Here is a 72,089-nt window from a genome sequence, read left to right as displayed (position 1 = left end):
AGAGTTGGAGGAGCTGAAATAAGAGAGGCAGGTTTAATGCAAGAGAAAACTGAAATTCTTTGATAATTTGATGGTACAGGCTTGATTCTTGCACTTCAGGATACCACTGGTTTCTGTAACGGGCATTCAGGATTTAAATACATTTCTTTATTTAATACAAATAGTAATATAAATTTTATGGCAAAAAGTAAAGGCAGGGGAAGGTAGAAAGAATCATTCTGATTAATATCTCAGAGAATCAAATCCTCACCCTGACAATTCCTCTAAGGCAGAAATCACCTTCTCATGCTATAAACGATGATTCTGCCAACTTATTGACCCCCAGCTGACGGATCAGCTCTCCCCAAAATTGGAAATTCTAGTTACAATGACTTCAATTTTGGCTTACACCCGAGCAGACAGACAGCATGTTCCCAGACTGGTCACATTCATAAATGTCATAAAAAACATACTTGTTCTATGACACGCACGAAATAAAATTCTCAAGCAAAGACATCTCTAACCAGAAAGGCATGAAACAAAAATCTCCAACCACGTGACAGGGAACCAGGGCTGCTAAGAACGGTATTTTGACACTGGTGGAAGTAAAACCGAAATAAAACTTCTCTGGGCATAACTTGAATATTGGTTTTATTATTTTTGTTATTCTTAGAGCTCATAGAAACCATGTTGGGGAAAAACGGGAAAAAAACCTAAAATCAGTCAAAACAACGGTCAAAATTTTTGTGTGAGTTGTTCCAGGGTAAATTTAAAGAGAAAAAAATTAAGAATCACATTCAGAGGACCTGAACAGAATCAAACATTTAAAGGTGCATAATATGCAGCTAAAGAAATAACTTGAGTTGTCTAAACGAGTCCATTCTTTTGCTTCTCATTATGTATCTTCTGCACTTTACAGAGTTATTTTTACACCTAGAATGTAAGTTCATCTTATCTTTTTCACTGATGTTAGAATTGATAAACACTCCTGGAAAACTAATATTTTTAGGAAAAAAAATTTGGCATTAACAATATTTTTAAAAGTTTGTGATTTCTTATTTCTGGTAACACAGTTAAATATAACAGGATTCTCTATTTGAAGATTCTAAAGCCAAAAAATTAAGAGGATTGCCTGCACTTAACCTTCAAAACCAGAAAACTGATCTTTTCAAGCCCTACAAAATAGGAATAATTTAAATTTTTTAAAGTGTGACACTGCAATGAGCTCTAAATCAAAACCAGACACAACATTATTGTCAAAAATGCTGGATAACCCCATCCTCAGCTTTAAATGGAGGCTGAGTGTCACCTCCAGAAGGATCTCCTTGGACATAAATTGCCTCCTTGTAAGGTGGGGCCAAGCTCCCCTGCAGAGGGGATGCCCTGCAGTGGAGGGGGCTATGCCCTGGGATGGTTTGCTCCATGACTATCCGAGGATTTGGAAGTGAAATGCGCTCCAGAGAACAGAGTAGGGGTGGTTGGGTATTTTCCAAGGTACTTCTTTGGCAGGGTGTCACAGAATGGCAATTTGTTGAAACCGAAACCGCTCCCAAGGGAAGGTCTGTCTGCACAAAGCTCCAAACCCAGAGGGAAAAGCGAAAACAGCAACATGAGTAAGAAAACAAAAAATAGAAAAAGAAGAGGAACAAAAAATGCTGCTAGAGAAACTGCCCCTTTCCGATAATCCCGCAGGAAAAAGGCTCAGGGGTCTGGCTTGGCGTGATTTGCCTTTGTCACTGTAGACAACAATTTATGCAGAAGGTTTATTTAGAGCAGAATTACAAAGTCAAAGTGGAAGAGAACAGCAGAAAGGAAATTTACTCTGTCTGATCTCCTGAAAGGAACCATTCCCGGACTCTTTGAAAGTACGATTTTCAATCCGTTTGTGAGGTGTTAGTACTTACTGCCAAGAACTGCTAAAACACGACATAAAATCAGGTTGATTCAAAATACCTGATTCAGCCACTGGTACATGATTAAGCAGCTAATACCTGCAGGAAATTTTCTGTCAAGCCTATTCTTTTACTGGAAAATTTTTCCCTTTATAAGGCACTTTTTCATAAAATCTCCCTGCTTTTTGGGTTGACTTCTCAAAAAACCAAACATGAGAAACCCAAATTATTTTATGGCTTTTTAGGCACGATGAGAAAGAAGAAACAATTCCTATTCGAACTTATAAGAGCTGCCTCAAGTTAGTTACCTCATATATAGGGTAAAGTGACTTTAAAATAATGCCAGAGGGTATTTTGAGGGAGCAGATGCTGCTGTTTCACCTTTTTTATGGGCATAACAGAAAGTTTATGGTTCAGTCACGACACGCTTGCTCTGCGGTGAGGAATTATGACCTGGCTGTCCTTTGCCACTAGTTTCAGTGAGATGTTTTCTGTCCTCTGGGACCCTGCCTTCCATTTCTTGAAGGAGAAGAAAAATAAAAGCAGGCTGCAGTGAACATGCACATGGTAAAATCAGGCTCAGTATGAGTACAACCCTCCTGATACCCAGGATAATCACTCCTTTTTGTATCAGAGCTGGTTTTGGTCTTGTGTAGGTTGAATCCATTTGCTACAGCCCTGATATAAGCCAGGCAGTAAAGATGTGTGAGTTAAAGGGTTGATCCTGGAAGGTGGGAGGATGGAGACCTTTCGTGGAGGTGGGACATGCAGAAATGGGATTGCACAGACCATGAAGGTGGCTGGACATCTAGAAACCAGTATAATATCCTGACAGCTGTAAATATTGGCTTGTTAACTGGCTGTAACTTGGCTTAAGCCAGGTCTGGGATGAGTTTAACCTCTGGATCAGCCAAATGGGCTTTAAGCAGCTCTTTATCCCAGAGGGAGCACCTGACCTTTGGTGAATGTTGTCACCAGTGTTGCATTTGAGCCCTTGAGCCTCAATGAGTGTTGTCACCCACACAGTGTTTTTCTCCCTCTTTGTATCCCACACCCAGTGGAAGGAAGTGCCAGGAGTTGCCATCCCTCAGCATTCACATGCAAAAAGGAGGCAGATTTTAGGGTCCCCTTCCTGAAGAAACATTCTATTTCCTTTCACCCCAATATCCCTTCTCCCCTGTTATCCCCACCCCAGTCCTACCCTTACCTCTGGCCTGGAGAAGGAGAAAAGAGACAGAAAGAAAAGAAAAGAGAGAAATATGCTGCCTGGATTGGAAAAGTCATCTTTTCCCAGGAGCAGCGTAATAATGTTAATGGAAGGGAGAACGGGAAAGAGGAAATGTTTCGCTAACGTGGAGAATTTCTGGCCTGGGTTCTTTCTGAGGCCTGTTTGTCAGGGGGAAAAGGAAATTGGTGGCTGGATGAAATATGAGCTGATGCAGCTGCAATGCCTTTAAATACAAGCTTTTTTAGGCACACTGGTGCTTCAGTTTGGGGATATAAGCAGATGCTGAATGCCTTTCCCTACTTCACATGGGGCCTTTGCGTGCTGTGGTTTTAAGGCCAGTGTTCAGGTGATAAAAAAAAAAAAAAAAAAAAAAAAAGGAGGGGGGAATGAAATGTCATTTTTGGAGAGGCAAAAAATACTTCAGGCTCTTTGGCGTGCAAGTCATAAAGGGCTTTTTGTGCACGGGTAGTCAGTGCAGTGTCAAGAGAAATCACTTGCACAAGGTGGAGTAACACTATCTGAAATTAAATTCTGGCCTCCGTTTACAAGTAACACTTCAAGGTTAAAATAAAATAAAATAAAATAAAATAAAAGCTTTTTCTTTCCAAGAAATTGAAGAGAACTAAGAGACGCCCCCTCCTCTCCTCCAAAAACACACCCCTGGTGTTCTTGCCATCCATAACATGGCAGCCCCAAGCATAAGGTAATTAGCAGAGTTCATCAGCCAGCCCTAATGAGCACACTGTGTATGGTGGGGTGAAACCTGGCTGGAGGTTTAGAAGCTGCTCTGATCTGAAATGGTTTGAACTGAAAAGGTTTGAACTCTCGTGCTACGGCTTTCCAGGCTCTTTGAGCCTGATTCCTATTTACACGAAGTTTCCTCAGCATAAAGGGGCCTTCAAGTGGGCATGCAGTGAAGGAATATTTCAAGGCAAGGAGCATGCAGAGCAGCTCTGGCTGCCCTCCTTGCACCTTCCTTGGAACAAGCCCCTCACTGTTTTCTTACAAGGGTGAAGTGCCAGATGTAGCTCCAGTCCGAGGTGGAGGAGAAAGGCTCCGGCTCTCAGTCCTATTGAAGCTCTTTTGCAGTGTGTTGCTATATCTCAAGGATCTAAATGATTGTTTATGATCTTTTTTCTAGATCTGCATTTTATTCCTGCTCCTGAAGTTCTGATTTTTTATTCTTTCTCTATCAAAAATTCACCTCGAGTTGGTTGTCCAAGGTGGAAGCTGTGCTGACACACCCTGGAGATACCATCGAAATGAAAATAGCAAATAAATTATTAAAAATGGTTCATCCCCTTGAATGATTGCTTTAGAATTTTAGGATTATTCCCAATTTAGGAGATCTCTTTGGCTCAGTCCTAGCTGGGACCTTTATTTTATTTTTAAATGCCAGTCCCTGTTCTTCACTCCTGAGGAAATTAAAGCACATTAAACGTGCTGCAAAATCTGGCTTTTTGTCCAAAGAGAGTCCCACAGTTTTCTGTGACAATATTTATGACCTCAGATTCTCATCTAGTCCACCAAAGTCCCTGAAGAAAATGTTTCTTACTATTTATACCTGCCCCTTTGCCAAGCAAAGATCTTTCAGACCATGGAATAACCTCCCAAAAGATGTATTGGAAACCTGGTTTGGTCTGCTCAGTGTAGTTGGTTGTCATTTTTAGAACTAATTATTTTTAACAGAAATGGTCTTTACCCCAAAAAACTTTATATACTTTATTTCTTTCCACATTTTCATAATTTCTATTGAAGGGTTTTGCTATGACTTACTTACCAAAAATGTTTCAATATTTCATTTTAATCCAATAACCATTTCAGAAAGAAAGCGAATCTATTTCAAAGCATTATGATTTTTAAAAGGATCTATTTTGACCTCAGAATATTGAAACTCAGAGTAATTGCAAACACAGGTTTTCAACAATCAGGTTTATTTTCTCTGCAGCAGACCTCACCCATATGCCTGCAGGGAATAGCTACATTTGCCAAATCCAACTTTTGGTGCACAGAAGAAGTGGGATGTATAAATAGAAAGTGTAAGCTTTTGGATATACAAAATGGGGTTGTAATTCAAGGCCTTCCAGCCGGTGGCAACAATTGTCCATGTCTTGTGGGGTGTCAATTTTCCCTTTTCTCGTTATTTGGCTCAGCAAGTTGCCTTCTGAGAACAGAGTTTAAAAGTTTTGGCTTGTGCCTCCTCTGCCACCAATCTCACACCGAGTCGCTGTCGTCTCAGGGAGATGCAGGATCCTCTCCACTAATCCCATGCTCCAGTCTCCAGGCCTGTGGTGGGATACTGAAAAAAAAAAAAAAAAAAGGAAAAAAATCCCCCAAACAAACAACAACTAAAAAGCTTTCCTAAATGATCTACCAAATTACACATTATTTCACTTGACAAACAAAAACACTCTTGTGGTTCGCAGGACGAATCATGTACATCATAATTTTGACAGCGAATTCTGAGGCTGAACTGGCTCTTTAAACAATTTCCCTGTGTATGCAGTGCTGTTCCAGTTCAGTGAGAGCATATGGCAAACACAGAAACTGCACTTACTGATGCCAGGGCATGACCAAAATCTATAATAATGTTGTTTACTTTCACCAGCTCTGCGAGGAAGAATGTGGCCTCATGCACTGAAATGACCTCAGAAGAGTCACACTTTTGCTTTGTCAATAATTTACTCAAAACACACTTTTTCCCTTAGAAACATAAGGACCCAAGACACTGCAGGAACTGAGTCAAACTCTTCTATAGAGTCTCCTGGTGAAAACTTAAGGAAATTCTCTCCATGACGTCGGTGAGAGTAGAGGGAGGCAGGAGACGAGCGTAGCTTTTGGAGCACCCTTGGCTTACACTCTTTTTGTTGTTGTCATTTCTGATAAAAATCAGAATATTTCAAAGTCTTTACGGACAGAGCTCTGCCAGCTTCCTTCTCCCAGTAAATTGGCCGTTCCTGAGCGCTGCCAGGAAAGAACATATTTCAGCATCTCAGCGCTGCGTGGTCTGGCAGGAGAGCACTGGGAGGCTGAGCGGGTTGGCCACTCCTCTGCAGAAGGCTGTAACACCCCGTGCTCAAGGGGGTTTTCCTCCACACTTTTGTCAGGCACTAAAGCTGCCCTGATGATGTGGAGCCACAGGACAGTGCCGGCTTTGAAAAGGGGGAATAAACAAACTCAACTCACTGCCTTCGGAAACTCCAGCTCTCGCAGAAATAACATCCTTCTTCACAGCCAAACTCAGGGTGTCAACAGGAGAAGAGTCCTCATTTCACTTTGCTTTGAAACATCCTCAGGAAAGGAGAGGGACAGCCTGAAGAGATGGGATTTCCTAAATAAATGTGTTGAGGGAACAAGATTAGAGGAATTTGCGCCACTATTCCTTCAGTAGTTCAGATAAATTTTCAATGGCAGCAATTGCAAAGATTAATGTTTCAGGAGATGCCATGTAAATGGAAATATATAAAGTAGTTTCCCAGTTGCCTGGAAAGCACCTGGACATCGATTTCAGGCATCAGAGTCTTAAATCTATGAGGAGCTGAGCTGCACCAACTCCTACTGCAGGCACTGAGAAACAGGACTCTGCATTTGAGGGCACATTGCTTAAAATCAACATTACCTCTGCTGCAGACGGTGTTTGTACAAGGCTGAAGCAGGATAACCTATTGGTGGAGTCATAAATATTTATTTATGGAAGAAGAGAACGCTGCTAATTTACATTTCCTCCCTTTTGAGGTTCCTAATTCACAGTGTCCTCTCCCATTTCTTAGTCACCAGAGCTACGTAGTGTAGGCACATGTAAAGAACTGATAAAAATTTGAGAAACCAATAAACTCAGTACCCAAGCAGAAACCAGATATTTTTCCAGCAGTTAAAACTCAATTACAGTTAAGTCACATGTTCGCTCCACTCAATAGCTCATAAAATGGGCAATGAACTCACCAGGTCCTCAAGCATTGGACTGATGAGAGAGGGTACCAGGAGATGGAATACCAGAGAGGCTGAAGCCTTTGGGATTTACTGCCTAAGGTTTAATTGTCTCTGGATGGAGGCAGAGCTGTACTGGGCTAAAAAGCCCAGCTGGGGTCTGTCTGGATCTGTGAGGAGCTGAAGTGAGTCTGCAAGAAAACACAGCATCCACAAATATTCAAGAGTCGATTTGCATGTCTGTTTTGATCTAGGAAGAGGTAGATGTTACATGAGCATGGAAAAGTCCCAAGGCAATCCAGGGGTTTAGCCACCAGCAGTTCCACACATAAACCCCCCCAAAAACAAAATTAAGAATTAGCTGAAAATAGACATTTACCAATTTGCCTGAAGCAGAGAAGTTTATAAATCTTTGCAGCTGTTGCTCTGCAGGAACAACCCCTTGCAGAAACTGGGGCAGATACCCATGTTTCTAACAGGTCAAAGAGCAAGATCCCAAACACCAAAGAAGGAACTAAAAGTTGCTTATTAGGGTCACATTTCCAGGTACCATAAGCAAAAGCCCAGTGAACAGATTTTGTTGGAGGCATTGGAGTGTGGGTGGATCCACATCACACCATTCTGCTCATCTTGGAGCAAACCCAAATGTGGAGATTTCCACCCTCAGCCCCCCAAAGTATTGCTCAATGGTTAGTTTTGATTTCTGCATATGATATATTCCTAGCTGGGACAGGGCCACTACTAATAACAAAAATGCAGGCATCAGCATGGATCATGGCCCTTCTTTTCCTTTGGTCTTTTTTTTCTTCCTTTCCTTCTTTTTTTTTTCTGCACACATAGAATTTAAATCATAAGGTCCCATCATTGCCTGGATGTTCACACTTTTGCTGACATCAGGTTCTGTATTCTTTTTAATCAGACTTCTACAAATGGTGTGCTTCCATATTATTAGTCTGGTCTTGTACTATTTTAAGGGTTTGCAGCAAATTTCTAGCAATTCTGAAAGTTCATGTTTGGAAGCTAAACAAGAACTTGGGTTTAAGATTAGTTCCTTTGAGTTGACCATTTACTCTTTCAACTTGTAATCCAGGTTCCCTCTTTCACCTCTCTGGGTGACTCCAAGATGAATTAAGGTTTCTCCTCTGCTAAGAGGAGAATTCCCCAGTTCTACCAGCAAAAATATTGTTGAAGAATAGAGGGTGATAAAGGGGGATCTGATTGATCTCTTAACAAAGTACATAAGTGAAGAAATAACAGCACTGAAATTAATAGACTTAACAGAAGAAAAGGAAGCAAAGAAATGTTGTTTCTTTATCACTATGTGATCATGCAGACAAACCTATAGTCACATTTAATCTTTCCAAAAAGCTCAGGGAAATTATTCCCAATCTCTAGTTTCACATGATTTTGCAGCTTCTTGGTTCCAGCCCTGAGGAGAAGCAGGGGTGCTGAAATACAGAAAGATAGGATATCCTTTTTGTGTCACTTTTCCTACTGGAAAGGGGAAATAATGGAAATCTTGTAAGAAGTCCTGTTCTCATGAGACTTCCAGCTTCTTTATTCAGATCAAATGATCCTGGCTGGTTCAGATAAGGTGACTTTGGCTATTTACCCATTGTGAAGTAAATTATCAAAAGTCTTCAGGCTTGTCCATCATTAACAAAGGTTGAAAAATCCACTCTTTCCCATGCCAGGGTTAAGAAAACAATGTTAAAATCTATTTTGGGATCTAAGAGATGCACAATTCAGTGCCAAAAACATACTTGCAAAAAGATAATAAGTTTCTCCACAGCTTTTCTACTCATCATTTGCTTTGGAAGTTGTAGAAGTTACAGGGAATATACTTTGGGTATGTCTATTCAGTAAGCCATCCTGAAACCTTCTAAGAAAGTAACATCTTTTTCCAGTGTGATATTTTTTTCTCCTTATATTTCTCGTTATATCTATTTAAATTGAACCTGGTGGCACGTTTAGGGTGATGTTTTGTCTCAGATGGACGGACTGTGCTTCTCCCTATAAAGCCATGAATTCCCAGCCTTGCCAGTGAGGATTCCTATTGCTTGAGGAGGAAATCACTGCTTGAGGCAAGATAATTCACCAGCCTCCCTTTATACCCTTCCAGACAGTCTGACCTGTCTCTTCAGCTGCACGTCACACCAGGCCGAGCTCCTACACCAAACCTCTTCTCGTGCCTTGTCTTATGGTCTGTCAGAAAAGAGGGACCCTGTGAAGGAGCTGCCTACAGCAGAGGCCCATGGAAATACCAGCACAAGATTTGTAGCATCACTTGGTGATTTTTCACTGCTCTGCTGTACCTCTGCACTCAGACACTCTTTGTTTATTGTGTGCCCTTCTAATCCTGGCACTGTCAAAGCCCGCTCCATTAACTCAGCATTATTGTGATTTATTAGCTGTGCATGGCTAACACAGTGTTATGACAGTTGGGATGAGATTAGGTTGCAGGTCAACCTGCTTCATAGACTGGAACATTTTCAGGTCTCTTTGGAGCTGAGCATGAGCTTTAGACTGAGGAAGTCCCAGAGGAGAAAGAAAGGGAGGTGTGCGGTGCTTCTCCATCCTATGCTCGTGACACCTCTGATAAATGGCAAGAGAAACCTACGTCTTAGAAAGCAGAGATGGAATGAAAAAGGTATTTCATGAAGGTGGAGGCACAGGGCTCCTTCTCTCAAAACAAGAAGCTCCCAGACCCAGAGAAAACACACTCACACTTTCCAGTCCATGCCTAATTTCAGACATAATTTATGAGGTCAAAACACATTGGTGATCAAAAGTAGGCACTTCTTGCGTGTTTCTCATTTTTTTCCACCTCACTGAAAACAGTTGGGGAGAGTTTGGTCAGACTCTTTTTACAGGCCAGAAATCCCAGCTCCAAGTGTCAGAAGTTTCCCTAAATTAGAACAAGAATACTCTCTGGTTTGCCAACTTCTAAGCTCCTTCTTTTATTTTGCTGAGTAATTATCTCTTTGTTTGTCCAGGGGAATATCTAATAACTCTCTGCTCACGGAAGGGCGCTGACCCCTGAATGAACCAAAAATAGCCCAGCAATAATTCCAACAATATGCTTAATAATGGGATTTTAAGGCCCCTTCGGATCCGACGCGTTACATCCCATCACGCTGCGACAAAGCCGAGCAGGACAAGGTGTTGACCATTTCCCAACAGGAAAATCAGGTGTTTGCTGGGTGAGAGGAAGGAGGGTTGATGGTGTTCCCCCATCCCAGACCCGCTGTCGTTCAAGGCTCACATCCAGTAAATTGTTTCAATCCCGTTGTGGTCAGGAGAAATATGCTCCGTATAATTCGCTGCAGCCTCCTGCCTGTGGACTCCACTGTGGAGAGCATGGCCTTAAATGCTTTTTTTTTCTCTCTTTCTCTTTCTGCTCAACCGAAATAATTTAGAACCACAATGTAAGTTAATGATAAAATCCCTCACTAAACCACTGATAGCTCCGTGCTACGGGACAGACAAATAGCCCATGTAGTCTGAAATCCTTTATGCTTCTATAGGGGTTATAATGCATCGAAATTGTTCAATAATTTAACACAGAGATAATTTATTTCATGGCAAAAGCCTGTGTATTAAACCCTTAAAAAGTGCAGCAGAGTGTAGCAGGCAAGATGATTAAAATAACTGGGTTCTTTTCCAAGCTCTAAAGCTGAACTTCTGTATAACCAGCACTGGTCATTTGGCTCCTTCCTCCTCTTCCATCTGTCATCTCCATGGTCCTGCTCTGCTTCCTGCCTGTGGAGAATAAGCTCCAACTTTATTCTTAGCCTATATTTTTATTATCACCTAAACAACATGGCTTTGATCTCAGTAATGATTTCAGATGGCCTTGTAATAATTAATTAAAACTAGCTCGAGTGGTATTTTGACTGCCATATGACCTAAATCCTTCAGCCTAATCTTTGAAATCTACCTGCTTTGGGTATATCCCAAGGCAGGGAGTGCCAAAGATTAACTGTAGACTGCGTGATATTTTGTTCCGCAGATTTAAAAGTGTTTCCCTTAAAGGCAGTGCTGGTTCCTTTTTTTTTTTTTTTCTTTTAATGGGTAAGCAGCCTCATTAGTACCAGGTGATTCATTTAAAGCGCAATTACACAGGGAATTCGGCTAATTGATTGGATAACCCTCGATTCATTTGTAAAAACACAATCCCCAAACCTGAAGTGCTTGGACTTAGTGGTAGTCATGTACCGAGAAGTTTTCTTTGAAAGCAAACGTTTAGGTTAATGGGATCCATATGATATAAATTCCTAATAACTTTACCATGGGTGGGCTTATCGAACTGCTTATCATAACACGAGTCGGGCCATTTCAAAGGATCTTTCTTCTGAGACTTTCTGAAGACTTTTCTTTCACCCCAGATCTATAGAAAATTCCACTAACTCTCCATTGAGAAAATATTTGAGCCCCCTCTCAGGCCGTGATTCAAAGGGATTCTTTTCCAAATGTGTATTTATTAACCCTTTGCTGGCAGGGCAACGTGTTTAATAGAGGTGTGTGAATCTGTGAAGGGGGAAGAGCTCTGAGTAGGAGAGTTTGTGATGCTGCTGTTCTCAGGTCTCTTTTATGTGCAACCATTCTTTTATGTATAACCATTATTTCTAGTTACACAGCGGAAAAAATGAGAACAAGCATCCCCTAAAGAAGCGTTGGAATATTTAGGAATCAAAGAAGTGAGGCCACCTGCAATTTGAAGGCAAAATTTCCTGTGTAGAACTAAATCATCTTAGAAATGAGCAGAGAAGCTGCTGCTGCAAGAACTGTAATTCCCTTATTTATTAATAAAAAATTCTAAATTAAAACTATTTGTATCTGCCAGAAAACATGGCACTGGAAACTTAAATCTACTCTCATCTTCCTGAATTATATTAATATTGTTTGTGTACTTTCCCCCATATGACTTCTTTTAATGTAAAAAAGCATAGAAATAATTTTAAATAGCTAAACATGACAATGGAGCTTTATATAGATATGTGTGTATGTGCATTTAAAGAGAAATCCAATATCCTGCTAATCTCTTGGAAAGAAAAAGCTGCCAGAATCATGGCTGGTATGAAAATTGCCATGACCTTCACTGAAGATGGCACAATAATTGTATCATTGTACTTCTGGTATTTAATTAAAACAAAAAACTCAGCAGAAGAGGGGGACAGCACCATAAAGCATAATCATGTGGATGAGATTCCTGCTGGGATAACTGCATGGACTGAAAAAAGGAAAACATTACAACTGCTAACTGTAGTCATGTCTGGCATTGACCTATGGGGACATTAAAGTGATCTACAAATATGTGGAAAAGGATGATTAAGAGTAGTTATTTAAGAAGACAAAAATAAAGAGGGAGAGAGAGGCTTAGAATGGTCCAGTGTGAAGGAAAAAACAGATTAGGTTTCAAGGAGAACTTCAGAGACAGACCCACTTGCTTGCAAGAGGGTTTCCAGTGGACACACTGCTGTCTTCATTCATGATAAATAAATCATATTAAACACAAAAACTGTGCAAGATTTTGGCACAATTTAACCCAAAGATCTGTGATTCTTTGAGAATTATGAAAAAAAAAATTGAACACTGAGATGAGTATAAAATGTGAAATTGAATTTAAAGTCATAGTTCTAAGCTAAGCAACCTGTAAAAGGCTGCAGAAATCACTGTCATCCTTGTCTGCAATGTTTGGTCATGCTATCAAAGCTTTTATAGTGTTTTTTTAAGCCCTTAATCAGGTGCCCTCTACAACCAATGTCTAAAATAGTTCCATTTCATTGCTGGGAATGCAATGTTATTGCAAGGAGGGGTATTTGTGACCACCGTATCCCGTTACAGCACGAGGGATAATGGGCTGGCACATTAGGAGCCGTACAAGGTGATGAGAGGCCAGTGCAGGAGCCCAGAGTGTTGATGTACTGAGTTTCCAAACATTAACTAATGCAGAAGGGAAGTCAACACTGGAAAATCTTGTTCTTGCCCGTGGTGGGACAGCTGAACACTTCATAACACTATCAATTAATGCACTACAGACACTGGTCTCCTCAGAGGAGAGTGCCAGGCTGGGAACAGCTCGGAGGTGGGCATGTCACAGGAAAAGATTTGGGGCTGCTGGCAGAGAAGTGTGGAAGATGCCTGGAGGTTTCTTGTCAGCACATTGCCCTGGGCCAGACCAGGTGTGTTGAATCATGGGATGCAAACTCACATGTGGATGTACATGGATGGGAAAAAAAAACCACCAGAGGCTCTACAGCCGTGTCCTTCACACCAGCATTAGGTTTCTTTTCTCTTTCTGGAGGATGAGAAGAACCTATTGAATGTCACTGACCCAAAGACCAAAACCTTTCCAAAAAAAAAAAAAAAAAATATATATAAAAAAGTAGGTATGGATTGCAAAACTCCCAGAGACAGGATTATCCAGGAATCTCGCCTCTAGGAGGCCTCAGAAGTAACCAAAAATGGTTACAGGCTGGGATCTCTCATCACTAGGCTGTAAGATTATTGTGTTAGAGGCTTAACGGGCTTGAAAAAGCGGCAGTGAAAGAGAGAACAGTGTTTATTGAGCAATAAAAGAAACATTATGTTTCATTGCTCAGCCAAACTGCCCTACAGAAGCAAATCCCCGTGCCTTATAATATGGGGTGTAATAAATACTAATACTATAAAGGGGGCAGTTGGAAGCCACCAGCAGGGCCCTATCACGGTGTAATCAAGCCCCCCGTTAAATTAACGTCTCACGGCTTTATTGTCTGATGGGGGGGAGCGCCTGGAGGGCTGAACTCCGGGGGGGTTTCACCTCCTGCACGGCTGCACTCTGCTCACCCTCTCCCAGGGACATCTCTCCGAGGCCAAGGGTTAGGTTTCCTCCCAAGGATTAAGCAGTAGGCTCATGTCAACAAGGTGGTCGTGGAGATAGAGGCAGGGCAGGAAGGACTCGTGAGGCCGGTGGAGAAAGATCCAGCTATTTCAAGGCAGCAGATTAATCCTGATAATACTGAGCTGGGCCGTTTTTTTCCCCTTGGTTGGGTCAAGTTCCCTTAGCAACCACAAAGCCTGTCATTAATAAAATTAAAAAAACTCCATCATAATTCCCAACCTCTGTGCCCTTTTCAGAGGCGAAAAGATAAATTGAATATAAAATGAAAGCCTTGCTTTTTCGGCCTTTGGAAAAACCTCTTCTCGCTTTTCCACTTTTCCTCCCCGTAATTCTGCGTTGCTGACCTTCTTCCAATTGCCACCGGCTCGGGAGTGAAGGCAACATATGGACCTCATTGTCCTATGGAGTGAGGAGGGCATGGATACCATTCCCATTGACCTTTCCTTACCCAGGCTGGGGTAATTACTGAGGGCATCTGCACAGCCCTACCTGGGCTGGGCTCCAGCAGCTTCATCTTGAACCTTTGTCTGATATTCCAATTATTATCACTAAGAGAGCTGCCTTCCAGGGTTTCTTTGGAATGAAAAAAGGGGCCTTTTTTCCCCCTAACTGAATTTTTTGGCTAAAATTTTTATTTCTGCTAAGATGATTTAGTTACTGCATTCTGCAAGGAAGGAAGAAAAACCAAAAGAGGGAAAAATATGGATATATGTGAAGATGCTACAATTTTCAGAAACCAAAAGTAATGGAAGAACGGTTGTTAAAAATTGGAAAAGTATTGTGTTTGGGGTTTTTGTCAGTAAACAAGAGCGTTTCTGAGGAAATTTAGGGGTTTTCAGTTGCTTACAAAAATCACTGGAGAACCAACACACTCCAACCACTTCTTTTTCATTTTCTTCTGGTCATATAACACCAGGTTTCCATTTGCTGGGAATAAATGAGGAAGCCATGGGGTATCCCTGTTCTTTTTATTCATGCAAATAATCCCATTAAAGTCCACAGGAGTTCTCGTATCCAGTGGGTAGGTTCTGACCCCAATTGTTTTAACAGTTCTTTTTGTTCACACCTCATATTCCAGCTAAAAAGTCTTATAGAGCTTGACAGAAGGCTTAAAATCACGAGTCTGCCCAATGCTGGAATTAGTGTCACATGTGTGTCCTGCTCATTTGGCCTAGCTCAGGTAAAAAAGAGGAGAAAATAATACAAGAAATAAAGTGTTGAGGGTAAACAGATGGCTGAAGTTTGGTGAGTCAGGTTGATACCATCATACACTTCCTGAGACATCAAAATGAACCTGTTTTTTCCTCTCTGTGCCTCACTTTCCCCCACCTGTAAACTGGGATTTATCAAACTTCACTTTCTCACAGAGTTGTGAACATGCAGTCAGTGATGAACTTCGGGTGATCAAATGTAAGAGAGAAAACTGCATTTTTCTTCAAATAAATTAAAAATCAGTCCATTTTATTAAAAGGATTATCCTTTTATCCTGTTACTCAACTGCTACTCAGTCTTCCCTTTGCAATCACAAATGCTGAAAATGAAATAAGTGACTAATTTGAAGTGAGTGAGCTCTGTGCACACCCACACAGTCCTAAGCATCTCTTCAAATGATGTTTGATGCAGACTCATGAACAGATTGATGAAATATTTTAATTTTAATGAATTTTTTCAGAGCATCTCAAAACTTTTTCCTCATTACAACTTACCCCACTTCCAGAAAGATTTTTACCTTTTCCAGGATGAATGCAAAAAGAAAAATAAATAAAGCCTTTTTAAAAAATACAAAAAACCTTTTAAAAATGCAATTTAATTATTTCATAGAATCAGAGAATGGCTTGGGTTGGAATCTGTGTAATTTATTTATATGATTTATTTATTTATATGATGCCAGTAGTATATACAAGGAAAGGTATTCCATTCCAACAACCTTCTTCCTTGTGTCTTAAACCTTATAGTAGCCAACCTAATTGTATTTCAGCTTTCAGAGAAACAAAAGTCCCCTCTAAGTTCAGACTAAACATGAGAAATTGTATCCAGAATTTTTTTTTTTTAGAAAGTTATGTGGGAAGATATAAAACCAGCGGGTTGGAATGAAATGACTCTTTCAACTCGAGTTTACTGTGTTTACAGAATTACTCAAGTTCTGAGAAAAGTAATAACCATCACAAATCTCACCAACATCCCCTATTTTAGGGCTTGAGTTTTTTACATTTTCTGCTGGTTTAAAGCCCAACAAAAAAGCAGGTTCTTGATAGGACAAGCTCTAAAACTAGTCTGGCATATAGAGATCTATAACCTCACTCTTGGGTATCCAAAGTCTCTACTGCAACTTTAGCAACAAATTCCCTCCCCTCCCTACAACCCTCCCACATCCCATAATAGCCTCTATGTCTCCAAAGCAGGGCTCCACATCTGTAACATATTATGTGCATAATTTGCACTTAATTACCAACCACATTGATTAAACCGTTGCACAACAATTAAACTTAATTAGGTTTTTTTTTTTACAGTGCCTTCACTATTTAACTGAGTGTCTTATCAGCTCTAATCGAGGTGATCACTGGAGATGTTGAGCCCGAGGTGTGAGCATCATTTCTTTCCAATTTCAGGTGAATGCAGAACTGGAGATTAACAAATGTGTGTCAGTCGGTGACCCAGCATGAGCCACTTTGCATTCCCAATTGTTTCCATGTGGATGTCAGCAAATGTTCATCTCAAGCCTATAAATAGATGACCAGGCTGCCCCCACCATGAAATTAGACAAGTTCTGTAGCACTTACCAGGAATGGGGTTTCAGTGGTTATTAAGAGTTAAGCTGTGAAATTCAAAGGGCATATTGAGTTTTTCAGTAGCAATTTAAAAGATATCCCTCTCCTCAAGCTGCTATAAAAAAATTGTTAGAATTTCAAAAACTTTGGCTAATTATGAAATTGAAGATTAATGAGGTGTGCAAATACTGACAACCTGAAAGTTACATTTAAGGAGTTAATTTTTTTCCTCTATTGTTGCAGTTCATGGATTTGCCTGTTTATGAATTTAAGGGGGTTGATTCTCTTTCTCTAGAGAAAGCAACAACAAAATATTGGATACCTTGAAAGTGTGGTTCCTAGTGAAGATCCTGTGATTAGAGCCCATAGGTAATCTTTGCATGAAATAGCAAAGTTAAATATCACTTTAGAGAAGTCTAATCTTACTGGGGCTCAGTTTGGGGGAAAGAATTGTAAATGAAAGGAAAAGATGAAAAAGATTCTCTAACTGGTAGGTTACTTTCTGATGAAAGAAAACAAGTTAAAAAGTGATTCGTGTTCACTGCTGTATTTCAGTGTTGTTAATGGGATGTTTGTAACTGAAATCTCCCAAATTGACTGAGTATTTGAATTTCTCTCTGCTCCTCTGAAAAATGTATTCCTCAAAATTATACACTTAGTCAATTCATATCCAAACTTCTATATCTTTTTTTGACGTTCCATCTATTTTCCTAAGAAGTGAGAACTTTTTTATATTTAAATCACATACTGATACTGAAAAAACCCTCATCTGTAAGCCTGAATAATGCAATGAGATAAATATAAGATGACATATATATGTTACACATATAATGATGTGTCAGTGACACAGGCTGTACTCTTAATTTTGATTTAAACTTGTCATCTCTTTTTCAGGAGGGAGTATTTAATTCTTTCTTCTGTAAAATGTCTTAAGTAATATTTCTTTTTTAGGGGGGGTTAAACAGTAAATTAGTTCTGCTACAGGTGATAGTGTTCATAAATGCAGATAAAAAATTTCTGATTTTTCAGTAGCATATAACTAATTATTTAAAAAATCTGCTTCCTTGGCAGAGAAAGTCACTGCAGGATTTTGATTGCCATCAGATCCACCAGTAATTGGAGTCTGTTGAACAAATTCACAGGACAATGCTTTTGGCAGATTTTTACAACTTGTCTTTTAGTAAATGATTTGACTAAGATGATATTCATCTCTTTCCCAGCTGATAGTATTGCTTTGGGAATTTGCCCATCCATTCCAGAGGAGAAAAGATTCCTGTGAACTCTTTCAAATAATCATTTCGAGCAAGAAATATTTTCCTTCGAGTCACCCAATCCAGTGAGTGTGGAAACTGCAAGGAAAGCTACACTGGGAAAAGTTCACTGTTCATACAGAATGCCTCAGGTCAATAAAACTTATTTTATTTTTTCCTTTTTTACTTTCTTGTTGCCTTTTTTGTTGCCTTTAATGAGTCAGAAACAATAAAAATAACAGCATGATTTATCTGCAAACGTGCCCTGAGTACTTCAGCAAAGTGGGGAAAGCCAAACTTTCCCCTTCAATACCCACCCAGGGCATCTCTTGGCAGGCTCCACCTTAAGAGATTGGCCGTGGGGTGGGGGCAGACATCTATTTTAACCAGCAGGAGAGTTCAAGCCCCTGCCACGGTTAACACTGGAGCCTCCTCCCAGTGTTCCCAGTGATTCCTCTGGGCGAGCGTGAAATGCCATAAAGCGCTGCAGTGATGCCTTTATGAATGGTCTGTTTGTCTCCCTCTCCCCTGGCAGCCCATTTCTTTTTTTTTAATTATTTTTTTTCCCCCTTCCTTTTTCACCCCACACTCGCCCAGTGGCCCAAAGCAGTTTAGCAGATATGGCAGCTCCCATGAATTATGAAAATGGGAATGTGGCTCCACTGACTTGTGCCCCGCGCACCGACGCTTTGTCGGGTTGTTGTTTTTATTCACTGCAAAATTTCTTCTTTGTGAGAAGGCAGAGGACAAGGAACTGCTCTTATTCCTGGAGACATGACTCTGGGCACCTTGCAGGAAAAATAATTGGTCACATTTAAACATGCATTGCCCAATATAACCCAAATCCAAAAGCTTTCTCCATCACCAGCGGCTCCAATACTGCAGTTGAAGTCTGGATCCAGGGATAATTTCTGCAGGTGGAATTCATCTCTGAAATAAATCCCTATCTGGGAGACAACCAGGATCAGGCTGTTTGAGTTCTCTCCTTCATGCCACCCTCCAAAAGGACAAAAATTGATCTTTTGTGCACTCTGGGAGAGAGGAGCTTAAAAAATGTTGGAGGTTTGTTTAATTAGGTGGCCTGGCAGTTCATTTCAGAAGGATTGCTGGCAAATCACCCAACCTGCTTCCAGGGCTGAGGTTAAAATCTGTTTCCACATTTTCTTGAAGGGGGGGGGGGGGAGGAGGAGAGAAAAAAAGGTTATCCTTCACCCTTTCCAGCAAGCCAGGAAAGCTTGAAGCTGAAATGGTGGCTTAGTGCCCAGACAGAGAGGAACTGAAATAAATATGAGCAGAGTTAAGAATTTTCTTTATTGAGAGCACCTGCTCCAATTTTATATGTAGCGTTGCTAAAAATTCCTTCATTACAGTGGGCTCAGCTCTGTGGGAGTTTGGGGAAGCCTTTGGTGCACAGAAACCCAAACAAGTCCTTTGGATTTCGCCATGGAAAGGTTTTTCTCTTCCAAAGGAATTCGATGTGTCCGAAGGTAAGGCAATGCTGGAGCTCCAGCTGATGGTCCCAAGGGCAGCTGCAGGTGGTATGTAACCCTTACTGTGGGGAGTTACAGGGCAGGGACGTGAATAAATGAATTTGGTAAATCCTCTTTTCTTGTGAATTTTCATGCAAAATGGCAATTTCTGCTGCTTTTTTGCAGGTAGCCTGGGTGTATCAGGCACACCTGAAGGTCAGCAGCCTCTGTATCTCTTAATCACCTTCTCAAGAAGAGTTTTCCAGAGGAGCTGCATTCTGAGCTTAGTTTGTGATGCACCAAATTTCAACATTTTGTGCTTACTGTGATGGGAGAAAGACAAAAGCAAGACAAGTTTTCAGAAACCTGTTCTTGTTGATCAGGCTGGTGTAACTGGAAAAGACATACTCCTGGCCAGATCTCGAGGGCTTAATCAAGAAATTTCAAGCTTATTTCTCAGGAAAATTAATAATTTCAGTTTAAATTTAATAATGTTAATCTATTAAAGTGAGAGTTTGACTGAAACAACACCATTCTTTTGGCTTTTGTCTGAGGCTAAAACAGTTTAGGGACTAATCCTTTAAACTGTATTATTTTTGGAGTTGAGGTTGATTATTCACAGACCACTCAAACCTTCCAGTACTGCTGTTGGAGTCCAGAGCTCCAGAGGCCTTTTGCTGTAGTTGTGATGATCTGAGGACACACAGCTTGTCTAAGGAAAGGAGCAGCCTCTCTTACAAACCCTCTTTCAGCTCAGATCTATATTTTCACACAGCCTCATGACAAAAGAAGTGATTTTGGACATTGGCAGTTTAATCTAAATGTTGACAATGAGTCTCTCAGTAGCCCTGGCTAAATTTCTTGCTTTATTGCACCTTGCTTTCCCCAAACAGCTGACACCTCCTTTGTTAAATGTCTGAAAATAATATTCACAATAAACTTTTCAACTAGGTCAAAGCCTTCAGATGACAGAAGTGTTTTAGGAAGTGCTGTTTGAGTGCTAATAAAAATGATTATACATAAGGAAACAGCAGCATGCTGGAGATGGACAGCAGATTCGGTGGAACTGCCATGATCTGCTTCAAATACCTCCCCAGCTGTAGAGAGATTCATTTTGTACTTGGCTGGTGCCTCCTAAAGGGGTTTCACAGTTTGACCGCCCCAGTGAGCTGTCACAAGGTGATTAAATCGTCCATAATCCTGGCATGGCTGAGGGGGGATGCTGCAGTGGAGATGGCAAAGCTGGCTCTGTATGTGCTGAGAAGTGGAAGAGAAAGTTTGGACAGAGCCTGTTTACAAGCCTGGAATAACAGGACAAGAGGAAATGGCTTGAAACTGTAAGAGATCTGGTTTTGATTGGATATGCAGGAAAAATCCTTTCCTGTGAGGGTGGTGAGGCCCTGGCACAGGTTGCCCAGAGAAGCTGTGGCTGCCCCATCCCTGGAAGTGTTCAGGCTGGTTGGGGCTTGGAGAAACCTGGTCTAGTGGAAGGTGTCCCTGCCCATGGCTGGAATAAGATAAGCTGTAAGATCCCTTCCAACCCAAACCATTCCATTATTCTGGTAGGAGCATGGATTCAGTGATGCCACCACAGTGCAAGGTCATGGTGAGCCAGAGAGAAGTGACCAGCATCAGTAAAAGAAAGAGATGAAAATGTTCACCAGCATTTCAGCTGATGGGTGTTCATTTAATCCTGGGCGTGACTTTGGCTAACTGGGAATTAAATCCAGTAAAAAGCTGACACTGGGAATTGGTCTCTTCTCTTGTTAATAGTAGTGTTTCCAGGGAGATGGCCCTGACAATACCTTTTATCTGAAGATTGTTTCTCTCAGTTCCCCTCTGTGCTGGAATAGCACTGCCTCAGTGTTATTAGGAATCATCTGTTAAATGTCACATTTTTTTCCAGGCAGCTTTTGTTCACTAACACAGCAAAAGACAGTTTTCTGTCCTTTTTTTAATGTCAGATGTAAGAAGCCACAGTCATACCCCACAAACCACTGATCCAGTATAAGCTGGGAAATGAGACAGGAATGCTGCAGTGAATCCCCACCTGACCCACAGCCAGGATCTATGGCTCGAAAGCATCTGCAGCTTGGAGACCCATGGAGAGCCACCAGGGAGCTGCCACCCTGGCACGTGGGAAACTGCTTCCATGGCTGAGGATGGGCATGAAAATGGGTGGAAAACAAGTGCATGAAGCTCCTGCATCAGCTGCTTCACGGAGATGTTTCCCCAAAAGCTGGCATAGCCTAAGCCTAGGAACTGGCAGGACTTCTTGCTTCACTGGGAGAGGAGTAACATTCTTGAACTCACAGAAATTACACTATTTTACTAGGGGATAAATCTAATCAGATTGTATCCAAATGGCCTATCTGTAAATTTTAGCCCCAGATGTATCTCATTTTCTTAATACCTAAGCTGCTTAGAAGCTTTAGAGTATTTATTTTCCTTTCACCCCTGCAATGCAGAGATACACTGTCCCTATTTTACAGCTGGGGAAGTTACTCACAGGGAGACTTAAGTGCCTGTATTCACGGCAGTCAGTGAGTAGAACGGAATTCAGCATGGCTGGAAAACCCACCTGAGAAGCTGGGTAAATACTTGGGCAAGTAGCTCAGTGTTAATGCCAGGACTGCCCACGCTAATTCATTGAAAACAGATTTAAGTGCACCCACTTGCACTCCCTGCAGGGTAGAAATGGTTTGAGTGAATCAGTCCTGGGAGCTCACCTGTGTCCTCGAGGTTGGTGGTGGCTGGAGCCTCCTCCTGCCCGCTCTCTGCTCCATGGGCAGGGGCTCTCCCACCAGGAACACTGAGTTATGTATGCCATGGGAGCTGGATTTGAGGGGAAGGAACTAAAGAGAACTGAAATCTCTGGTTTTTGCATTCTTGCCTCTTTTTTGCCCTGTAGCTGTGTAAGAAGCATCCACCAGTCCAGACCAAGTTATCAACCCTCATGTCCCCTCCTGTCTCCCAATCAATCACTCCAGCTCAGTGAATTCCCTGCCTTTTTTTTCAGAGACATGAACAGAACCTTTGAGAGAAGCAAGGACACAATGATAAATCAGAGCAGCAACACGTGCACGAGCGTGACACCGCAGCAGACACCATTCCTTGAGTCCCAAGTCATAATTAACTCCCTGAAGGACAGAAACCTGACAGGAAATCCAAAATCTCTTTGCAATCCACTAAATATTACAGGAATGAATGGCTGGCACGGGGGAAGGAATGTTGGCTGGAAGTGAAGCTTTTTGGTCTGAGCTTTTCCTGGGCTGTGTTTATTTAGCATACAGCTCAGAGGCACTTGCTGTTTCACATCTAGGAATGGAAGTCACAGACGGCATTGCACTGGGAGATGGAAGGGTGGCAGCTCAATCTGCCGAGACCTGGAGCTAATTCTGCACCTGCACAGGGCCTGGGGTGGTGTTTAAAACATCTGAAGGGTTTAGCTGAGGGTTTATGTTGAACAGTTAAAAACGTGGCTGCCCTGTGGGTCTTTGTACTCAGACCGTGAAGTCTGAGGTGTGATTCCTTCTGGCTTTTTCATTTTCCCTGGATGAAATGGAAGGAAAACACTAAAAATGTATCTTAACTTTTCTCCTGTCAAACAAAAAAAAAAACCCACTGCACTTCAGATTCAGTTTCCCTCCAGGACAGGATGAAGAGGACATCATGTAACCACTATCAGAAGAGGTTCAGATGTGACACAGTGAGGGTCCCACATGAAAAAAATACAGAACATAAATTATTAGCCTCAGTGAAATGATGCTGCTTCCCACCAGCTGCACATTGACCCCTTCCCCAAGAGCTCTGGCTTTGCCAAGCTTCAAACAACAGCCTTTCCTTGTCTTGGGGTGACATTTCCCATCCTTTCCACCCTTATGAGCCATCCTTGGATGCGTTTGAGAGCATCACCCTCAGCCAGCTCAGCTCTGCTGCTCCATGGTCAGGCAGGACCAGGCACCCCGTGATCCTTCCAACAGCCAGTGTGTCTGCTCCATCCCAAAGCACTAGACCTGGAATAGCAGAGGGCTAGATTTTATGAGGCATTACCAAGCCCTTGGTGTTCAAACACAGGTGATGAGTTTCCAATCAGATAAGGGATGGTAATTCCAGATGACCCTGCCATCAGATGCAGGAATTGCCATGCGGGGAATGTCGGGATTAGGTTTCACTCAGAGCCTGGACACATTTATAACGTTTCAGTAAATGAACAGGGAGTACTGTGACCCAGCTGGGAAATTTATGGCCTTGGTTGTGGCTCTGACAGGACTTTGGAGTGAGATATCATGGGCTTTGGGGGTGGAGGCTCATCTTAGACTTAAATTGGGGTGGGGGTAGGGGTGAGAAGCAGAGATAAAGCAGCTGTTGAAAAGCTTAAGCTGTGTGTCTCTGGCTAAAAGCAGCTTGAGAACATGCTCACCGAGGTGTCAACCCGCCACGAAGTGCCCAGTAATTGAAAAATATTCCAACTGGACCCTGAAGGACGGATTGAGTCCTGTGTTTGGGGGGTCTGAGCACTCACTCGTAAAATGTGCAGATTTTGTAGAAGGAGGAAGAGGAGGAACAGTTCCCTGGGAGGGAAGGTCACTCCTGACAATGTGCAGCCACCACAAGGCTCGAGTTGCAGGAGCTTTGCCACACAGGGACCTTTCACTCCACGGCCTGCGGTCACTCAACTGATTTTCTCCCAGAGTTGGACGGGGGGTGGGGATGGAATTTATTGCACCTTTTGGATTTTCAACAGCATCTGTTACATGGCCTAAAACGAGCTCTTCAAGAAGTGGAAGCTAATCTTCGCCTAAGCTGCGATGATATGCTGTGACCTTCCTGACTGATACTTAGTCAAACTTTCCTTAGAAGCAGAGGGTGAAAAGCAGGGTTTAAAGATTTACTGGGACGTTTACAAGTGTGATAACATTTTTCAGCCTGTTTTGTTTTATGATAAATCATTTTTTATTGCCCCAGAAAAACCTGGGAGATGGTGACCAGAAGTTGAGTATTTTTGGCTTTGTCATTGGAAAATCAGACCCAAAGTGTTTCAGCTATGAATGGAAGGAAATTTAAAGCACAGAACAATCTGAGGTAACCAGTCAAAACACTTACTGTGGCTGTCCAAAGAAAACCCCCAAAAATGCCTAGAAATGAACAAAAGCTGTATTTTGTAGGCCACTGAGAAGGTCTTTTTTTTTTCCCCTTTTGATATCAAAGAATGATTTTGAATTTTTTCCAAAGAAAGTAGTGAGGTCAAAAAATAGCGGGGGAGGGGGTTGCATTAAAAATATGAATGTTTGGAGAAAAGCCAAGTGGTCATGATTTGTTTTATTTGAAAAATTTCAACCAGCTGTACCTATGAAACTGGAAACCAGGTAAAAATTGCCCTGATCTTGGCTTTTTTTTTTTTTTATCTGAAAAGTCAACCAAGGTTCAGAATGATTTTTGAGCTTCCAACTAACTGTCCTGGCCTTGCTGGAAACTGGACCTGGAAAACAGAATTTGTAGGAAATCATGTGGACTCAGCTGAGTTTCACTTTCATTTTTGCACACAACCCCAAGTTATGTGGCATTTCTTTTTTTGACATGTTTGGGAATCAGAGCTTACCCTGAATACTCACTGGCAAATCAAACCTGACTCCTGATGTGATATTTGTAAATAAACAGTGTTAGCTATTTTCTAAAAGAATTATCTCTTTTTAAATTCTTCTAAGTTTACCAGCTGAAGAAAAACTGATCAATATACCTCAGTGAACAGTAGTTCTCTGTTGAAAACCAGTATAACTTGAGCTGCTTTCAAGTTTAGAGTAAGAGATTTGTCAACCAGAAAACATCTTGGGGGTGACCTTTTTCTGCTCCATCTCTAGCAGTTAATTCCTGATCCATGAGCAGGATTCATAAACATTAAGCAATGTGAATTAAATACACAAAAATAGCTGAATAATAAAATGAAAGCCACTTTCAGTCTCAATTCAGCTGCAGATTTGTGCAGGTCTTTTTTTTAGAGCCCACAGTCTTGTAATTATAATTTAGTAGTGAGCTACCAAAGCCTGTTTGACTTCAGGACCCCTCGTTGGATAGTTCACCTGCAGCAGGAAAAAAGGGTTGATCTTCTGGATATGGAGCAAACCAAAATCAAAGGCGCCAAGCCTGTTTTTTCAGGGCAATCTACACCTATGCAGTAGCTTCCCTGGAATCTGAGCCATCTCATCCAGCACAGAACTCTGAATCCCTGCCAGGAATGATAAACATATCCCATTTTTCTTTCCTTATCTGTTTGCATTTTGCTAATATCTCCCCTCAAGCCCTTCCTCTCACTTCCAGTGGTTATTATCAGCAGCCAGCAAAGAAATCCTTCCCAACCAACATGTCTGGAACTACAGTGTGGGAAATTTTCTCACCCTGTGTGCTCTCCGTGTGCATAAGATGGGATTTACACCAGGAGTGATAGAGGGATTGGTTATGGAAGTTTAATTAAGATCAGTCACATAATAGGTAAAATATAGGGATGGAGGATGACACAGCTTCTCAAAGCTGTGATTGTGTGAGTCACCAAAATATATTGCCACAGAAAGTATGGAAAACATTCCTTTGGCTTGCTGAGAGGAGGTTTAACACTGGTTGAAAGCCTCATACTGGTGTTTGTTGCAATATTGATGTTCATTGCTAAAGAGTAAAAACAAAAAATCAAGAGGGAGAAACTATTGATTTTGAGTTCCAAATGAGTTTATTTGGTAATTTTTTATTACATTATGTGTGTGCCATAAAAAAAGTGAATGTATGCTTTTGTATTTCTAAGCAAATTGGAAAGCTCTTGGGTAATGTATAGGAATAAATTTGAATGAGTAAAGCTTTTTTACTTGATTGCCTATATTTCATATTCGGTGTGGAGGGAGGGAACTTGCCATCAGTACTTCTTTATTCAGTGTTTAATTAATTTGATGAATGCATCCTGGAAGGCAGGGCAGTTTTGAGTATGACAGGTTCCCAAGCTTAAGGCAAGCTACGGAGTACATACATCATTAATAGCAATATATATGAATTAATATAAATTTTTAATGCTGGAGATGCCACGGTGCTCAGGTGGGAATAAGACCATTTTAAAATAGTGCACTCCAGACAGAAACCCCGCTCAATAATGTTTGCTACAAACGTGGGAGTTGCTGAGGGAGAGGCCAATATTGCATTCCTCAGGTCTAGGGCAGAAAAAGTGGAGGAGTTAAGATGAAGTACAGATTTTCTCCTAATCAAATCCAGAAGACGTGCTGTAAACCTTATTCTAGGAGATCCGCTAAGTCTGCAGCACGAACATGACAGGCAGGCAAAATTGTGGATTTGATCATTTAAAAACCTGTGGATTCCTGGGGTTTTGGCCACGTTAAAGGCTCTGAGAAAAGACACGCTGAAAATTGCTGAGGGGTGTTACCAAACCCGGTTGCCAAAGGCTTAGTCTGCCTGGGTAATACAGAGAGCAGCTGGTTGAGCTAAACTCCCAGTTAATTACCTCTTCATTTCTGCAGTCACTCTATGGTTTGTTTAGGGCAAGGTGGACTGGAGGGTTTCGGTGCTCAAATCATTCAATTTATTCATTTGCTGCAGAAAAATAAAAGTTGGGGAATAAAGACCTCATTATTGTACATGTTTTTCCATTTAATTCGTTACGGGGCGCATTACAAAATGGCTTTGTAATTTGGGTAATCACGCACAAATGGTGGCCTTTGTTGCAGCATATTCAGATCAAACACTGGTTTGGCTGGAGCTGGCAGGCAGTGCTGGGGCAAGCCCAGCTCATGGAGGGTGGAGAGTTGATTGACTAAATGCCCCCATAAATCTTACAGAGCCAGATCCTGATGTCTTCTCACACTCTGCAATGCCCAGGATATGAAAGGCGCTTTTTCGTGGAAGTCTCATGGAGCATGGGGATCAAAGCTCTATATATGATTTATCCAAGGAGGAAAATGCAGATATGGCACGTCTTCCTGCCACTTAATGGAATCATTGCAGAACTGTTTCCTACAGCAAAAGATTTCAAGTCCTTTGCTCCAACTACTTTATTTAAATACTTCATTGTAGGTCTCAGGATAACAGCTAAGTGTGGCAGTCAATCCCATCTTCCAGTGCTCAGAATAATCCCTGTAGATGATCCTAAATAATAGTGGGTTTTTTCCTTGACATTTTTTTTAAATAGAATTTCAAGTTATAATCTCCTACAGGGGCAGCCTTCTTCTAACTCTGCAGCACATCTAAAATCAGCATTTAAGGAATGTTTAAGTTGTAAAGTCAAGCTCTGAGAAGATTAGGAAGTGCTTGGATCCAGAACACCCAAGCAACCTTGAATTGTCCCCATTCTATAAAGCCTTTAGATATCTGATTGCTACAAGTTCATGCCCCTTCCAACTACTGTGAAAAAAGAGGCGAGACCTGCAAAAACTAGTCCATTTGAGGCACAGCCTGGATTCATTCCCACTGTACTTTCCATCCAAGGCTTTGAATGAAGTAGGGGGTTGGATGGAAAGAAACACAGCGTGGTCATGTAATTAACATTTTCTTGTGTGGAACCACAGCAGCCCCTGGCAACTGGGGAGAGCAGATGGAAGAGGGTTCTCACTCCCACTTCGACAATATTGTGTGAAATTAGCCCACCCTTCCCTCAGAAAAGGTCTTGAAAGTTTGATTTTAATATGTTTTGACTTAGTGATGAGGAGCTGTGATGGAAGACTGCAGAGTCACTTGAAAATCTGATATTCCACTGAGAATCTCTTCTAGTCTACACTGAGAGTTAGAGACCAAATGTAATATCTGTTCTGAGATTCAGACCCACTTGTCCAAATCATCAGATGCTCCTCCAGCCCTTACTTTGGCATCCCCTATTTTAGCTTAAAGTTTAAAACCAACCAGAGAACACACCCCCCAAAATCCCTTTTCTTTGTTCTGTTTGGTTCTAAACAACTTCTTGTGCTGATTGTGGTGACGGGAGCTCTTCGTGAGCCTTTCCAGTGCTGGATCTGACATCTGTTTTCTGAGGGACTTACTGGAACAGTCTGCCCCATGAGTGATCCAGCTGGCTGAGCATTTCTAGGTGTTGGATTATCAAGCAACAGGGAGGAAAGACATACTTGTGGGTATGTCAGAAAATGCCATTTAGTGTGAAGTGTTCCAATGTCACTTTATTTAGGAAAGCAAGCAGGTCAAGTAAGAAGGATGCCTATTTTACATTTTTTCTGTGTTCTCTATAATCCTCCTCCCTAACTCCTCAAAGAAGACAAAAATACGAAAAAAATACAGTAAGATGCTTTTCATGTTGCATCTTGCTATAATCCCTTATTCCAGGCCAGTGCTGTGGAAGAAATGACCAAACTTTATTCACTTTCTCCTGTGAAATTTTTTAAAAGCGTGTTTCCAGCTGACTTTCCTACTGCTGTACTCGCTTTGCCTGGAATGGTTTTGGCTTTCACAGCCTGGGTAGGCTCAACATGGCCATGAGGGATTTGGAAGACCTCACAGGGAAGACCTCCTACAGTCAGTGGTGAATGCTGTCCCTTCAGTCAGAAAATAGCTTTTTAGCTTCAAGGAGGTATTGCCTCAGCATCCCAGGAGAGGGATCTGCTCCTGGAAGGGTCTGCTTTCCTTGAGTGCTCTCAAGACTTTGACCACTCTTTCACCAAAAGGCTTTATGGGAGAACTGTGCCTGTTCGCTCTAATATCCTCTTGACATCTGAGGGTCTTTCCATACAGAGTAGGGACAGTTCTTTCCAAATCTGGAGGTTCTTTATGGAGAAAGTTCTACTCATTTCCCTTTATTAAGAAATTATATATATTTTTTTTTTTATTTTATTTTTTTTTATTTTAAAGTGCCTTGTTTAAGCCATCCAGAGCTTCAAATATCAGAACTCCAACTGGAGCACATCTCAGAGGCCTCTGGTGTTACTATATTGTTCCAGTGAAAAACCCAGCCCATGAAGTGGGTTGATCAGCTTCCAGTTGATTAAAGATGTTCTCCAGAAGAACAGCCTAATTTGGAGTTGACAAAGGCATGGAAACTATGTCTGCTTCCAATAAAACTCTCTGCCTCCTTGCCAGGCTCAGAAGAAAAAAGACCTGCCTTCAAGCTCCTGGCCATGAACTTGCCTCATGTTTTAGCATTGCTAAGAAACTACCAGAATATCACCTGCATACAAAACCAGTGTGTTCTTTGACATATTTTCTTGTTTCTTCCCCATCCAAGTAGCAGCATATTAGCCTTGGGCTGGGCTGCAGGATACTCCTCTTTTTATACCAGTCCAGTAAACTCCACAGCACAAACTGGGAAGCGATTTGGCCAGAGGTGTTGTTCTTTCCTCTGGAGACACCCCCAGTTGTACTCTGTGTTGGCCTAACCTTTGAAAAGAGTTTTGGACAGAAATGGCACGTTGAGGTTGGTTGTTGCTTTCTGTGCCAGTGCTGAAGGTGGTGATTGCCCTGCAGAGCAGTGCATCATGCTGGATTCATTTAGTGTGTGTTCTGCACCCTGTGGGCTGTGATTCATTCGCTGCTCTGCAACGTGCTTTTTGGAATCCCACTCCAGCAGTGACTTTCTGACATGCGGTTCAAATCCTCATTTGGTTTCAGCCCCTGCTTTTATTACAGTGAGGAGATCTGGGTATGGCTTCAGACTGCTGCAAATTTCCAAGGGCCGCGTCCCAACCAGTATCACTTTCCAATTTCATTCCCCTCAAGAAATTCTGTCAACAGCTTCTCCCAATTCCATTAATCTTGCATTTTACCATCTTAAAGCCTCCCATTCTCTCAACTCCCTTAAAGATGTGACCAGTGTTTCTCCTTGAGTGCTGACAATTACTTTCTCATTCTTACGTGGAGCTGCTCTCCCCGCTAAGAACCACATGCAGTTTTCAATAATACCTATTCATCAGTAATGTATATAGTGAGCCAGGTCTGGATTTCCACACTGAGGTACTGATGTGTTTTACATACCTTTCCTTTCTCAAAAGGGATTTTCTGTCTCTGAACACTAAATATGAGAAGCATTTTTCAAATTCTTTGACAGAATGCTTTTAACATATCAGCAGGGTTAATAAATCTTTCCAATTTGTTCTGTTCACTTTTATTCATAGTGAAGTATTGATCAGGAACAAGCAGAGATTGTGAGGACAGTTCTCAAATGAAAGTGATCTATGGTGCTACCAGGACACTGATACAAATGGTTTCACTTGGAGCTGTGCACCTTTAGCCCTGAGGATTTTCTCTCAGCGGCAAGGAAACCCAGAAGGAGATCATTCAACCCAACCAGACCACCAACCTGTCAGAGCTCTCTGCATCAAGTTTTCAGATTTGCTTTTCTTCCCCCCTTTTTCACTGTGGTGCTCTTGAATAACACAGGCATTTTATGTCTCCAAAATGGAAGAAATTGATGGGGTCCAAATGACTGATTGAAATCAAGGATGTGGTGACATAGGGCACAATAATACTGATGTCAGCTGGAAACTCTATTTCACCTTCTGTCCATGCCTCAGGTCTGGAATATCCAGGGAGTCATCCCTGCATTATATGATTTACTCTGTGGCTATCTCTGTGAACTCTTTAGAGATACCTTATGGCTGTGCAACAATTAAATCAGTTTCTCCTCAGCCAGACAGAGAGACATCTTTGTTCCTGTGGGATTTGGGTAAAAGATTATTTGTGAATCCTGAGAAAGCTCATGCTCATGGGTGGTCCGTGGGATGGCCTTTGGAGCAGCACAGTGAACTGGGACTGTCACATGCACAGACTTAAGCACAGTGTTCGCAGAGACTCTCTGGCAGCTCGTTGGATGAAGAAACCTAAAAGTGTATGATGGGAACCAGGAACAGGTCTCTGCAAAACACAACATGGAGCAGGAAATCAACAAAAAACCAGGGGACAAGGAAATTCAAGTTCCACAACATAGCTGAGAGCTTCCTCTCAACTATGAAGAAAGAAACAGCAAAGAAATGTTCAAATAAGAGACTTATTGCAAAAATTCTGCATTTACATCATTTTCAGCTACATTAGACCTGAAGTTCCTCTACTGTTTCCCCTGTCGCTCTAAGGGATTAGAAAAGTAGGCAGAAAAGTACAAATATAAATAAGAAATAAACAAAACAAACAAACAAAAATCAACAAATCCTTTAGAAAGGGGTAGTCAAAAGGACAAATATACAAAAAAAGGAGAAAAAAGTGAAAGAGCCAACACTGACAAAAATCTGAGCTGTTGCTGACAAACAGCAAATCCTTCAGGTTTTGCAAGTGTAAATTAATACTGGGAAAATGAACTCTTGGGATGCATGTGGGGGTGACATCCAAGAGACAACTGCTCTTCTGTGGTCAGGTCACACCACACCACCTGCTGCCCCTTGTTACCAGTGAAGTGTTGCCTTATTTTGTAATATTCTAAGGAGTCACCAGGATAAACAACAGCCAAAACCAAAGGGAAATTGGAAAGCTGAAAGCTAATTTATCCTAATTAGAAACAAGGAATAATTTAATTCGGAAAAGACCTCTTAGATCATTGAGTACCTCAGTTTTGATAAAACACCAGGCAGGGACATTACCCTACAAATATTAGTGGAAAAAATAGACATTTCTTGTGGAAATGTCTCAATACTTCGAATCCTTTCATGAGGATGGGATGGAAGGAGTGTTTGTGATGAGGTCCATGATAGGAAGGGACAAGATGCTGTTCTGAGAGGAGGAATTCAGCCTAAATGTCAGAAATATGAGGAGATAACTCGGATTGTGGATAATCTTCTTAAATACTGGTGAGAGATCTCTCATTTAGGCACTTTAAACCAATCAGTGCCATGGGGAATTATCTTTAATTAGCAAACAAACTGACTGGATGACCTAATTGATTTTCTCTTTGGAGTTTCCATGACTGTAATTCTGTGATTTTTATTTATTTTTTTTTCTCTGTTGGTCTTCATATGAAAAAGTTTCTCAACACCTCATTGGGGTTTTTTGTTGTTTTTGTTCTGTCTGGTCATTGGAATTCCTGTCCAAAATTTTGGTGACACGTTGTGCTTTTGTCAGCCTTGGCAGGGAGGCAGGGACGGGGCATGTGATCCACCAGGGAGAACAGAATGTCAAAAGGCAGTTGTGGCACGAGAAGAGTCGGCAAAAGTCTGGAATCGGGAGTCTATTTTTAGTAACTAAAGATTGTTCCAAGGTTAAAGGAACACACAATTCTGGGGGAAGGTGGAGGGAATATTTGCCCTCCCTGGAGGGAACCCAAGAGGATTGCAGAATAAGAGGTCAGAGGAGCAAGGGGAGGGGTGAGCTATCTGTGACACAGCTGTTTTGGAAAACAAAAAAAAAAAAAAAAAAAAAAATAGGAGTTGGGTGGTAATTCCTTATGTCGTATCCCACTGAAGGGTTTTACAGTGGTGGAGTGGAACAAATGTACAGTCACATTTAAAGCATCAGACCACCTACATCTTAACAGATCCGCAAATTGACGTTAATGAAGCCATTTATGTTTGAAAAAAAAATTTTAAATTCAGCTGGAAAAATAGAATGAATGCTGAAACACTGGCTGGCTTGTTCAAACCAGCTTTCTAAAGCGGTATTTGATATGTTTGCTGGAGAAAGGAGCAGAAAAGACAAAGCTGTCCAAGGAAGATGTATCTCAGGCAATACTTCCCTTCAGCCTGTTCCCAACCAAGAGTGGAAGACTCCAGGTTATAACAGTGACAAGTATTGGTGCACAAAAAGAGAAACAGCAGTTTATATTTTTGACAGAAGAAAAAAAAAAAAAAGAACATTTGGGCAGTGTAGGATCCTTTTGGAGTCATTTACTGGAGAGGAAAATTGCTAATGCAGCAAGATCTATTCACTGCAAATTAGTGAAGCCTAAACTGGCAAAACAATGTGATTTTTAATTTTTAAGAGGCACTTGCAAACTACATAAACCTTGTATGGATTTTCTCTTGTGTTTATTTAAAAAATTGAAAGTACAGTAATTTTTTTCTTGTGGGACTATTTTATTGCCTCACTTTTTCACGAGGACAGGTAGCAACTCAAAATTTGAAGCAGGAAAAGGCACAGGAGCTGCCTAATTTTGCTGCATTTTTCTTTGTCCTGAAGTTTTCTCCAAGGAAATGCAGAGTGAATGATTAAGCTACATCTAAAAACAAACCAGTGTGTGTATTCCAGTGTGAGCACAAGTCAAACTGCTTTTCATGCAGGTTAAGAACGTGCTCAGGATTATTTCCTTTCACCTGCCAATCCACAGTTACCTACATAAGCCTTGGATGTGCGTAGGGGTCTTTCAAAGGTTGTCCTCTGTGTTTGAGGATAGAGCAGAAAGCCAATATTGTTCGTTTGAGGGCTATTTTTAATGGCTGCATACAGAGAGCTCTCTAGAGTTGCCATAAATATCCTGTTTGCTTTCTTTGTTTCTCTTTCATTTGGCTCCCTTGGTATCAATCACACTATTCTTCCTAAAATGCTGTACTATATCCCCGCTGCTCCCTTTGGAGGAGAAAATCAGGGAAACACATTTGCAGGGGGAAAGGTGTATTTATTCAGCAAAGGAGGAACTTTTAAAAATAGTTAAATCAATTTAGAACAAACTTTCAGCGGCGAGCGCTCACCTTTGGACGGAGATCAAGAATGGAAACTCTCAGACCAGAAGGAATTCGCGCAGGATGTAACGAGGGGTGAAAAAAATGTGAGTGGGTCTGGGGGGTGCCAGGGCTGACACAGAGCCAGGTCACCCCGAGTGCCAGGGAAAGCGCTGCCTTCTCTCCCCTCTCACGCAGCGCACAAAGGTCTAACATTTCGCTGAGAGTGTGAAGTGCAAATCCAAGCGCCCACAAGGATTAATTTACGTGCCGAAGAGGGGAGCTGGACTTAAACAATGAGGCTCAGCCCCGTATAACACGAGTGCACAAATCCACACACAGGCATCTGAGTGCTTGCAGAGTGCCTGCAGAGCATTTTCTTGTTGCTAAAGGCACGTGTGATGTCGGGCTCGTTACTGTGAGGCACGTGAAATCAGATCCTTCTTTCTTCCTGCTCAGCTCTGCCTTTCTGCTGAGTGTCAGAAAAGCAGATTGCATTTGTTCAACCTTCAGCATTGGATCTGAAGTTTATCTCCATCTTCCTTCTATTTTTTTTTCTTTTGAAATTCCTGCTTGCCTCATTCAGAAGCTCTTGCAAGAGGGAAATTCTCCTACTGCAGGAAAGCACTTAGGTGCTGGAATAGAGGGTTATTTTACTTTTTCAATAAAGCAGATGTTACATTTCTGACCTTTTCCCATGCCCATTCTCCAGGCTGGCATGTGCAGACTCCAGGAACTCCACAGACTTCTGTCCCTCACACCTGGGCTGAGAGCCTGCCCTCACCAGGAGGGCTTTGCATCACACCCCTCAACAAGCTGGGGAAAATGCCTTCCAGCAGCTCCTATCACCTCATAAAAGCCGGAGTGTGAATTGCCGGCACATGTGGGAGACCCTGCAGGCTTCAGGGACACTGAATCTCTCCTGTTCTCCCACCAAGCCCTCAGCAAATCCCTCCCATTGCCATTTAGCAGCACCCTCCCCTCCTTGGGTGCTCCTCTCCCTCCCCTGCTCCCACGTGTTGCTGGGAACTTGCTGGGAACATGGGACAAGAGGATCAGTCCCAACTTCCTATGGCTGTACATAATTTTTGCTGGGCATGCAGCTTCCTGACCCTCAACCAAGAGGCTTTTAGGGCCATCCTCAGCACAAGTGCCTGAGACAGGGATCTGCAGAGAGAAGGCAGCTGTGGCTGCCCCATACTTGGAACTGTTCCAGGCCAGGTTGGATAGGGCTTAAAGCAACCTGGGATAGTGGAAGGTGTCCCTGCCCATGGTAAGGGGATGCAATGAGATGAGCTTTAAGGTCCCTTCAACCCAAACTGTTGTAGGATTCCATGACTTTATATCTCCTCTGGAAAAGCAGCAATTGTAGTACCAGAACATACAGCAGTGAAGGAAAGGTACAGGGCAGTCAAGGCCATGTCAGATGTTTGTGCTCCTCGAGGATCAATAGCACCTGCCTCCCTGGAGGAAAATCCAGGGGAATTGTAGATGCCTTTGTAGCCTTGTCTGCCTTATTAGGTTAAAGGACTCCTGCTTTGGCCTTTTCTTGAGGGTATCCAGTTGCCTTTGCCCAGCAGGAGCTGAGGTATGCTGAATTAAGATGATATATTCCATGGACAGGTGCAGAATGGAATAATTTCTTCAGACAGGAGATAAAAACAAGGCAGTTAGAAAGCTTATCCTGTGCTACAGAATAATCACTGAATACCTGGGAGATATTTTTTATTATATATGTTATTTAAGTTCAGTGTACGTGTTCAAGGTTGGCTTGCACATTGTGTTCCCAAGGCAGAGGTCTGTGGGTCCCAATAATAGTTACACATATCTGCACACCCTTTTTTGTCCAGGATGGACAGGCAATGAAAGGATGACATTACTTGGATATTTTCTACATTCAAATGTGAGGAATGTCAGACCCCAGGTCTTGTAAAATACAATGCCATGGCTGCCTTTAACATGATGCCTGTTAAGGGAGGTGAATCCTGGAGGGCTGAGTGTTACTGTCCTGCCTGCAAGAGGGAGAAAGAGGAAGCAGGAAAGGAGGGAAAAGGGAGACAAATTCTGAGGATATCGTGAGCTTGGTATTTTATGGCTCCAGAGGCCAGTAAAGAGTCAGACCTGGTCCACATCATCTCAATCAGATATCCTGGTCCCTGGCCTGGATGTCCCCAGAAAGGGAGAGAATGAAAAAGCCACTGTCAGCTCTTGGCTGTGGATGGCAGGAGATGCTGGTGCTCCTTGGGGCTGAGGGCATTTGCTACTTGGGGAGCTTTGGACTTTTCTAAAGAGTGAAGATCCCCTGAGGGCTGTGGCAGCTTGGTGGGAAGGACCATACTGCTGCAGGGGGGTCAGATGGCCAAACAGGAGCATTTCTGATAGCTAAACACACTGGATGGCTCAGTGAGAGATGCCACCACAACCCACATTGCAACAGAGAGGTTTGCTCACTACAGTCCCCACGAGGAAGGCTGACAGACACTCCTGGGCATCCACCCATTGCACCTGTGGGGAAAGGCTCCCACCCCAGATATTTTCCCCCACCAGTGACACCACTCCTGTCAAACCACGGGCATCCATGAGACAAAAAGCAAAGCTTTTGAGTTGTCAGCACTGCTGCTGGTGGCTCACACTGAAATCTGGGCAGAGTGTGGTGTGTTTACACATTGTACGTGAGTGAAAACACCTCTCTGTGTCCCCCCAAAGCCATTAACGCTCTGAGGAGTCAGCAGATGAACTGCAGTGGTTAAACTCATTAACATCAGGTTAACTCCCATTGTGAAGCTCCTGGCTCAACATCAGAGGGCAATAAAACACCAAGAGCAACATGATGACTGTTATGATCAGGAAATTTGGGACATGTGTCATTAGAGGGAACAAACAGGGCAGCAGAGGTGTCTGGCAGTAACGCTGCTGAGTGTTCACTGCCACTCGCTCCCCCTCCATGTTCCTCTTATGCCCTTTATCAGCTTCCTCCGATGCTGGGTGCAAACAAAGTCTGGCCCTTACCTGAGGGTCAGAGAGATGAGAGACAGTGTTAGACAGGATATTCCCAGCATTTTCAATGCTTCCTCTTTGGTGCGTTGCGAATGTCTGACTGACATGGCCAAGCGAAAGTGCTGCGGGTTCCCGCGGGACCCGTGTGGCTGTAAAACTCACAAACATAATAATAACAAAGTCATAAATTCTGACCTGTGGTACAGTCCGAGTCGAATAACAGCTCCCCAGCTGTGGAATATGTGCCCTTGTTGTGTGAAGGTGGCAGACCCAGGGGTAAAGTTCACCTCGTATTTGTCAGGTTGTGTAGAGCCAGGCCCGTTTAATGATCTGAAAGCAGCCAAAAGTCCCAGCAGCAGGACAGATGCCCAACTGTGTTTTGAGTCTGTTATGATTTACTGAATATTTTGTGAGGAGAGAAAGCTTAAAAAAATAGATGATGAGGGACAGATAACAGAGCTGGGGCAGCAAGTGGTGGAGATCTCATTGCAAAGGATGGGCTCATCCCCTTCAAAACACAGGATTTTTTATCTTCAGAGCTTTACTCTCAATGCCTTCAGGGCATGAAGACTGAATGCAGCCCAAGAGGAGGGATGCAATAACCCACAGATGTTTCTGCTTCTTTCTGCAGTGATTTATTCCCAGCCAAAGCCCCAAAACTTTGAAAGACATTAGGAAAGCTCTGGAGCCTGCAGAAAGGCAGAGAGTTGCACTGGGTGAATATTAGGGATGCCTGACAGAGCCATGAGCTAATTTAGAGTAGGAAGAGTTTGACACATGGAAAACCCCCAAGCACCCCATGCCTGCCTTTGAGATGTGCTGAGATGGGTTGGTAGGAGGGAGGTGCACATAGGAGAGGTCAAGGAGAAAGCTTGTCAGGGTCAACCATCCTCAGGAGTGGATTTTCCAAGGGAAAGGGACTTGGGAGACAACTTCTTCATCCCCCCATCGCCTCTGTCAGACTGGGACCGTGTCCACCTCGAGCCTCAGTGACAGGCGGAGCGGGCTGCGCGCCATCCGGAGAAGGAAGGACGAGATGATTTGTTTTTGTGTGTGTTTTTCTTTCCATGTCTGCTACTTGGAAGGAAACATGCCTGCTTTTAGAGAACAATGCTGCCCAGGGCCGTGGGAGTGAGTTACTGATGTGTGCAATCCTAACCCGGACCCCGTTCCCAGGCCAGTCCTGGGCCGTGCTCAGCTCTGCTCTGGCCCCTTGCACAGCGTTGAATGCTAAATGAGGAGGGCTGGGGGCAATTTGGAAGTGCAACCCCTTCCTTCCTTCTTGGGGAGGACTTGTTGTCAAGTGGGATGCTCCGGAGCTTATTAAGCACCCCCCAAATCCGTGGTCTGCAACCTGTGACCTGGTCTCCTACCACTGACTTCTTCCTCTCCTTCTTACCCCAAATGCTTTCTCTGGATTTTTCTCATAGCTGTTTCTTCTCTTTTCCTCCATCCATATGCCAATGGACTGATGAGGACAATAAGATGGGGATAGGATAGCCACCAAACACCTTCCTCCTCTGAAACCAAGAGTTAAGTCAGATCACCTCTTCTTGAGACAGCAAAACCCTCTTGAAAGTTTTGAAATTCCAGCTACACATTCCATGTCTCTGTTAATCACACCAACTGCTGCATATCATCATTCTCTAAAATCTGCCTTTGGAAGCAGAGAGGGCTCCATGGGTTGTTACAGCCTCCAGTCAGGTCATGTTTTGCTCTGGTGCTCTCCACACATCAAATTTTGAAGTGGAATTTGGGCTACAACCTGCTAACTCCACTTGTAAAGGCTGTTTGCACTATCTCAGGGGTACAAACCAGCATTTTAAGGATTCCCAGCCAGCTTTCTCCAAACTGACCGAAAGCACTTGGCATAAATTAGGGAACATTCAGAAAGGCTGTAATTTCCACCTATGCCTGAGCAGTGCAGGACTGGGAGCAGGAGGTGCTACACAGGAGTCAAATACTATGAATTTGGAGTTATTGAGGTGAAGGGGATCGAAAGAACAGCAAAGATGCCTTTGGCAGGGTTTAGGGCACTACCCATGATCTCCAGACAAGCACTGAAGTGAGAAAATGCATTCCAGCAACAGGGACTAGCCAGGACTTCACTTATTTTACAGCATTGCTCGTCACCTCGTAGCTCCCTGTACATTGCGGTCCTTTGAGTCCGGCGGTGCCCGGAGGTGGGAAGGCTGTGGAGGGAGGTTGTCCTCTCTCCCACCAAAATAAAGCCCTTTTGGGGTCCTTTACAGTGATCCTTAAGGTCTACAAATCACCATTAATGCAAACTGTTGCCCTGGCACTTCAGGGAGTGCTCAAACAAGGCGCCTTAACACACATCCCGTGTTCGCCCAGCACTTCTCCCGACGCCCGCCTTCCCAATCCCGGCCATGGCAGCGTTGAATGGGACCTTAGTTTTAAGGATAAACACATCCATCACAAAGCTGTTTGGCATACACTGGCGCTGGCACTCTCATCCCCTCCATGAAACCCCTTTTGAGGACTCTCTGTCCATCTCTGATCCAGTTTCCACTCCCCAACCCGCTTTTTCCAACGCTCCCCAGCAAAATCCCGCAGTTTACCAGGAACGGGAAGACACACAGGAAAACAAGGGCCACTTTAACCCCTATTTTAGAGCTATAGATCCCTCCTGGTTTGGTATATTTAGTTTGGGCACAGTTCTGAAACAAAAGGTACAAAGGAGCCAAGTTGTTGGGGCAGGGGGAGGGAAGAGAGTTGGTTTGATTTTGAGAGCCTTGGAAGATCATTAAAATTTCATAACAGGCAGAAAAAAAAAAAAGGGTTGTTTGCTTATAAGGTCTCTAGTGTTTAAAGAGCTCGAGACAAAACTGCCGAGCAGTATATTCCAGTTTATCCTGTGGAATAGGAAGGAATGGCCCCAGACGTAATTACAAGTAAGTAGTGCAGCGAGAGAGGGGAAAAAGCTCAGGAAATCTGATGTCTAAGAGCGTTTTTTTTCACCGCTGTTTAATCAGTTTGCCCGCTTGGTTGTTTGTGGGACTTTTTTTTTTTTTCCCTGACCTGCCTCTGTTATAAGGTATTGGCTCCTTTGATGGGGAACGGATGGGGATGGGGAGAATTTTTGCTGCTGAAATTTGGGGGCTGCTTAAAGCAAAGACAGGGAACGAGGGTGAAATGTGAAGTGTGTTTTGCGAGTTTACGGAGCTGCAAGTCCGAGTGTGGGGTTTCAGCGGTGGTCTCGCTGCTTTTGGGTTTTTAATCCAACGAGCAACATGAGAGAGATTTTTACAAAAGCAGGGAAATGATATCTCATTAATATTTCTACCTAGAAAAAAAAAATAAAGAAGGGAATAATAACATTAGTGGTTCTAAAGCAGCAGGGAGATGATGATGAATGTTAGGCTGTATATGAAAACTATACAAAGCTGTATGGTTTTCAGAAAATATGTGCTATTTCTGTTCTTGGGCTTCACTCTTTAAAAATACATTACCATTGAAATGGAATTTTAGAAGGGAATAACAACGTTGGCAAAATATTTCTCTGAAACACAGAAGTCCTGATCTGAAAAACAAAATTGGTCATAAATCATGGAACACATTAAAGCCACAAAATGTATAGAAATTTAACTCTATAAAATATTCTTCTCAGTGCAAAATAACATTTAAAACCAGTGCATTATACTGATACAAACACTAATAAAGGGATTACATTCCTGTAAAGATTGCAGATATCAGTTCTATTTTAAAATCACAGTACAGTACTTTAAAAAAATCATTAATAGTGAAAACCATTTTATATATTACATCATACTTATTTATGAACAGTAGAAACTAATTTCATTATATCTTACATTTATATTTTATTATAAACCTACTTTCAGTTGTCTGTAATTTGTACAACATTACTATATTTAATGACATAGTTCTTAGAAGAAAAAGATATATATCTCAATTTGCTATTTTGTTTTACCAAAAAAAAGACTCCTAGAAAAAATAATCTTACTTATAATTTCCTGTATTTAAAACCTAAGTAACCTTCAAGCTGAACACAAAGAAAACACATTGAATTATTTCTTAAAAATGCATATTTTCTGGCCGATTTAATGAGTATAGCATGTTATTCTTCCTCTGTGTATACCTAATATGCACACACTGTACCCATAATAACAGCTTTGTAATTGGAGGAAGCATTTTTAAAAGTGTATAACTGAATTTAAAGTGAAGTCCTATTATCTCTTGTGGCATTTGTACTCCTAAAATCATTAAGTACAGTAAATTGGTCCTCTGATTCAAAATGCTCATCCCACAAGGAGAATGAATGTTATTCTATTAGGATATAATTTTCTCCTTATTTTTCTATTTGCTGGAGAAAGATCAGCTCCCTTACTTTTCACCTTTCACCTGCACAAGGATACAAATAAACCACTGAGATTGTTTCTGTGGATTGTACATATGCGAACTCACATTTTAAGAAGTTTCCCAGATAGGAGCCTGATCCAAGGCATGTCGAATTTAATGAGTCATTTCTATCTGCTGCAGAGGGATTTGGAGCCAAACACTGGACTCCTTACAAATTGGAGGCTGAACTTCCATGAGAACATGAATTTAATCATTTTGCAAAATCAGGAATAGTTACCATGGAGTAGTTTAGATTGTAGTCGGAGAGTGCAGTTTGGTCTGATAATGATATTTCCCTCCATGTACTTTGGCCTGATCAGTGGCTTTGTGGCCAACACGTGTCAGCTTATTCCTCACCCTTGTGTTAATAAAACACTGTGCTTTAAAGTAGTGTTTGTGTAGAAAAACATAAAAAATTTTTAACCTGTCTCTGATTTCACTATTTTTCAAAAATAGACAATGACATTACTCATATATGAGTCCATTCCACATTTCAATAATTAACAGAGTAGCCTGTAATCTCATTACCTTGATTAGAAAATGGAGAAGTCTGAGGGCTTGCAGGAATTTCTGGAGTCAGTGAAGGTTCAAATGCTTTTTTGCCTCCTTTTCTCTCTTGCTTTTATACTTTTTATCCGTTGCGTTGCGTGAGCCTTTCCACAAAGCTTTCATTGGGAGCAGGGAGGAGGGTCTGAAAAGGGTCAGCTTAGTCTAAACAGGGTATGGAAACAAGGACTATGTTGTCACATCAGGTTTGCTCAACACTTAAAATCCAACTTAGGTCTCCATGTCCTGCCATAATGCAAATGAGAATGTTCTTGCTGGGAACATGTCATTCCCGTGAACGCTCAGGGCTGTCATGCAAAGCTCGTGGGAGCGAGGCTGCAGCAAGTCCTCCTGATTTAAGAGCTATTACTGATGCTGCTATTATTACTTTCCAGGGGTACAGCAGGGATTCACAACCTCGGTTCTCAACCTTTCCCTTATTCCTACATGGAAAGGAGGGAAGTGGCACGGCTCCCAGCTAGACACATTTGTCGTCCCAGTATGTAGGAATAATTGGAGCAAGGCTCATGTTGTGGACTTTCACTCGTAAAAGGAACCTCCTTCAGATTGTTTTTCTGACAGAAAGCTTTAAAAATGCTACTCTTGTTTAAATGTGCTGAGAAAGAATCGGGGGGGCAGTTATTTGCACATGTTACAGATAATGAAGTTTTAGAGCCCAGAAATCTTCTGAGCTTTGCCAGCCTGGACAGTTGGGGGTACATGGAGGGTCTTATCACTGGTTGTGCAAGGGGAGCTGGCAGTGCATCATTCATCTCCCTGATCACCTGATCTGTTCCCCATAACTTCCCAAGTTATGTGATCCATCCCAAAAAAACATTGTAAGAGATGGTTAAGGATCAAGCTTGCATGGGATAAGTGAAAAGTTGGATTCTACTCTAGTTTCTGTTCTTTCTATGCATTTGTGTAAGCAAAATTCACAGGGGCCCAGTGCAAAGAGTGCAAAAGAGACTAGAAGTGCCAGAGCCAAAGTGTGGTGGGTCATTTCCAATACCCTGTACCACTGACTTCCCACTCTACTCCTACCCCCATAGAGAAATCTTTGCTGGCTCAGGGATGCAGTTTGCAACCTCTCAGCTCCAACACTTGTAAACAAAGGCCTTTTTATATCTAGGTTTTCATATTCAGAAGAAAATGATCTCTGGCCATAAAAACCATCTTTTTGTAGCTTTGTTGAGGGCAGACCAACCAAGTGTTCAGCATGGTATGGAAATGCTTACTGCAGGCTTGGAGCAATAGGTATGTCATTTTTCTTCCTTTTGTCTTGATCCTGACCCAGCCACGATGTTCTTTCTGGAGGGTGGAAACTCACAAAATACCAAATATCTGATTTTTTTCAATAGTTATGAAAATGGTTCCTGCACAAACTTTTTCAGTGTGATGCTTGGGGATCGTTCTGTGCAGGGCCAGGAGCTGGACTCAGTGATCCTTCCAGTTAGGAGCATTCTGTTAATTCTGTGATCTGCCAAAACCCTTAAACTCTCCAAAATTGCCCTCAACACTGGGGTTGTTATCACAGCTCCAGCACCCCTGGAGAGGATGAAGCTACTTATCCTTCACACAGCCCCTGTCTGCAGCAGAGGCAGGACAGGGTTGAAGTGGATAAATGAGGTTGTAATAGGTTGGGGAGTAGCTGTAAAACTCAAAACTCGGCAGAGAGGCAGCTGCCCTTTCCTACTCCCGGTGAAGTCTCCTCCTTCTGACAGTTTGCTGAAAGGACCTCCATTGTGTGTTACTTAGCACATCTGGGAATTTATTGCGAGCTGATGCTTTCTGTTTTCTATCTCAGTGACACAAAAAGAAGATGTGGAAGAACAATTCATCCCAGATCTCTGACTCCACGCTGCATCCAAATGTGGTAAAACCCTGGAAAGCACTGACGTAGGAGAGCCCTGCTTGTCCCGGCCTGATCCTGAATGACACTGACACCCACTGACTTTTCCCTGTAACAGATGCTTAGGAAAAGCATGAGAATTGGAATAAATGGTAGGGAGGAAAAAGGAGGCTGATTTCCAAAACACACTCTTTAAATGCAGGGCACTGGAATGTGTGGCAGGGCTGGAATACAGCATTGACCAGATTCCTCATGTTTCCTGACTTTATTACCCTACTCAATATGGAGAAAGGGAAAGAATAAAGAACTCTCAGGCAGGAATAAAGGTCAAATCTCAGCTTCTCAGACTCAATAAAGGATCAAGGAGGGGTTGTGCGTGGCAGAGACAATTTCCCTGGTAATCTCCTGACCCTCCTGTTCTCCCCACCCAGCAGTTGCACTGGAAGATGGCTGTGTTATAGCACAATATGGGGATTTTCCAGCCAGAGAGCAGGCTGTGAGCACAGGGCATCTGCATCCCAGAACCTTCCCTGCCCTTTACCTCAGTTAGCCCTTTGCAATAGACTGCAATGAAATCATGTTCCCAACAGCAAGAACACAAAATAACTCATGATGTGCCTCAAACTGTGAGAAAAGAGTATCTGATCCTGCCCAAACACAGACCTGCTCACTTCAAAAGGGGCAATATTTAGATTGTAATCAACATTGCCTTTAATTCCCTTTTCTGGCCCAAATATTCCCTTCTGTGCATATTTGCTCAGCCACTGCCCATCAAGAAAATCTGCACTGAGTGATGAGAAAGGTGGGGAACACTTGGATCTGAGCAGTGCTCCAAAGCAATGCCTGTATCCCAGGGACCATCCAAGGGCTACAAGCCCTAACAACCAAGGATTTTCTCCTGGCTTGTTTTATTTATAACCACCAACTTTGGGCAGGGCTGGTGACAATCCAGATTTCTGTGTTTTCTACAACCCTTCCTGAATTAAAGCTCTCTCCTATGTAAGTGAGCAAAGAAACTTCCTCCCTGTCTGAGGGATGGGGAAATGGGAGCAAAGAACCAAATTGCAGTTTTAACATGTGATTTATAAGTCCCAGGAGGCACAAGAAATGTCTTTTGCCATCTTTTTGCTGACTTCAAAATCTCAGAATGACCAGAGGGGCAGAATGAAATTTTTTCAGTTCTCAGATACTGTGCTAAATATTTAATAAATAATCAAATTAAAGTTGAATGTTGTTTGTATTTTTTTTCCTTAGGTCAGCATCTGTAGCTTCTCGTGCTGTTATTTCTGAAACAGCTTTATTAACTCATTACAAAAGCAGGCATTTGTTATGCAGCAAATCTGAGTTTCACAGTCAATGGGTGTTTTGTGGCCTGGGAAAAAGTAAACACAAACTGAAAAAGTCACTTGTGCCTATTCTTGTTGTGGCCCAATAAGAATTAATATCAGATGTGTAAATGGTGAAATTCCTTGAAGGAAATGCATCTCCTTTGTTGAGGGACTGTTAGCTAAAAACACCAGAGCCCAGGATGATGTAATAGCCAGACGTCTACAGACTTTAGGAACAATTGTCATTTATTTCCAGGAATAAGAGGAATTTTTTTTCTACTTTTCTTCCCACATCACTCATCCTAGCAGGGAAAGATGCTTTCCAAGGCATTTCAGCAGTCACTAATGACACAGTTCTGTGTGGGTCACTCCACTCAACAGCTAGATTAGGATCTAGTGTCAAACGAGGGAAGAATTGAGAAGTCGTGATATGAGAAAGAAGACAGACTGATGAGTTCACCCTCATGATAGGACTTAATTATTCAGGGGCTGAAGATGAAAGTTGACTGTAATGAGATGCCAAAAATCCATCTGGAAGTACATGGCTAAGTGAGAAAACATCAGGTAAAATGTAGGATAGAGAAATGTCAAATTATGTACATGGGGGAGAGTGTGCTAGAAATCCTCTAAACTAACTCTGTTACATGTTAAACTAACAGTCATTGAGGAGAGTTAGATCTATGATAGTGATTATCCTGTGAAATAGCTTGTATTTGTAGCTCTCAAGAAAGGAATGAAGGGGAGGGGGTGAAAGAGAGAAAAAGAGAGAGAGAGAGAGGGTGTTATTTTATAAATCTTTGGTGCATCTCCACCTGGAATACCTGAAATCTTCCAGCTACTGAAGGAATCAGTCAAACTGAAACAGGCTTAGAGGATGGCTCCAAGGATAATTAAAGACTTTGTCTTCACTCTGAGAACCATTAAATAGACTATGTGTCTTCAGCCAGAAAAGAGATGACTGAGAGGATGTGATGGAGTTCTCAGGAATTGTGAATGACAAGGAGAGAATAGCAAGCAGCTGTTTGATGGTTTTTCTTCTAATACAGAAACTCAGAAGCATGAAATAAAGCTGGTAGCTGGCAGTTTAAACCAAGAAGGAGCAATCCTTGACACCATGCTTCGTCATCTTGTGGAACTCCATGCCACAGGATATTGGGAGTGCTAGAAGTTTGCTGGATGCAACCAGGAAAGAAAAACTCATCAGAGGTTTTTAAAATCCGTCTGGGTTTTGTATTAAACAGAAAGACTCCACGTCTGGTTCAGAAAGTGCCTGAGCCAGAAACCACTGGAGGTTGGGCAAGCATTTTGGGGGAAGTATTACTGCAGAACTGACCTACATTCATGCTCCTTCCTGGGCTCTCTCTGCTGTTGCAGATAGGAGGTTATTTGGCATGGGCTTCCAGCCTGACCTGCTAAAGCTGTTCATATCTTCTTGGGAGCCTAGACTTCCAAGTGATAAGTAATTCCAGACAAATGCATTCCTTATGTTTCTCTCTTAAATGTAATAATAATGTTAACTATTAAGTCAGGTGATGACAAGCCAACACAGAGTGGCCTCAGGTCTTGGGCTTCTCTTTTCCCAGTTCTTGGTTTCCTCTGGCCTGTGTTAAGGTGACCCAGAGCAACCCACAGCTGCTGTAGGGGCACATCCACATGGGTGGACATCGACTCCCTCTGCCAGTCTTGGCACCACAGAGCTGTGCAGAGCAACCAATAGAGAAGGGGTTTTAGCCAAGGCACAGCAGGACACCAACAAGGGTGTTGTGGTGTCCAGGCCCACTTTGGCTTTGCAGCTGAATATCACAGGAGCAATGCTCAGATCTCTCCAGTCAAGGAGATATGCCCGGATTTCCTCCTCCTACCAAACAACTCCGGGGTGCTGATACAGCAGCTGGAACTCAGAGAGTTTTAGCAGGGGAGAAAGTTAGTTTAAAAGCACTGCTTCTGGCTCTGAACTAGCAGAAGACCTCCATAAGAGATATTCACAATCTTGTGACCAGCTACTCCAGCTTTAATTGCCTGGCCAGGAAGATTGAAACAGCTCTGATGGTTTCTGGGCAAATATATCTGTGTTTTAGTGAAGCATTTGATAATCTCATAAAATCTTACTTGAAAGATTGACTCAGTCTGGCCTGGATAGAAATATTTGTCTGTGGTCTCTGCATTGGCTGAAATACCATAAACTAAGATAAATTTTGACATGTCAGGTTTGAGGAGGAGATGAAGGAGGTGCTGCTTGGAGAGGAAAATGCGCTAAGCCTGACTTTATCTAATTTCTTCATTAATAAACCAAGAGAAACAGCAAACAAAATGTGCATTGAGTTCGCAGATGGAAGGAAACACTTGGGAAAAACATCGGAGCTGAATTATTGGCAAGCCCTCAACAACTCAGGCTAAGTCACCTCCAGCAGAAAAAGTCTACGTGCATGTAGGGGTGTTCGTGACTATCAAAGGGGAGCGAGCACATCTGATCTCTGCTGGCTGTAGGATACGGCACTGGAAAACTGGTCATTTATGGGGACTCCAAAAAGAGAGATGAAGCTGAATCAACCAGAGAGAGGAGCTTTCCAAAGTGTGCTAATGGTGATCATCTAATTTTTTTAATGCTGTCCATTCAGAGGACCTCAGCAAGGTATCAACCACACAGAGAGAGCTCTAGGAGGGAGGAGGAAAGGAGAAAGCAAAATAATAATTTTTTAAAAAAAGTAAAAAAAAATAATGAAGAGCCAAAGGGGAACTGACTTAGGAGAAAAGATTAAAATATCTAAATATGGTCAAGTTGGCCAAATTATGACTAAGAGAGGATATAATAACTGTCTGCATGTATATGAGAGCTGTAAACCACTAGGAAAGGAAAGACATTTTTGATTGGCATAAGAAGAAATTTCAGAGAAATCCCATTATACTAAACAAAGGAAAATGTTGAATGAATGAATAACAGGAATTGTTCCTAATGGTAAATTTGACCAGAATTTGAAAAACATTTTATATAAATTGATCTGAACAAAACATCAAGGAGATGTGAGAAAGCTGCTTGGATCTCAGTTCTTACAGATATTGGCTTCTAGTTCTTCCTGTAGCAAAGCGAGAAACAAGAACAATTGACAGAAACTCAATGGAAAGGGTTTGGCTCTCTTTGTTTTCTGGTGCAGGAAACCAATGATTTTCAGAAAGTTCTGCCAATGGTTTCGTTGTTAAAAATGTAGTAAGTGTATCCAGCAAGCTCTCAGTCACAAAAGAACATGGGTTCCTGAGAGCTCATGGCTGAGTCCTCCCTCCTTCCAGAGTTTCAGAATATTTCCCAGCAAACCCTGCCAGAAACCCACCATCGGTGTGCTGTGAAAACACAAGGTGTGATGAAAGAGGGAAGGAGCATAACTTACATTCCCAGCACAAACAGCAGGTGATACAGGACAAGCTGGTCCAGATCCAGTTTCCTTGAAGTGGCTTTTGACCAGAATTCCCAGGAATTGCCCAGTGTGGGCACCAATTCCTGTGTTGTCTTTGTGGTATGCCCAAACCACAGGGGGAGTCCATATGTACTGGGGTATGTCCACATGACCACATGGCCCAGCTCTCTTACTGGAAGCTGTTTAGAGCTGGCAGGAGGCAACGTAACATGGAATTCCTAAATGGCACTGGGACCCATGTTCCTTTCACAAAACCACTTCCATCCATGGAGGCAGAGGGCAAATAGTTCTATCCCCAATGTGACCATCTAAGCGAGATGTCCTTGGTGGTTTTTATTCCATGCAGCAGATTGAATCCTAGAATCCTGGAATCAACTAGTTTGAGTTGGAAGGGACTTTAAAGGTCATCTAGTCCAACCCCCTGCAATAAGGAGGGACAGAAATCATAGAATCACATAATGGTTTGAGTCAGAGGGGACCTTAAAGATCACCTTGTTCCAACTCCCTGTCATGGGCAGGGACACCTTCCACTGGACCAGGTTGCTCAGTGCCCCATCCAACCTGACACCTTCAACAAGACCCATGCACCAGGACCTTTCGATAATGTCAGCAAGATCAAGGCTTTACTTTGAGAATCTTGAGTTTCTAAGCCCCTTCTTTCTTCTGGAATCCTCTCTTTGGTCTTAAATGACGTGATTCTCCAAAGAACTTGAAGACTGAGCATTTCCAATGAAGTTTAAGCAGGAAAAGGGGAAATTCTCCTCACGTTTTTGAATCACTGCACAGTTTGTGCCACTTCATTACCACCTTACAAAAGCTGTGCTCTTAAATCAGGTCTCTATCAAATCCCTGGATTGCTGCAAGCTAATCAAATGCATAGGGGTGGCTGGCATCACTTCAATAATATGGATTGTATCAAGACTCAGGATTTTCATATTTCAAAGAATGTTATGATTTTTAAAATCACAAACAGGGCCGTATTTCTGCACAGCCCCATGCTGTGTGCTGCATTATCCACTTAGACTCACATTACAAAAATAAGCTGTAAACACTTTTGATGAAAGGGTTGGACACTTCGTTTACACCCTGAGAATGGACTTTTGTTTTAATGCCCAATTTCACTTTGGTATTTAACCTTTCCCCTCTGTTTTACATATATTCTGTCATTTCGTTCCAGCTTTCTATTTATTTATCTTTGTGCAGGGAAGGAAAAAAAAGGAAATAATATTTTTCAAAAAAAGAGGATAAGTAAATACATTTACAAAAAAGTGTTCACTCAGCTCTTAGCTAAATGTATGCAGCAAACCAGAGTCTGTTTACCCTGAGAGTGTTCTAGCTGGGGTCTTAGATGCTTTCCACTGGCCATGAATGAGCATCAGGTAAAAGCAAAAAGAGAAACCTTCTAGCTGTCAAGACATTAATTAAAGTTTAATTAGCTCCTGTTTGCACAGTGCTTTGAAGATGTGAAAACATTTTAGAAATCCTGCGTGGATTAAGGCCTGCACTGGCTACTCCTGGAGTAGTTTTTGGCATCAGAAATATCCAATATGGAATCAGGGCTTACTGCATCACATCGAGGCCTTGCTGTCTAATGCCTATCCAGGGTTGTGATGGCAACACAGAAGAAACACACATCTTGGCAGCTCCATAAAAGCAGGTTTTTTCATATATTTTTTAAAGGCTGGAATCCACCCTGGTTGGCTTGGGCTTTCCCACAAATTAAACCTTCCCTCAAGGACACACCGTGCCAGAAGAACTCAGTGCAAACACCAAGTCTCCCACTGAATGGTCCAAAACATCTCAGCAAGGCTGACATCTTCATCACAAGGTCCAGCTTCTTGGGCACCTTGTTCAACGAAGCCCATGCTAAAGGCAACTAAAATAGAGTAAATGATGAATTTTGGGGATAATTTGGTGTCCTTTGCTCTCTGAGCAACCACTCAGAAGTCAGTACTGGTCAGAAATATTGGCAAAATTATTTCCTGCAGGAGGGAGGGAGGAAATACGACTTTTTATGGATTTTATTGTTCTTTGTAGGCACTGTGGCAGAAGCAAATGTGAAAGGAGAGCTTTGAAGCAAGGAAACAAGCAAGCTGGATGGATATTTATGGCAGGATCTCCTCCCAGCTCTGAGGAACAGAGCGTGAGAAAGAAAATGTAAAAAGTGGGGTGGTGGACAGTGGTGCTAAGAGGAGGTTGGCTGGAGAGGTGGGTGCTTGGTCATGGGAGAGAGAGACATGAGTGTGCCATGTGAGCTGAGTGGAAAGGGAGAATAACCACCTTGGGATGAGCTGGATGCAGAAGAGGAAACCAACAAATGTGACTTCTAGAGAGAGTTTCCATAGATTTCTGATAATCATCTGAACTCTTCTGACATTTTCCTGAACCACCAAATTCTCCCCCTCTCCCCCGCCCCCCACCTTTTTTTGATGTTTAGCCATCACTAATTGTAAATGAGCCTCTTGGTTTCCTTTTCTCCCAGACCTTCAAACTGCCCAGGCACGATTAAACAGTAAAAAATGTCACAGGATTCGCAGAGAGAGAGAATAATAGTGAAATCTGTTCCTCATTTTTTTTTATATTTCATAGGGGATGCGAACCGTTTACTCCATAGTAATTGCAGATGTTAGACTGGGACTGCAATAATGTAGCTGGCAATAACTATTGCTTCACCACAAAAAGCTTCCCAGTAGCATTAAAAAGACAACAGAAACAATAGTTTCAACACATTCATCTGTACTGGTATTCTGGAAGCACTCAAGCTACTGATTTATCATGTAAACTTTTGCTGGTGTACGTAGGAACTCCAAATATTTTCTCATGCTGTTGTTGAAGAGATGACAATCTCAGATTCGATCATGTAATCGCTCAAATTTGCAGACAAGATTTGCCTTCCCATGGATTAAAACCTCTTTAATTTCTCTCTAATATATACCAGAAAACACTCACTTTAATTTTTCCTTCGGTTTTTTTTTTTTTTCTTTTCTTTTTTTTTTTTTTTTTTTTTTTTTTAGCATTTGTGCTTTCTGCTTTCTTTGCCTATTTCAATTTGGTGTAGTGGGTGATAATTTTGAATTCCTATGTAAAATTTTCTGCTGTCCTTAAAAAAGCTTTTGCAGCCTCCTAGCCTTTGAGCTGTCCTGCAAAACATGAATATAGGGGATACACAAAGCAAATACACCACAAATTGACCCTTCCAAGCTGGGTGGATGCTCTTATCACACATTTTCACGTGCAAGGCAAGACCAGGCGGGTATCACGGTGCCTTCAAAGTGCCCAATTTTTTGTCACAGATGTTTTGCATAAATAAATGGTGTCATCCAGGCTGATTAAATCAATACATCTGTATCAACTCGCAGTTCCTGACAGCGTGTTCCAGAGGATATCTTCTGCTCCCACTGTACCCTTTGAAATTTCAGAGAGAAACAAATAATAATAATAAAACCTTGTTTTTCCCAGGTTAACTTTTCATCTTTATCTAAGGATAACAGTAGCTGAGCTGATTGCGGTGGAGGAAAACAACACACGGATAATGCGGATGAAGCCGTTTCAGCTCAAGGTTATCCATCTGGTGGGACTGGAAACCACAGGAGCAGAGCTCAGCTCCACTGTCATCAGATCCCTGAGCTGGAATGTTCTTCTACTACAATTTAGGTTTTCCAGCCATTCCTTTCTAATCCAACTCCCATACAGAGAAGCCTCATTTTCTTTCCATCCATTGTTGCATATTTGCGTGTTTGGTACAGTAGTGTGAGATTAGGAAATTTCAATTTGAAAAAGGGCCTGGGGCTGTGGTTTCTGGTTGTGTTCACATTGCAAGGAGGTCATTTCTCCACTGATACTTGCTGAAAGTAACGAGATTTGTAGCATGCCAATAATAATATCACATTGTATATCTGCTTTGTGCATCTGGATATCTTCAGAGCTTCTATCTCTCATGTGTGTGTGTTTAGTCATGGTATTAACAGTATGAGATCAGGACCAGGAACTGGAATTTTAGGGACTTTACAACTACCAGGGGGAAAAACTCCCAGAGATAATGTTCACAGTTTTGTATTTAAATTAATAGCAAGTAAACGGATGAGTAACGTATGGCAGAAATGTTTGCGCAGAGGACAGACTCCCATTAGGATTTAAAGATCACATTCTCCTCTGGCTGCTCATTTCTGCCTCACTTCCTGGGTTTACATCATTTATGGAGCATTTCATGAGCTGGTGTTAATATGTCAAGGGGTATCTGTGCCATCCTCGGGTGCAGAACGTAAACTGATCCACCCAAACTCAACACAAGCCACTACTGGGCTGAAATATGAACCCTGATGCCAATTATGATGATTAGACTTATTTTTATGTGTGACTGTGCTTGGTCTGGGTTTAAGAATAGCCAGCCCTACATGCTGAGGCTGCATACACAATTATGTTGATGAAGATTAGAGATAAACATGAATAAACTCAGGATGTAGCACAGTAAGGCATAAACACTCAGGAAAAAAACCCACAATATTAACATTACCTCTGGCTCTTACACATTTTTGGTATTAGGTATTGTCAGGGCCCAATTTTACCAAGTGAAAAAGACCATCTTGGAATCGAAATAGACAGGATAAAAGTACTAATAGTTAGGATTTCTTAGCATCATCCTCCCACAGCTCTTTTTAAGTGGTTCTCAGGGTCATCATCAGAGACAGCATCCAAGCACCTTTCATAGAAAACTAAAAGCAACATAATGCAATAAAAGAGCAAAAATCTAGGAAAGAATGAGGCAGAAAGTGTGTCTTCTCTCTCTCTCCAAAGATCTGGTGTTTTATGGGTAGCTGGAATATTTCTGCCTTCATTATCTGCATCTTGGTTTGGCTTATCTTCAAGCCCCAAGTTTTACAGAAATGTATCTCTGTATCACTCTGACCTTCCAAACACATCAGTCTGGCTAGGAAATCCAGAGAATTTCTGGCACTGTGTGTACTGACTCACTCATTGTTCCTGTTCATTGTCAGTTCAGGAATTTCCTCTGGTTTGGTTGGAAAGAAAAAATCCATCCAACGGCAGTTGTTGGTATTTTGCTGTTGTTTGCCAGGAGTCTAAACCCCAAAATATTTTCTCTTCTCAACAGCATCGTGTTTCTGATTAATCAGGGTCAACTCTTCTTTTTCTCTCTTGACCTCTGGTAGTGACCCCAATGTTCCTTTTAATTTCCTTGATCTATTTGCAACATTCCCAGCCAGGTCTCTGGAGTGTTGAAGACTGAAAGTAATTTCCAAACACCTTCAGTTGTATTCTGGTTCCAGTTAAACTGGTCTGAATCAGGGCTCACTCTGCAGTAATCACTGGGCAAAATGAATGCAGGAGCCAAACCACAGTTTATAACATTAAGGATTATGCTTTTCCAGGGGAAAAAGAAAGCTTTCACAAAATCCCTGTGGGATTTGCCTTACCTTCCTAATCCAGATCTCTCCTTGTCTTCCTCATCAGCAGAATGTTCCTCTGTATGGAGGTGTTTTCCCAGCTCTCTTGGTCAAAGGATACAAAGAGAGGAGAAGGGTTGTGTTGGATGGAGCACAGCCATGGGATGCTGGATCTGCTCCTGCATCTCTGGGTGACTCCATCCAGCCTCTTCCCCATGAATCCCAGACTGACAACAGGGGCTATTTTTGAGACATTTCTGGGAGAAAAGATGGAGCTGGACTTCCCATTCTCACCAAGATGGAAAGACAGTGAAGGAATAGCTCCCACCTTCACTTATTAAAGGACATATTTCAGGCTGGATATCACCCAGGTGACCATGCCTACTCCTAAGGATCCATTCTGATAAATGTCTGCTCTTTCCATAGGCTTGCTTCTGGGAGATATAAATTCCATCAGAGATGAGCTCGAGCTGTGAAGTTCGAAGAGGCTGCTGTGCCTGAGCTTCCAGGGCTGTGCTTGGGACCTCAGGAGCCAGATACTGCTCAGTGGGCTGGGGGCAACAGGCTTTGACACAGAGGGTTTCTGCACAGCGAGGCCCTGAGGATGGATTTGGCCTTGAAAAAGTAACCACAGTATATTTACAGCATAATGTTTATGATGGGCTGTGGGTGTGTGTTTGTGAGGGAATGCTGGAAGGGGGTTCATTCAATAAGGCACGATTTAAGTTGGCTCCGTAGAGGATCCAGTCTCTTTTTATCTCATCTGAGGACCAGTCTGGGAATTTCATCACGGCAGGAAAACAGCAAGGTGGAAAGACATCCTCTCTTTAGGTGATCTAACCCTGCTGCAGCTCAGGAGCATCTGAGAGCAGGTTACCACAAGCACAGTCCTGGTGCCAGGACTTAAACAGTTTCCATCTCCCCATAAAGCCCAGCTCACATTATCCAGCGGAGATGAACAAAATTTCCATTTGCCATGGTGGGCTCATTAGTTACAGGTAAAAGTTTGTTCTCCTTGCTGGCTAAATCCCTTCAGGGTACTTTGGGTCCGTTCCTAGTCCCATTAAAGCCAGTGGGAGCAGGATTGGGTATTATTCTGGTAATACCTTCTGGTATTATTCTTAATTTAAACATTAATAGCTTAACTCTCTGTTGTTAATAATAATAACCCCTTGGAAAATTCAGCCTGAAACCCGTTTCCTTGCGGAATTTCTTCTCTCCCATCAGGCATGCAGGCTGGTTTGTTATTGTTGGGTTGCTCTGGAGTGCTTTGGGTTGCACACACTGGTTTGTTATTGTTGGGTTGTCCTTCGGCGCTGCACCAACTAATTTGTTATTGGAGTGTTGCTCTGAGCTCCACACTCCAGTTTATTACTGATGGGTTGCTCACTGTGTGTTGGGCTGCTGTCCTTGTTTTATGATTATTATTACTGAGTTCTTTTGTGAAGCTCCTACCCACACAAATAGAAGGGCAGGAACTGTGGCAAATGTAATGCAATGTTTTGAGATTAATCTCTTTTGCTTAACTTTTTAAAGGGGGCTAATTAGGGCTTGCAGAATTAGGAAACCCGCTTCTTACTTTAATATGGTTTAAAATACCATTTCCTTCCCTACTTTCCTTTCTTCCCACATCCTTCTTTTGAAACATAACTTTTTTATAGGTATCCTATCTTCCATCTTAATGCTCCTGTTAGCTTCCCACTGGCCTTACAGGAAAAACTTCTTTATGGAAGATTTCCTTTCAGGTTCAGTGCAAGAGCAAATACTCATGACCCTTGATCTCATTACTTACTTTCTTCTATAAAGTCTTCATTTCATTTTAGTTCATATGTTCATAATCACCAGGAAAATGGAAAGAAAATGATTGGAAAATGTTAGTTGGACAAGAATCTGGCATATTTATATGATATAAAGCAGGATTCTTCATTACCATTATTGCTGTGCAGTGTAATATTGAATAAAATTTTTATTTTCCCTGTTCCACAAGCAGTGCCACTGGTGATCTGGTAGTGCTAATTTGGGGAAACTGAGGCCAGAAGTAGTTGTAAAAAAGACACTGTGATATAAAACGGCTAAGACCTCTGAAATTACCACTGTTTACGTATTATTTTCCTTTGCCAAATATTTCTTTTTTTTGTATTCTTAACATATTCTTGGATTTTAAAGAATTAGTTTCAGTGGAGTAGGTGTATCATTCTTTGGCAAAAATGAAATAAAAGATCTATGAAGTGAATAGGACTGTTATTCACAGCAGTGATTATTTCACCATTATATTAATGTGTTTAGAAAGAGGAAGGAGAGGAATTCTTGAGTAATTAATGAACTGTTTCTTGCATGACCCATCACACACAATCTCTCTTCCATGTGTATCACTGGGTTTGTGTCTGTGTGTGTTTTCAATTCAATTCAATGACTGTAAAAACTCAAATGTGAGCAGAAGACAGGGCTGAAGAAATCTCGTGGCTAAATCCAACTGCCTGCTACCAAAGCTCACCACAGCAGTCCTGTTGAGCTCCATCCTGAAACCACTTAGGGTTTGATTCTACATTCTCTGCTCCTCTGGGCACATCTGGACAGTGGTCATGGACTGGACAATGACCACAGACATGAACATGGAAGTGTCCTTGCATTTTTTTGCATATAGTCCACCAAACCCCAAAGAATGGACTTTGGCAGTTTAGAAAGGGAAGTGATTATTGGGTTTGTTTTAAGGAGAAGCCAGTGAAGGAAGAGCAGTTTAGCCCACAAAGTCACGGGTAGTTTGGGAGGAGAGAAACCAGGACCCAACGCTGGGTCTCCATCTCAAAGTGGTTTTCAGCTCCCAGCAAAAACCAGCCAGAGTTGGAATAAGCACTTTCACTGTCCTGTCAAGGAAAGGCTGTGCTACTGGTCTGAAAGCACTCCCTGGTTGGAACACTTGTATCACATCTCAGCTTCGTTCTGGGAAGAGAGGAGCATTTTAAACACAAATTTCCAAATGGCAACATCCCCTGCTCCCTGTGGATGCTGCCTGCTCCTCAAAATAAAACTAGCAGTGCCTTTTGATTTTCATGACTCAAACACCACTTGCTTCAAGTCTTTACTTTCCTTTCTATAGAGCTCATTCTCTGACGGACATCCAGGCCTGGCTGGGCCTGATTCCCTTCAAGATTGTGTTCCGTGCCTGAATAAATGGAGCGAGAGGGCCCGGAGCCAAACCCTGCCCTCAGCTAAACACTCACCATGCTCATTGACTTCCCAAGCTGCCCCTGCATATCTGAGGGTAGACTTGGCCTACAGATGTGCTGTTTTGGTTATTTTTCAATTCCAGCCCAGAAATGGATTTTTCCCTCTCTGAAGGAAAGGCGTCCAGTGCCACATCCCTGGTAAGCGAAGCCCGGTGGGTTTATCAGCACTGACTTTTAACTACTGGGCTGTGTTGGGATTCTCATGTTTTACAGCCGGGATATAGGATCTCTGATATGAACACCCAAGGATTTATTGGTCCCACAAGGACTTGGGGTTTTGCTGGCAGTGCAGTTCAGAGAGTCAGGAGAAGTCAAAGGTTATCTTTTGTAGGGTAGTATGGGATTTACCAGCTGACCCTCCCCCCCCTCCTCTGGTTCATCTGCTAAAATCATTAACGAGCTTTCCTTTACCCTCAAGAACTGTTAGTGTCTTTTTAGCACTGAGATCAAGTTACTGACCTCTGCGTTGCCAATATACCTTGAGGATTTCAAGAGCTTGGGGGTATTTTCAGTGTTAAAAGGAACTGCACGAAGAAAGATGAAGAGGTGGGTGCTTTGCCCAAAATGAAGCTTAATGTTTTTCTCTCTTGTTAGAGGGAGGCCTCACTTGTTTATACATCACTGTCTCAAGAGGGTTTTTTTGTTTGAGAAAAGGCTTTGCTCTTGTAATGCAATGAGAAAATAATGGGAATGAAAGTGGGATGTAAAAATAAATAAATGGTATTACAAATGCTGAGCTCAGGATGGTGCTCCCTATCCCAGGGAAGATGAGGTTGTTCCTGCTCAGGAATGATGGGGAAATAATTTTGGGGTTCAACCACACTGTTGGAGGAGCTTTTGCATCTCTCCTGAGCTTTCTGTGCATCACCCTCAGGGGCTGTCAAAGTCTTTTCTTCACCCTGGAAGTGAACAACATGATTCTGGGGAAAATCTCACAGATGAGAGCTGCTGCTCCACCCTCCTGATAGGATATTCTCCCCTCCATGCCCTCCATCAGGTCTCCTTGCACACGCTTCAGCAAATTTGTTTCCAGTTAAGCTCATTTTGGAACGAGGCCACCACAAAATTAACAATGGAATAATGGCAACCCTGCCCCATCTAGCTGGGCTTTTCTCACCATATCAAAGAGCAGTGAGCAGAGGTCATTTAAGGCCTCCCAGTGGTGTCCCTTCCTCCCTTCTCCCATCCCCTGCCCCATACATCAGTGATCTAATCACTTGTGAAACCCAAAGCAGGGGGCTCTGATGTTATCCCGTTACAAAATCAGGATTTATCGGAACATGAGAAGCCTGACAGGGTTTTATGATATGCACGGCGCCATTCCTTTCTTTTAACCTATTTGTTACATTTATACTCAGGGACTTTTTATCATTTCTGACACCCCTCCATCTGCTCCTCACCAGGCAGTAGCTGGGGGTCTTGTTTCATGGGACAGCAAGGATGAAATCACTTCATCTCAATAATGGGTTACAGTAATTATGTTGCTGTTTGAACACTTGGGTTTCGATCTGCTTTTGGGATAAAGTCCATGGGCTTCCTTTCCTTCCCATCCCTCATAGAATTTGACACCCATATAGCTGCTACTCCACCAACTATTGACTTTAAAATTTAATATATTTTCTTTATAACGGAAAGAATCTGAATATCACACTTCCTCCATGTAAGAGTAAAGCAGGGGACAAATGTTCTCAGGCATTAATTAGATCCAGATTATCTGATATCAGGATACAGAGAGTAGGTTTTTAATATGTAATATAAAGTGTGAAAAGGAGACGAGGGGTGGGGGGAAAGAAGTCTCTTTGTTTTCACTTCAGTGTCAAACCATTTGGAACCTGTTAACTGAGCACAACAGCTCCAAGATGCTATTGATTAATAGCAATTACAGTGATGCAGCAACGAGCTCAATGACATGACCAACACCTTCTTGCCAACACTTTTAATGATCTAGTTAAAAAGTTAAACTCTGTTTGCATTACATGGAACCCATCAGGAAACTGGAAAATATTGTACATGCTTTGAGCTCCATGGATTCCAGAGCCAGATCCTCCACGCACACTGTGTCGTTGCAAGCCTGTCTTGGCAAAATTAGCAAGGAAGAAGTTCCTTCATGTCATTCCTTAGATGACAATATCCAGATACACATAGAAAGGCTGGTGGATAGAGTTCTGCTTCATTAAATCTGGGTTGCTGTGCTCAGCCTCAGCCCAGTGGACCCCTAACTTTTTGTGAATACATCACAGAGCACGTTGCAATTGTCCTGCAAACATTTCCTGCCAATTTTCTTCATCTGGGCTGGAGCTGATGCTCTTCACAGACCACTGAATGTCTCAGAGAAACAGCAGAGACTGGGTGTCTTCCCAAGCTCCACCCAGAGCTTCAGGGGCAGGTCTTTGACTGGCAAAGTGTTTTTATTAATTAGAGTGAGGTATGTGAATGTCAGATAGGGAGCTGTAAGGGTTATAAACAGTGTCTGTGTGATATGTGAGTGTAAATACAGCAAAAAGTGTTTGCCAGGTCCTCAGCTGAGTGGGCTTTGCTCTTATAGGGTAAATTGGCTACCAAAACATGTTCTCCTGCCATCAGAGGGAATATCTGTAGCACAAAGACAGGCTTCACCTGCCCATGGAGGGAAATACCCTGCAAACACTGGTGCTGAGAGAAAACACAAGGAGTTAAAAACAGAAAGTTAATCTTGATGCAGTTGAATTGAAACTATTAACTCTTTTTCTCATAACACAGCTCTGCAATGGCTTTAAAGTTTGGCTTAAAAATCACCATTTTCTGCCTTATTTAGACTCCGTGCCCCAGCCTGGCTGTGCAAGAGACCTGGGAGGCACAACCATTTAGAGAAGTTCAAATAACTAAACTGGCCGTGACCTGAACTAAAACTAATAGTTTGTGTTTGTGATGGCTACGAGAACGGCATCTGGCTTACATTTAAATAGAAGGCTATTCAATAAAGCCACTGCTTCTAGAAACTGCACAGAAGCAAAGATTAATTATTGCAACTAATGACGTTTCAGCCATTCACGCACCCAAGGGAGAAAGGCAACCCCTGCCCCAAGAACCAATAGCAACAAAACCTTGCAGAAAGCCCAACAAGGGAGAAACACCAAGAATATATTGTTGTTCCTGATATTCTGCCCATGGAATTAAATTCAACATGGAATTAAAAATAATTTTTACCAGCAAATTCTTTTTTTCTTTTTTTTTTTTCCTTGTTATCCTCCCAAAGGAGAACCCGGAGTTTCAAATGGGCTTTTAATAGCAACGCTCTGAGAATCCAGCCTCTATGTCTTCCAGCGTCTTAGGGAGATCATGTTTCACATTTCACTCATTCCTCAGTGTGTTGGCACAGCCTAACACTGGCTTCAGACATTTGGTATTTGAAACAGAAAATCTTGGTGTTTCATTCCTTCCTTCTCCCTGTGTTTCTCCAGCATCATATAATATTGACAGCCCCTGCCTGTAAAGAAAGGCCAGGTTCCCTCGTTTATTCAGCTGCAGGCTTTAAAAATGTAGAATAGGGGTTTTGTTCATAGGAGAGAGCAACTGCCAGTGAACTTTTTCCTTCTTTACATAAAAGTGGGATAGCACAATAAACAATGGCAGGAGAAGTGGGACCCAAGGTAGGCATGCACATATATAATATCTTTTAGCTGACTGGTTTCTCAGTGCCTGAGTTTCAGGGTACAAATCTTCTCTATTTGTGTGAGTGATTTATATACTTTACTAATCTCAAAACTTGCCCCTTCACTCATCAAAATCTATAGGGAAGGATCTGGCCACAGCTTCATCTCATGTTTTGGTGAGTCACATACTGAAGCACATCAGTGACCACACTTGTGTCCCCAGGGCTTCCAGGAGCAAGAGCATGCCCACATTTGTGGGAAAAAGGAGATGACAAATTGAAGATATGGCAAAGAGTCACCTCTATCACAAGTGGAAAAAATCCAGTGATAAAGCCTATCTGGAGATTTCATCCTTGGGACCATCACTACTTGTGACGGGACATTATTCCTAGGATCTGAAACCACTGAGATTTTCTAGATTTTCCCTCATATGGATAATTTTTCTAAGGAGAGTAGATGTCGGACTATCTCCTCTTCCTCTCCAACACACTTTTGCTGCACCAACCACAATGAACTTTTATACAGGGAAGTATTATTATGCAAATGTCTTCATGTCCCTGCTTTTTAATACATCATTTCTAGAAGCAGTGCTTCAGCAACAAGAAGATGCCTCCTATGCCATCATGGCAATGAGGAAAAAACTGAAGCACTGTTCCCTGCGGGTATAAAACTGAAATCATCGAAGATCTATTGCTTCCCTTCATACAGAGGCCAGTCCCATCTTCTCCAATTCCTCGGTTTAATCTCCTCATCCCAGCTGTTCCCCTCACCTCCAAACCCTGGAGGAGCCAGAATTGGATGACCCAGTCACCCTTAGAGGCCACCTGTTTGGGACAGACCTTGTTAACCTCTGCTGTTCAACAGACATGACTTTGATGGGTGTATGAGCATGTTGAGGGGGTGCATGAGAATGTTGAGGGGGTGCATTCCTGTAACTGCAGTCCCTGTGCCCAGGTGTGGCATCCCCATCCAAAGGAGGGTCCAAAGGAAGGAGAAAAGTGGAGGAAAGGAGTGATGATGGAATATTGTTCTGATAATCACAAGGTGTGAGCACTGAAACAGCAAAAACAGGAATGAAATCTCTGGTCTGTCATGAGTGTTGCTGCAACAGCGCTGGAGAGCTTAATTTGTGTATCCCCGTCCTCTGACATCATCTCCCAGGCGTCCTCACACATGATTAATGCTGTTTCCCTCTGCTTCTGATCTTCCTTTGGGGAATTTTCATACTCCTTTTGGCCATAAGCATGAGAGGGATGTGAAAGGGAAAGCGGATTTTGGATCGTTGCTGTGTCTGTTGTGACGAGCGTAGAGCAAAGCGGAGCTTTACTGTGAACTGTTTGCTTGTTGGAGTGTAATAGCTCTGGAGCTGTCATCGGGTGTAGTATTGTGTAAATATATATCCAGGCACTTCTTATGGAAGTGGATATGCGACCCAATAGGCTTTATTTAGCTCCTTCTGGCGACTGTGGGAATGCATCATTTTTGGCATGGCCAGAAGTAATCAGAGTAGATTCAGTCCTGTGGAAGCAAAGGACCTACGAGGGATGGAGAGTGAGGAAGTTCCTCATCTGGAGGCTGGGGCTTTGCTCAACATGGCCATGAATTCCTGAACTACAGGAATTAGGAGGTTATTTTCTTCAAAGTGGGTCAGGTTTTTCCTTCAGTGCTCAGTGTAGTAAAGTGATGGGATGGTGCATCTTCAAAACTCTCTGCACTGTGGGTTTGTATGGAGGGACCTGAATTTGCTTCATATGGAGGCTTCAAAAAGGGAAATATCTCATGGAGGTCCATGTTGATGCTTAGCAGCTCCTTTATAACCATGACAGGATCCAGAGGAGACCCTGAGATGCTGCCCTGGGGTTCTGGGGAGCTCTGGGAGCCCAAGAGCCCCAGGGAACCAACAGCCAGGAGGGATGTGGCAGCAAACCCACTGTGCCTGTGGGGAGAAACAGTTTTGAAATTGCACCTCAATCTGCAAGTGAATAACTACATTTACAAATGCCCAACTAAGCATTTATTTATAACATATTATGGGAAGGTGGTGGAATTTTATTTTTTTCAGAGGTTTTTTCAATTAAAAAATGCCTTTTACCTCAAAATTTCCAGTGATCATTTTCCATTGCATTTGTGAATTTTTTGTCATAAAGTCTTATACCCAAAACTTGCCGCTTTGGGGCTGTAAAAGAGGTGCAGGTTTGAAGATTGAAGTAAAAAGTGAATCTTTAAGAAAACAAGACTGTTTTGACAAAACCAGATCTATTCTCAGTAAACTTAAAATTACTTTGGACCAAACTGTGTCATTTAGAAAGACAGCTGCGTGTATAATTTGATATTAGAATAATTACATCAGTTAGCAAATATATTAGTTTTATGTGTCTGTATTTTAATATATGTGTTTATATTTACTCAAAGTTTCTCTTTATTATTTAAAGATCATATCACAAGCAGTTTTAAACTTCAGATTGCTCCTTTTTTCCTTCTTTTACTGAAAACATGGGTTATCGTATAATTTGCATTTTCTGACATAAAAAAATAAAGTATTTAACAGGTTCCAACTAATCTACCAGAGTAAAAAAAAATTAAAACCCAAAGGCTTTTACTGAGCTTTGTGCAAAGAATCTGACTCTGGTGCCCTTCCTTTCTTTGGTCTGATATTTCAAATTTAGGATGGAATTAAAGCGATGATAAGCACATCCAAAGGCAGGGACAAGCAGCCGGGTTGGATACCCGGCTTTCTGGAGGTCTCTGTCTCAGATATGGATCAGATTTCCTCCTGTTTACATGTAAGGAGGTTGTGAAGATCTGCAATTTCAAGATACATCTGGTTCTCGCATCAAATTAAACAGCAACCAAAGCCTGAGCACTGGGGCAGATTTTAAAATGTAGGAATGAATGTGTGTTTATACAGTATTTGCATTAATGCTTCCTACGGTTTATTTTGAAAGTGAAGAAAGAACATTGCATGGTAGGCAACTTAACCCAAACAATATCGGTTTAAAGTTAGGGCCATGCTCCTTGGAATATTTTCCTAGTGTTTTGAAGTGTCCACTTGAAGAGGGAGCAGGGAGGAGGGTGGAGGGGGATAGGGGGTGGGGGGAAGAAAAGGATTGTTCTGTCTTCTGCTCTGTGTTTGGCCTGGCTCAGTAGGGCTATTGCTGTTGCTCATCTGGTATGGATTAGTCCTTCTCTCTCACACTCTGTCAACTTGGGTGTTCTGCACGCAGGCTGTTCCTGCAGGGGGCTTGGTTTTGCTTTTTTTAACGGCAGGAAGTGCCCCACTCAGACCACATGTGAAATTGTGTGGGAACAGTGGGGGGGATGAAAGAGCCCCATCAAACATACCAGAAGTGTGGGTGGAGAGACAGGGAGCGTAAGGGGAGAGATACCAGCTGAGTAATTGAACCTCCTGGGCTGCCCAGGCTGGGGACACAGGGGAAGCTTTGCCGCCTTAAAAGTATCTGTTGCTCGTGACATCGATTTCTGATATTTCAGAATATCAGGGGCTGTGGGGAGTGTGAGGGATTACAGCTGCTGCTTAATTTGTTCTAAATTTCCTGCAAGCCTCACCAGACATGTACAGGAAATAGGCAGTAAATGTTTAATAGGTAATACCTAACTGGACAATTAACAGGTGCTGTCACACTGAAAAGCCGAGCCTGAGTGTGTGGGTGCACCTTGGGGATGTGGAGCACCACCAGCAGCAATCCCTGAGGAACATCTCTCACACATCCACACAGGGACTCAACCCAGCACTGTGGTACCCAGCCTTAGGTCCCTCACATTCCAAATTTCAGCCCTGTCCCACATCCAGCCTTGAACCCAAGAAGATTTTTTTTCTTTTTAAACCACTCACCGATGATTTTGCTGTTTTCTGGAGTCAATACCATCACAGTTAACTGTTCCAGCCTCCATCCAGCAGAATGCTGGGAAGCCTCCTTGCACCTATTTACTGTGTAAACTCTACAACCTGGAAGAGGCAAACCCAAAGCTGGTCAAGAGATAGAAAATTGTAACATGTTTTCCCACATCAGAATAAATGCCTGTCTGTCCCATCACCTCAGTGCCACCATGGACCGACAGATACCTACAAAAAAAATTGCATTGGGCAGGATATATTAAATGATCTTTCCCTTCTGGACTTTCTCAACTTCTGGCAATCAGCAGGTATGAGGTTTCCTGCTCTGGAGTCTGTATCTGGACTTTAATAGTCATTGATGGATGTTTTTTCTTCATTTTAAATTAATTTTTACTTCTGGCCTCCATAAAATCCCGTGGCAATGAGTTCTACAAGTTAATGGTGTGTTCTGTGAAAAGTGCTCAGAAATGTTTTAAATCTCAGTATTAAATGTGACTTTAATTCTATGTTGTTTTTTTCTCAGTAGAAGATTATTTTAAAATAAATTTTCCATGAGATTGCCAGCACCATGGAAATCAGGTATGTCAGTCAGACACAGTTCCTGGGATTGGCTTCTCCACCTTAACATGCCAATTAAATTAAAAAATATTTTTATTATATGATTTCTATTTTTATATTATTATTTCTATTAAATTCTGTTATATAATAACTGCCATTACACTTCAATTATTTTGCTGCAATAGCAGCAATCTTTTATAATTTTTCATTTATCAGCAGACAAAATATTAGGGAATAACCCCTTTTCAACCTTCAACCTTCTTTACCAGTTACAAGCTTGCAATTAAGTTCTGATTGTTCATAATTATTATATTTCCAATGAAGGTAGAATCGGGTTAATTGAATTGCTATTATTACCTACAGAACAATATTGGTTTAATATGTTTGGCCAACATAAAGCAAAGCTCTCCTTTGGAATTTGCTTTTATTAAGTTCAAGTCCAATTGAGTTCAAAAGATCCTTCTGTAAAACTTCGCTGTCCCCTAATAGTGCATGACTAATGTCTTACACTTGGCTTTCCTATAAATTGCTCTCTTTACCGAGCAATTTCTGTGTCAATACTCAGACGTCCTTATCAGCACTTGATGTTCATGTAAACCAACTCTCGTTAATGACTACAAGGATGGGGAGGAGGGGGGGAAAAAAGTAACATTGCCCAGACCTCAAGGCTCCTGCTCCATCTGAACTTTGAAGTCCAGCTGTTAATAGCAGCGTTGACTACTTACATAAAAATGTGTAGTAAACTGCACTGACATTGTCTGATTTTCAAGTGATTGTTTTAAACCATCACAAACTGCTCCAGCTTCCACCCCTTTTTCATCTCTCTGTCCCCGTGCTGTCACTCAGGATGATTAACGCTGCTTTGTGATATGAAGGCTTTTGTCCCAGCCTGGAAAAAAAAGTAAACATTTTTACAGTTGGGAGCAAGAAAATTTTCAAACAAGTTCCCCTTTTGCATGAAAAAGGGATCCCCAGCTGCTGTTTATTATCTCTCTGTTTACATCACACATGTGCATGTGGAGGACAAAGTAGTTCAATAAATTACTCCTCGACTATGCGGGTTGGCCAGTCCAGACTCTCAGGAACAAAAGCATTTAATGGGTTGTTGAATGTCTCTGGATGTTCCTACGGTCATTTGTAACTCTCACTAAGTAGCTGATCTGATTTCATCTGCTTTACTGCTTTGTTTAGGATTCAGAATGTTTTTTCTTAGTGCAAGCAGTAAAATAAATTGCATTCTCTACTGTTGAAGTAGCTAATACAGATCAGCACTGGGCTATCTGGCATTGAGGATTCCCAACCTGGAATTGCCTACATCTTCCATAAGATTTGACAAAGTTCCTAACACCTCACTTTTACACTTAGTTATTTACCCAATATCTCCATTTCTGGGTTTCTTGTATTGGGGAATACCTTCTATCCAAAGGAAGAATTTTTTTAAAAAATAAAAAATTAGCAAGATAATGGTTTTTACCCTGTAACAATAACAAACCCAGCCTGTGTGGTTGAGTTACACACACGTTCATGCCACTTTGCCATCTTTCCAACCTTGAAAATGGTAGGAAATTCGTTACATTTTTTAATGAAAGTCACTGTTCAGATATGATTTTGGATATTTCTTTGCACACAACCTGCAGTTGGGCATTGGGATTTGCTTAGTGGTGAGAGTGAGTCCAGCTGCCTGCTCCTCCCAAGCCCTTGCCATGCCATCCCTCTCACCCCTGTTCCCCATTCCCTGCCTTCCTCCCAAGTCACCTCTGAAGATTCATTTCTAGTACAAGTCTATACAACAACCTACCTCTCAGCTGGTAGCAAATCTCAGGCAGCATTTTTAGAAAACTTTGTGTAATAATGGGGGAAAAGCCACAATTTGGAGCCTGCTGCCTCAACAGCATCATCTCAAAGCAATGCTGTCATTCATGAAAGGATACCCATGTTGTTCTGATACAGGCAGAGGATGAAGAGCTGGAGGGGGGGAAATCCAACAAGGTTTTCAAAAGAGAAGCACAGTTTAATCTTGCTGTCACACCAAAACACTTGGTTACCTTTCTTTAGCACGTGTTTGGACTCAGGTGAACATGGCACCACAATGAAGCACCAGAAATAGAAGCATTAAGGAGCAGGAATTTCCCACAGACCCCTTGCTCTGGTGCTTCTTTCCGGTCCAGGTTTCTTAACTTAAGAAATGTGAGTATTTATAAGCCTCAGGAAACCAGATGAACTCTGGGAGGATCCTCTGACTGAAACCCAGGATTTTTTAGAGTTGTTGGTGACCACGTCACACTGAAGTTGCACCAAGCCTGAAGTTACACAGTAGTTGTAGTCAGTCACATAAAGACACTGACTTTCTTGATTCATTTTTGGCTAAGAGCAATCTCTTGTACATTCCTACCTTTCACCCCTTCTTCACTAAGTGGAAAATCCAAAGTTTCCTTTAATCAGGTCTGAGCTTGGACTGATGTGATGTTTACTGACTGAGACAGTGGTTTTCAAACGACGTCAGGAACATCTGGCCTCGTGGCTTGGCAGAGAGCCCAGCAAATTGCCAATCCCATGGCCCAAGTTCACAAGCAGCTTTGGGGCTTTCATCCTGTAACAAGAAAACCCTGAGGGCAGGGGAGTTGGTACAGCTCCTCCCTGTTCAATCATTCTCCTTTACTACCTGTGTGCTCCACAGCTCTGTGCTCTCTCAGACTCCTTGGATTAGGGTCCTGCAGGAGTCCAGCCCAGCTCTGCCATGCTGGCCTTGTCTCTGTGTTCCCACTGTATCCCACCACTTTCACCAGCTGCCAGTCCCAAGGAGCAGATGGGACAAAGGAGGGCTGTGCCTCCTCTGAGCAGGGACAACACACACAGCACATCCCTGTGTTCTGCCCAGCACATCCCACCCTCCCAGACTCTCTGTGTTTCCATCTGCCACTCGTGCCTTCACAGACGGATGTTCCCTAAGGCATCCAAGAATTCTGTGCCATGCAAAGGGTTGAGCCCAGGTCTCCAACATCCCAGTGGAGCAGCCTGACCAGAAGACCAAGCTGACACTTTGACAGCAAAGCAAAGCCAGGAAACAGCAGCAGCAGATGTTCTACATACGGAAAACATTTGCATCCAGGGCAGTTTATGGCTCCATGCATGTTTTAAAAGCTAATTCTGCACTACTTTACTTGTGTGAGTCACTTCTACTTCAAGAAGTAGATCCATCCACTCCAGCCAAGAGGGAAATAAGACTTCAGATGCAACTTAAGGTTGGATCTCACTGGCAGTAACCTTAAGCATCATGACCTTGGCCCATCTGGTTCAGATTGCATCCTCTGTAACCGGGTGTTGGTTGGAGAATGAAAGTTTAACCAGTTAAACAATGAGCAGGAGATCCCTGTGTTCTCTATATATGTCATGACAACATACCTTGCCTAGGGAACCAGTGATGCCTGTTTACATACAAGTGAGAATCTCTGAAGGTACAGGGGTTATGTGGCTTTCACTGCCTGGAAAATGGATGTGGAGAGGCTCACGGTCAAATGAGATGTTTGTTTGTTAGAAAACAAACATATCATAGCCCTTTGGGGATCAGCACCAGTTGTCTTTAAATGGTTAGTGAGGTGAGGGAGACGAGGCAGCCAAGGGAAAAAAAATGTTTCCAACAATCAGTGACCAATCGCCAAGAGAACAGAGCGTCTCCATCCTGACCTCCCGCGAGCTCTGAACTCTGCTGGCACTGTCCAGCCTCCTTCCCTGAGAAACACAAGGCTTACGGAGAAAGTCAGCTTTGTTTCATGGAATATTTACATTGGAGAAGGGAAGGTCTTTTGTATATTGTCACTGACCTCTGGAGGAGGGGAGAGGGGGGGCGATTGTAATCAGGTTTCACGATCACAATTTTCACAGCTGCACATCATAATTTGATTCAGGTATTTGATTCACGCTCTGAAGCTGAAAACTCCTCTAGAACCAACAACTGCTCTGCTTTCCCACAGGCTGCTCTGCAGAGAGATACCCTCGACCTGGGCATGGGCCATGCATGGAAACATTTTGTGCTGGACACTGTAAGAAAAGGAAAAGGAATAAAGAATTCAATAAAAATGCCTGTGCCTGACGATCTTTTGTGTCTGATGATTTCTTTTTTTTCCTTCCAAACAGTCACAAATGAAAAGGAAGAGCTAATAGGAGTCTGGCTCCATCTCTTCTTCCTGAGACAGAGTGGGGTCTACAGAATTTCCTGCTCCTGTGTAGCTATCTTAGAAAGGCTTAAAAACACAGCCAGGTCCAAGAAAAATCAAAGGGCCATCTCTGAAAAGGGATACAGAATTTCCAGATCCCAGGGTGGGAGCTGCATTGATGTGGCAAATTACGTGGTGCTGGAAAAAGGAAGCAGGTTCAGTGTAAGATTTCATCTGTATGGCCTTTAGTGCCTCCACAGCCTAACAGGGATATGGGGAGGGAGTGCCTGGATGGGGGAGAGGAAAGATTCAGGCTCCTTATTTCCTCTGTAACAAAACACAGTCACTTACTACTCTTAACAGTGCCTTACATGACAAAAATGTGTAATATCATTAAAAGCCAAGGTTAAAACTTTTTGTGCCTCCGATGTTAAAGCTTCAGAGACATCAATACGTAGCCTGCTCTTGCTGTGGGGTCTCCCACAGATGCCATGCTGTCAGGGTTCAAAGGGTCAAAATAAGGCAGGGTGGATCAGAGGAAATCTTTTATTCCCCAAAAGACTCCAGCTGCCTGTCCTAGCTGGAAAACTATTCATCCTTTATGCATCTGTGCATGTGTATTTATCTTTTTTTCACACCTAAAATAGGTGTGTTCAACTATGAGGCTGCAATTGCTCAGGCTGAGTTTTCAAAACATAAACTCAAAGTAGAAATTCACCCTTTTCTGCAACCATCTCTCCTGCCCCACTAACACTGAATCAGGAGATCTGATTCACATCAACCATGAAAAAAGAGCTGAGAGAAGTGAATGAAGTAGAGACAAGATCTATTATCACAAAAACCTCTCAGGGACTTTGATGTACTTAGATGTAAATTGTCACAACAGGGCAACAAACCCCCAAACATCACTGAGATACATAAAGATGCAGGGTTTTGTTCTTTTTATTAAAAATGGGTCTGAAGTAGCATCCCCTCATTTTTGACCTTATGGAAATGCTCCACAACTAGGAGTGGGTGGGAGGCAGGGGTTAGGTGGCCAGCAGAGATGTGTGGGAAAGCCCATGACCTCTGAGCACACAGTTTGCCATTTATATCATTTTCTTTCCACATTTTAAGCATCAGGGATGATCTGGAATGCACTCCTCCTGCTTCAGAGACAGATGGCCATGAGGAAGCAGGTTGGAAGAAAGGAATAATAAATATCCGAAGGTGAGTAAATGTCTTGGCTTCAGGCAGCTGCGCCTGTGGTTTTTCTCAGGGTGCACAAATGTCCCTACATTTACTGTGCTGAGTGGTTCTAGTAACTTTTTTATTACATGTTTCCTGTACTGTCTGGTCAGGGGTCAGAGATGCTGAGTCCTGGGGGAAATCTGGAGTTGAGAGCACGGTGTGATCAAGGTGTGATAAGGCAGATTGATGGGCTGGTTTGTGGCTGGGAAGGCACACTTGGCTTGGCAGGGAAGAAAGGGTAGTGGAAAGTTTCTTCATTAGCAAGAAGGGGTATTTATTCTAATTTTTGGACCACTCAGAAGACAGTTTACCTTCTTTGTCAGCTCTGTGGACAGCAGCTGAACAGCAGTTGGAAATAAAACACAGAACCCATCTGAGATCCTCTCGCACCCTTAATCCCAGACGAGGGAACATCACAAACTGTGATTCACCACTGGGTAGGGGAGAGATTTTTATCTTGTGTGATTCATCTGGTGGCCACAGGCTGATAGCAGCTCAATGGTTTGGAGGCAGCTCTGTGCTGTAACCTACCCTTGGGAGGGCTCTGAAGGATGGCTTTTGCTAACAGCATTACAGAGTCATCCATCCACTGAAAATATCTGGAATAGAGCTGCCAGCTTCCTGGTCCCATCCATCCCCTCTGAGGAGCTGCAGCCCTAGTGGAGAAGTCATGTTTCAACTGTCTGAAGAGTGAGAATTTGTGGAGATTTACTTGTCCCTCATTTCTTTCTGGGACAAAGTTTGCATCCCAAACTGGACAATCACCATAGCTGGCAGAAGGGTAATTCCACAAAGCAGTGCTGTGCAACTGTTTAGGACAGAAAAATGGAGAAAAAAATTGTCAGAGCCAAAGTACACTGCATGGAGTTGACATAGGAGGCTGAAATAAGATAGGCAGTTTGTAATTACTTACATTGGAATTTGGCCAGGACATCGAGGTTAACATCACAACTTCACAAGGACTTCAGAAGCAGCTGAGGATCTCTCTGAGCTGAGAAGACACGCAGGGAACTTCCCTGAAACCTCCTGGCTTGGACCATCATGTTCAACACACGCAAGCTCTCGCCAGGGCCGAGGCCCAGAGGAGCACAATGGGTAGGAGCAGGATCTGCTATGTGTTCATTGACGTGCCAGAACCAAATAAACAAACAGAGGGGCTCCTGATCCTCAGCCCAGGGCTCTTGGGCTTCTGCCACAGAGTTGTAATTCTCCTTGACAGTGTTCATCTGCCTGGGAGAGTCCACCTTTGGAGATGAGGGAGCACAGGAGGGACACGGAGCACAAAGGCAAACCAGCTGCAGCCCACGAGCATCCCACAGCACACCAAAAGGAAGGGAGAGCTGGAAGAAACTCCACACAGCCAGGAAATAACCAAGATTTTTCTTTTTTCAGAAAATAACTTCATTTCAATAAGCATAAGAGCCATCTCTGGGCTCATCCCACCTGCAAGACGAGCTGGAAGCACAAGCTACTGGGTGTCTTTCCACCAACACTGTATTTTATGACAGCTCTTAATTTGACCCTACCCAGAGTCAGAGGCAATAATTT

The 72,089-nt window shown here is 42.4% G+C and overlaps 1 long non-coding RNA gene across 1 annotated transcript; it reads left to right on the top strand.

Annotated features, from left to right (window-relative positions):
- Positions 1–39,820: 39,820 nt before the first annotated feature.
- On the top strand, positions 39,821–44,933 carry LOC126637804 (uncharacterized). The gene is made up of 3 exons (XR_007628441.1): positions 39,821–39,881; positions 43,025–43,149; positions 43,700–44,933. It is a non-coding gene; the product is annotated as an uncharacterized LOC126637804 (long non-coding RNA).
- Positions 44,934–72,089: the final 27,156 nt, after the last annotated feature.

Source organism: Myiozetetes cayanensis, unplaced genomic scaffold, assembly GCF_022539395.1.
Source record: "Myiozetetes cayanensis isolate MyiCay16 unplaced genomic scaffold, myiCay2020 scf16, whole genome shotgun sequence".
Taxonomy (NCBI): Eukaryota; Metazoa; Chordata; class Aves; order Passeriformes; family Tyrannidae; genus Myiozetetes; species Myiozetetes cayanensis.
Note: the sequence above shows the minus strand (reverse complement) of the source record. Positions and strands in the feature narration are given on the sequence as shown.